Raw genomic sequence first — 72,089 nt, 5'->3', positions numbered from 1 at the left:
GTCCTGATACTTCGAGCAGGTGATTTGCTTTTTAGGGACACAGCTTAATCTCCGATGCCGGATGCTTATTATTAGAGTACAGTTTAAGGGCTCATATTACTTTCTTGCATCCCAGGCGCCACCAGCCTCAGCAGTTCTTGTCCTGGATCTGTCAAGTGAAGGAGAATCGACAGATCAGACAGACGTAACTGCTTCGAAGTACAAAGCATCCAGTTCCAGCTCAGATGGCATTTAAATAGATGTTATAAAGTAAGAAACTTTTTGCAACATTTGCAACCAGTGAGAATAAAGATGTTTATAGCAACGCAATACCTGAACAAGGTTTATATTTTAACTAGATTAATTCTAAAATTATAGGATTGATTAAAGAAAACGTCTTATTGAACTTGTTTCTCTTTAAAAGAAGTATTTATTATTGAAACAGACCATGTCTGGTAAATCCTATCAGCTCTACAAATCCAAAAAATAGTGTAATCCTTCTAATTTATTCACTTTGTTACAAAACCTAGCAACCCTCCGGAATAAAGAATGTTTTTGTGTCCAAATCAAAGCTGATGTCACTATCGCAACTTCTCGGGCCTCTCCGTCAGAGCTCGGTAAAACACCTCAGACATGACACAGCCAGTATATTCCAGACAGTAGAAACAATGATCAGAATTGGTGCCGCGTGTTTTTATTGGCAATGTTGCTGTCTTCCCCATTTAATTAGCCAGCAGGAAATCTTGAATTGTTTGCAAGTATCCTCTTCTCTTGAGCTCTTTCAGTCAAAGTTCCTTGGTTCTGCAGAGTGTGGAGTTGGCACCTAAACAAGAAATCTTTACCCCACCATGAACATTATGGCATGTCAAACGTTGCAATATTCGATCTTTTCCATTTGTTTTGTATAAACATTCATTTGTATTCTATAATTTTCTATTTGTATTCTATTATTTTCTATTTGTAATGTATATTTTTTATTTGTATTGTATAATTTTCCATTTGTATTCTAAAATTTTCTATTTGTATTCTATAATCTTCTATTTGTATTGTATAATTTTCCATTTGTATTCTATAATTTTAATTTGTATTCTATAATTTTCAATTTGTATTGTATAATTTTTCATTTGTGATGTATAATATTATATATTATAGAATACTAATAGAAAATTATACAATACCTAAAAATATTAATTCATTTATTTCTCCTACAATCATGCAGACGCAGTATCTCTGTGTAGTAGGTTTGAACTTCAATGGAATATTGTTTTAATTTTTGGTTTAATAATGTGTATTACAATAACAATTTGGCTTTATATAAAATTAAAATGTTTGAATTATGTTAACATTCAGTCTGGTAGTTGAACAAAGTTAACATGAGAAAAACAACACATACAAAATAAACAATAAAGAGATCTTTGTGAAACACTTATGCCCCCTACCTTGGAAACATCCACGAAAAAATGAACGAAAACTGCAAATAATTAGTTTTAGTTTTATTAGTTAAATAATAATAGTTTTTCTTAGTCAAAGAGGCATAATGTCGAAAAGTGCTCGAACATAACCAAAATCGAAGTTGATCTAGATATTATTATAATAAATGTGTATACTAAAATTGATTGGCTGTTAAAACATGTAAACACTGCTACGTATAATACACGGAATGAATCTGCATAGAGAGATAAACGAGCAAGCAAATAGTAGGACCTTCTAGATCAGAAAATGAAAGGGACACATAGGAAACTGATTCTCAATAGTTTGCTACCCTAGAAATCCATGCTGAAACACATGATTGTGATATTTCTTCTCACAACGACGAACACAATTCTCTCTGAAATAAGACATTAGATAGTCATATAGATGCGCCACATAGGGAGATTACCCCAAATAGCATTGTTATATCTCCACAATGTATTTCTCCAATGTCTAACGATACAAGTCATGCTAAAATTTGGAGAAATAGACACCATCCTAAAGCAAGCAAAGGACACGATATTTTACATGGTCCAGTCACTTTCCAAGCAGAGGGAGATTGGTCAGACAAGGAATATGATGAACACTCACACCAAAACAGTTCTCAACAACTAAAAACTTTGTGACAGTGCCCTGAACAAAATGGCCGAGGCTATGAGTAGCATGTTTAAAACTACTATACAAGAATCCAATCAGTAAGGAAAGTTTAACTACAAATTGTACTCAGAAAATTCAAAGGAGCGCATCTACAAGTAAGACAAAGAAAACAGTACCTAGAAGACCACCCTCAGTTACAATGGAGCCTGATGACTGAGAGTGAACACAAACAGTCAGTACATATTTCTAGAGCATCTGTACTTATGTTTAAGTTCCAGCATTCAGACAGGGCACAGATGAGAAATGAAAGGCATACATGTATCGCAATAGATTTGAAGCTGTTGCACATCATTATAAATAGACAGAATAAGACATGCAACGTCAATTATTACCTGGATGCAGGGTTTATCCGGCGAATTTGTATTTGAAGAAGTCAAATTGGAAATTCTTACAAATTACAGACAACTCACAAAGAAGTTAGGGAACAGATTTGGAATAATTCACACAACAGAAAATCTCAGACAAAATTCAGGCGTAGAGATCAAAGGGATGTTGAACCAATTCAGAGTTGTAATGCAGAGCTGAAAGCATAATATACAGTAAGGCTTACCTCATAGAGACAACCTTACAAAATGACAGGATCTAGTCTCTATATTCCTGCTTTGATTGTCAAATGAAAAAGCAAGTGAACACGTAGACCTAGAGAAAAATAGGGACCCTCAGACCATTGAGGAAGCTAGAGAGTATACTAAGTATTATTGAGTATGAAGAAGCCATTAGGTATCCAAGGGCAGATGATGTACCCGGATACATTAACCTAATGAGAGTCAAATTTGAACAAATTCGAAAGATAGAATGAAAACTGACTGCATATATAAAAGGAAAAAAGCCATTAATTCAAGTTTTTAATTTCATATCTTCCATTATAGGGATTTGAATCTAGGGTATGTGTATATAGTGTTATAGAGTAGGGGGTTCTTAATGCATGGTGTTACCGAAAAGGTTTTAAAACATTTACTGACATATAATAAAACTTGACCGCATATTTAGGAAAAAAAACCATTAAGCTGTCGTCTTAAATATTTCATGTCACCTTAATGTAAGGCAATGGTTACGGAGGGGGGGGGGGTTTACATATTTGTCATATTACTTCATTCTGTTCAGGAATTTCAATTAAAGAAAATGAGAAAATTCACTTATTTAAAAAAGAGAAAGAATGAAACTGTCTATCAAAGTTGAGATATTGGGAAATGATTTAGAAAGACTTCAGGGGGAAGAGTTTTTACAATTTATTGGATATTTTTTTTTTGCTTTTCATAAAATAGTTATCTTTCTTTGGCAATTGCTTTTTCATATTTAGTAATTTTTCATTGAGAAATAATAACTGGCTAACAAAAAAACCACTGATAAGCAGTACATGTAAAATGATTTTGGTATAGATGATAGATATTGATTGAAAGTTACTGAAGGTTGAATATTCAAAAGCTGGAAAAGGATAAGTGAGAAACACTTCATAGGTTTTTTGTTTGTTTGTGGGCATTTAGCCCACAGGGAAAGTTTTTGTCTGCTCCTTGGAATGGAAGGCTGTTTTAAATAAAACATGTATACTAGCTATTTTGTTTTAGTTTATCCATCAAGCACCTGTACTTGTGACGTAATGTTATAAAATATATAAGCTTTGTTGTAGTGAGGTACATTAAAATAATGTCAAGTATCTCCCACTATAAAGATCATTGAGAGCAATAGAAGCTTGCTATTTTTATTTATTTATTTGTTGTTTGAAAGCAAAAAAACAAAAAAAAAAACAAAAAAAATCTAGATAAAGTGCTTTATACACTTCCTGTCTATATAAACCAGGCCTTGTTGCCAACAAATATCGCTTTTTCTCATTATTTCGTCTATTCTTGTGTTTTATTGAAAGTACAAAAAAATGATACAAGTATCCGTACCTGTCGCAATATGAATTCGAAACCTAGGTTCTCATAATGTTGTCTGTAACCACTGAACTTCGTGTATAAAAACATTTAATATTCTGAATCGTGAGAACTTCCAGAAAATGCAATAAATGTAAGTATACATAAGGCATAGTGCTATTGAAAATCTGTTTATATAAAGTGTGCTCATACTCAGATTTGAACAATAAAATTTGATGAAGAAAAAAAAACAACAATAAATTGGATAAAATTATGTAATTTAAACTCACTATCGTTTTTTGGTTTAAAGTGAAAGAAGAAAATTACTGATATGTACTACTTGTTGGAATCGATCCAAAATCATAAACACTTACGCGTACCCACAAGGCCATGCATATTACACTTTCATAGAATGTGTTTTTAATATAATGTATGTGGCTATATACATGTTCATGATTGAATTAGAAAATTCACTAATTGAAACGTTTGTCTAATTTTCAGTCCGAAAACCACGTTCAATATCTTTCAATGTAAACCTGTACTATGATAAATGTAGAACATATTTTTAATTTGAGTTCTTTAAAGGTTTAAAGTGGTTCAAATAGTCAAATATTTATCCAACTGTTTATTACATACCAACTATTTTCCTCTATATATCCATAACAAAACCTGAAGATTTCAATCATGTCGTGTAAGATAATTAAGAATCTTTTAACATGGCAGTTGTGCGTTTCTTTGAATAGGTTTTACCTAAATATTGTAAGATGTTGAAAATGTGTGATGTTTGCAAAAGCACTATATTGATGACGAAATCGTATACTAAGTGCACTACTGTACCTCTTTTAAATCCCTCATCAACCTTTCAAAAGAGAAATACTTATATTTTGGGTCAATACTGAGACTTTAGGCCAAATATTAGCCTGAAGGAAGTTTGTGACGATGGGGCAAGATATTGATTATACACGGTTTACTCTCGAAGATGTTAGGAAACTAATGTTTAAACAGCTATTTTTTTTAAAAAAGTTTTACCATTGATTTAAAAAACAAGTAATTTGTATGCTCCATGATCAAAATATTGATTTATATTTTGTTAATTAGTTTGCACATTCGCAGGGCTGTTTTTGTAATTTAAAGTTATTCACCATAACGAAGGATTACTATCAGTTAAATATCTATTTTCAGGAATGCGTGATGCAAAATGTTGTTCTATAGATAACATACAGCGATTTTTTTTATAATTCAACTACATGTTTTTTAAAGTTCGTTGCTGAGGCAATCATCAAACATAAATGTCATATGTTTGTATGTATGAAGCACGCTGAAAAACTGTACTCAACGAATTAATCTTAATTTTTTTTTTCAGAAGTGATGTTAACGAATATAAATATTTTTATATGAATGCTTTCTCTTGTGTAAAATAATATATAATAATATAAATAAATCCATACAATAGACAAAATTGCTAACGCACCATTTAAAGTAAAATAATATTTACATCCAAAAAATTTTTAAAGATGAATTTAATGTTTAAATAGTTGACCTTAATCATAAGTAAGACATTGAAATGCCAAAACGGATAAATGGATACAATGTTAACCGAAGCGTAACTGTTCTTTAGAAATGCTCAAATCGTGCTCACACTTTTTTGGAAATATAGATCTTTACTTTCTTTTTTGTGTTCTTATAATTGATGCATGTGTTACTAAAAACTCACAAAAAACCCGATAGGGTGGGCCGCGTTTGACCACAGAGAAGCGTGGCAGGGCAGTTGGTGTTGTCTCTGCAAGGTGTTCGTTTAGAGAGGTTAGAATTGTTATTTAATACAAAGTAATTTAACGATTACCCGGGAGATTGGCTAAAAAATGATGCAGTATGCTTATCTAATAAAAAAATGTCTTTTTTAGGTAACCACAGTCACTGTGTGTAATAGGCACCACACGTCAATTGCAAGGTTGTACCGGAAATTTGTACAAAACGGAAGTGCGAAGGACCGAGCAAGAATTTCAAAGCGCCGCGTAATTACTAAGCGACAAAGACAGACATATCGAATTTATCCAAGCAAATGGAGGCCACACCCGATATTGATATCTGAATCACATAATGGGGGTACCAATGTTTCATAAACAGTACTTAAAGCAACTGGTCAATAAGTTTACAACAAATGATGTTTTATTTTCTGAATTATAATAAACTATTAAAATAATATACTATTTCATCTTTGCTAAGTTCAGATCTAAAACAGTACGTGGTGCGTTAGCAATTTTGCCTAGTGTTTGTAATTGAACAAGAGAATAAAATCGTTACCCGACATCCTATCCGCCGTTTCCATAGCATACAGTTTCGTTTACAAAATGCAGATTTTACAATCCACATGTTGTGATATGCATGGTGATGCGAAATAAACAGAAGGAACCTTTAAGAGTCTTCCACCCCATGACTTTTTTTAATGACATAACATGGCGATTTCAACTCATTGTAAAACTGTTAATATCACCAAATTTGGGTGTCTGTAGGTAAAACCTCGGTCTACTACATGTAAACGCAGTTAAAGAAAGAACCTTAAGTTGGTTATAATGAAAAGCAGTACATTTTTGAAAGTTGACTTTGCCCCAAAATTGAACACTTTTCCGTCAATTTTTGGTAAAATGCATCCTTGAACATTATCTTCCTATTAAATAAACTGAAAGTTAAAAAAATCCCGAAATATGAAGGGCTTCACAGGATTTGATCATGAGACCAATTAAGTTCATAACCCGGTGCATTTTTCGACATTGTTATTTATTACTTACATTTACGTTTGAAAAAAAGCAAATCGTTCAGAATCGGTAAAATTACCGTGTTTTTATGGTCACAATAATCCAACTGCCGAACAAAAACTGCATGTGGTAATCATTGTGAAAAGTTTCCACATAATTTAACGTTTTTGCTTTTCTAGGGGTTCATATATGAAAACATGTTTTCGAATGTAAATATATAAGAAATATAAAACAACGGATATGTATTGCAAACTTTTCCTAAAGATACATATATGGAGGCCCCTTAAAAGCAATTTAAAAGTTAAATATATTGTATCGGTACCGCATAATTGACCCAAATGACGCATTTCATAATATTGCCAATCGGAAAATGACATTTAATATTATTATGCATATTTCGATTCTTTGAAAGTATTTTACATTGAAGACATGAAGTTTAAATGCCCTGATCATTGAACTTTACGGGTTTATTTGACTGTTCTCGGTTCCGGGATATAGGCCAACCAGTGGTAAACAAATAATATAGTAATGGTAAAGGAGTCGTATAACTGGCAAACCGGATGTGTAATGGGGTAGACTAAACAAAAAATCTATAGAAGCCGAATAAAATTCATATGGTTCTAATGAGGTCATTTCCCGGAATCAGATTTTTTTAAGCAACTTTGTGCGTACATGTTTGATTCATATTTACATGTCGTACATCTAACTGTCAATATTCTTAAACGCTTAAAATTTGACAATTGTTAGCACTCAAAAATAATTACATACATATTAAGAACAAAATATAATTCATCTTAAAAGTGTAAATTTAAATGACAGCGATTGTCGATTGTCATAAATGAAAAGTACATATTAATTGCAATAACTGTACACAAGAAAGGAGGTAATTGGAGACACGTATTATTTACAAATGATTGGAGAGACGTATTTAGTACAATCGTATCAAACGTATTAAGTACAAATAAATCTTCCCCAAATCTGTCATCTGGCTGCGCACTCACGCCGGGTACTTTCCTACTTCTTTTATATACAAAACAAAGGCTGAATCGAGAGTGTTATTGATTGGTTACTTGAATAAAAATATTGATTAGTTTTTTGTTTTTTTTTTTGAAGTGAAATTTCAATATACACAGTCAAACCGATCGATTCCGTTTCTCCAACAGTTCACGGAGCTTTAATGGCGGATATAACAACATCGCGATGAATTATACAATGATATATTGGTTTCTCTGTGTGATTGTAGTGTTCCAAAATCGTAAGTACATGGGTTTTCATTCATTAATTGATTATTCAAATAAAAAAGGGGAGATTTTCTTTTCATCAACAAGATAATGTTCAATCATATCTAACAATTTTTTCGAAACTTCTGTATCTGAGCTAATCGCCGCCTTTCTTTCTGTCCCTATTAATTTTGATTTTCAATAATATCCCACATTACGCTGCAAACGACGGTATTGTATAACTGTAAATGTTTATTAGATTTTCAAAAAGAATGATTCATTTTCAATAATTTGTTCAGATGCTCTAACGAACTTTTCGATACGTTGCAAAATCGATCTGGATACAGATTGATATTGATTCGGCTGCCAGGTATTCGCTTTTTTTGAAATGGTCTCCAGTCTAAACCAAGAATTAAAACGAGATTCTTCTTTAAAGGGGCATGGTCACGATTTTGGTTAAATGTTATTTTTTTCTTTTTTTATTGTTTACAATCCTTTAGAAATACATTTCTAATGATCAACGTAAATTTGAGTATTATCCCTACAGTTAAAAGGAAGCAACAGAGTTCACAATTCTTTGTCGTGTAAACAAATCTTTTGTTTTCTCAAAACAAACCATGTTTTTGTTCACTTTGGTTTAACAAACCGGTTGAAGTTTTTTCCAAGCTGAAATTTATTTTTTCTAATTCATTTTACATGTAAGCATAGATCCTAGCGTTTATCTCTTTCATTTAGGTCTTAAACTGGTATTTTTTACTTCAGCTAAAAAAAACAACTTTGTTTACATGGCAGAGAATTGTGAGCTTTGTATCTCGCTTATAACACGACGGTTAACAATAAAATGTTGGTTCACTGTTAGAAATTCCTTTAGTTACTCAGTATTGAAGCATTGTGCATGTAAATATAAAAAAAAACCGCAAATAAATTTTGACCAAAATCGGGACCATGCCCCTTTAATATATATTTCTGTATAACAATGACAACGATAACAGTCTTTGTACTTTTGGTTGATATACATGTACAAGTTAATAGTAAGGTGACCATATATCCACATCGTACGGAGCAATTATTTCTTTCACGGCTTTCGATTTATAAACCCGCGCATATAGTTTCGAATATATAAATGCTACTTTCACAGATTCATGGTAAATATAAAACGAAGCCTATTAGATTTAGCTTAATATTATCCTATTACAATAATTAATTATCTACATTGAAGGTGGTATTACAGCAAATGCCGCCAATTAGATACATGTAATATCAATTCCGGTAATAATCCTGATAGGGTGCAACACGATACCTTTAATTATTTATTCAAGGACATAGTTTCCATTGACCAAACATTGCATGTATACCTATAGTTAGGATCATTTAAGTGGGAAATGATACATTTGTATATTGAAATATGATGTCAGATGGGTTTTCAAACATCCCTAAAGACCACTGTATTGTTTGATCTAAATGATTAATATAAAGACATATTTACACCAACACGTAAATTATGCATAAAAAATTCTTTTTAAATAGAGCAAAGCGGTTGTCGTTTTTTTTTTTAACTTAGCCTCTTGAAAACAAAATCCGTTTAAAATTTAGGGAAACACTTTAATAAGTTTGTATTCTTGTAGAACTTGACCGTGTTTTTTTTTCTTTAAGAAGGAATATTAAACAGATAAAAAAGTCTTTGACAGCTTGTCTGAGCATATTGGTTGACAAACCAATATTATTGACACTTGTTAAGCAATGCTAAGAAATATATTCTTGTCAGTACTCCAACCCTTAACATGAATAAAAACCTATTTTCAAGTTGCTACAACTTAATTTTATTCCGGTTCTAACTCTCTAACAGTTTCTATTAGACATTGACCCGTCCGTGCACGGGTTAACATTGCATATGATATCGGACGTTTACGAAATAGATACATCGACACACAATAAAGCTGTTAATTTCACCACACTCTCCTTTGATAGGATAATCTAACTGTGTCTCGGGACAGGCCTTCACTACAGTTAAAATGCCTCCAATGTACCTATAAGGTAGCAAAAATTTGCAGAATCACTCCGAAACGATTTTGGAGAAAATTAATGAAGCTGCATTGAAAATAACAGTCAAAATATTCATAACAAACCATATTGATGCTGTAAGTTACTTTTCATGTAAAAATTTAATTCATATCAATGAAGAATTCAACACATTTTTTACCAACGTTTTTTACTCGCTTCATTTACACACCATGTTGACATTCGGAACACTCGGGATTTTTCATATTAAATGCACTGAGTTATCTCCCGCATTTCCTTTGATAAACAAAACATATACTTCGCAAATTTTTCATGAAAATTTACACTTATTTGTATTATCGTTTCTGAGGTTACCCATGCAGATGAGTTCCTGAATTTTTTTTTATTGCATTTTCGTTGATTATTAATTAGCGAAGCTTGACTGAGAAAAAAAAAACAAATTGGTAATCTTCAAGTATCATGATGTTTAAAATGTTTTAAACAAAAGACAACACTCTTCCGATTTCTCGGTATTAAAGCCCAAAAATTGGAGTCTTTTATTTTAATATAGTAGACTAAAGTATAGATACCATTTAACTCTTCTTGTAATGATCGTTTTATCAATTAAATTGAGTAGATCGAATGCTATGAAACTATGAAGCAAAGTCGCCAAGGACCATAACTTCATGCATAAATTATCAGAAAAAAACTTCCTATAAGTAAAATGTTCGGAGCTAGTCTTTCACGAAAATGCGTTAAAAAAATGTTCACCAATAAATCAATAAAATCCTTTGATATCAAATTTGTACATCCCGAGACAGAAAATTGGTCTTGAAAACCGTGTGTTCATGTTGAAACGGAATAAAGAAACGCGTCTAATATTTACACTTTAAACTTATCAAATCAATAATTTAGTTATACTTGGTAGAATTCTTAAATTTCAATTGACTCATTGAAAGCCATTAAAAGCGAATACCAAGGTCTTAATACCATGTACAGTCAAATATGGCGCAAAATCGGGGTCGAATCATGAGGGGCGACGTAACGCGCAACGGCGACAATTCTTTTTCGTAGATCTTTTATATTGACCTAAAAATTGCTCATATATTTTGACACGCATAGAATAGACTAGAAACCAAAAAGCCTTAAACTTGGAAGTAAACAATAAGTCATCATCTGTTTTAAAGGCGGGGTACTGTTATTAGTCGCTTCGAATTTAAGAGCGTTTAAAGTATCAAAGGAAAAAGCGGCGGATCCAATTATTTTCGCAAAAAGGAGGGGAAAGGCCAACTTCTTTGTAAGGGGACTGAAACATATTTTGGTTAATTTTACAATGCGATATATCCCTGCACATCACCACATATCCCATTATTTGTCAATTCTACAGATTATGAACGAGGGTATGCTTTTAATACTTGTTCACAACATAACTTGGAATTAAAACGAGCACGCGGGGGTGTTAAGGAAGCATATGGGCAATATGCCGTCTTATTTAGATTGTTGTATTCAAAATCGTGAAATTAAATCATTATTTTGAATAAGATCAAAAACTTAGTATTATCCTATAAAATAGATGTCAGTGCAATAAAATCGGGTAGTACATCACTGCCACATTGGTGCATTATCACGTGACAACTATAAATAGCTTACGTATATTCCTTAACATAAAATGAGATAGAACAACACTACCCCGCGGTTACCAAAATAAAATAAACATATCAAGTGAAGGCAAAACATCTCAGTTTAATCAAAACCGCTGCTAGAATCCTATGTTTTTCCTTATTAAAAAGTTAAATCGGTTCTCGTAAAACCTTCCCAACTTTTATAAAGTTTGCACGGAAAACGGCAAATTGCATTAAAACAACACACAACATGTGATTCTAGCAGCACTTTTCAATTCAAGCATTGATCAAACTAACGATACGTATAAAATTTCAAGTTCAATATATACGGGGTAGTGTTGTTCTAGTCGGATTTTTATATTGTAAACAACGACAGAGGAAAGCCTGGCCGAGAAATAAAAGCAAATTTACATACCTTTTAGCGAATGATTGATAAAACTAACATCTCCCCCAGTATTCTTATGTTCAATTCTCAATAAATCACACCACAATAATTTATTAGAGTTCTTAGATTAGTTATATTTTGAATATGTTTACAATGATTTCCGATCAAATTCACACGACATTCAACTTTTAGTCATGACGTCATCAATGTGTAAATATACGTAATTCAAACTAATTTCTGGCAAAAATTGTCTTCAGTATTTTTTATTTGTTTTTGGTCTACGTTTCTTTGCTTATAAATTTGAATATGTACATAATAACTAGGATTTGTGATTTCACGGAATTACATGTAACTCAGATTCCATATGCTTCCTTAACACCCCCGCGGCAGAACTCGTATAAAAAAATTACATCAAAACTATCCGAAACGAAAGTAAGCATATCTTCGTATGTAAACATTTGTCATGACCAACAACAAACTTTATATACTAGATTCAGAAGTGCTAAAAATACACATTATATAATAAAATCGGAATGTCCCTACATTGCATCTCTTGAGTACATCCTTTTCATTACCATATTCAATCTGTAATAAGTTCAAAACAGCTCCGAAATTCCCATAAAGATAATGAATTTGGAATTTCCTAATTGTATTCGCTATTTATTTTTTCTGTCAGATAAATATGTTCACTGGTCAGATCTTGATGTCGACGTGTCAGATAATTATGTTAACTTGTCAGATCTTTGTGTCAACTTGTCATATATTATGATGACAAATAAGCATCAACACGCTTTGACAACAAAATATTGAGTTTCTAGTCAATGTGATAATTTTCTGACCAGTCAACATAAAGATCTGACAAGTTGCCATAAATATCTGACAAGTTGACATAATCATCTGACACGTCGGCATAATCATCTGACAAGTGGTGGCAGATATATGCCACCGTACCAAATACCCACATATTGTTTTTAATTATGCGCAGCACATTGTGCATACATATACATGTATATAAAAAAGAGTACTGGCTGGCCCTATGACCGATGGGTCATATCATCCCACAATGTGCTCCTTGCAACTTTATCCATGTACAAAAATATACTTAAATGTAGCTCTGCTTACATATGTGAGTGTTCTAAATAACACTAAATCGCATAAATATATCGATATACAACACCAGTTATTTTGTAGAGGAAGTATCGATATACAAGAACCAGTTATTTTGTAGAGGAAGTCGACGTTTGGGCATCCAAAAGCTGTGACTGTTCCTGCAATGCTGGCGGGGTCAGCTTAGAAAACCTTGACCCGGTGACCCAGGAAAAGGTGGACAACATTACAAAGGAACTGAAGGTGGATACCCGGAATACCAGCTCCCACACACGGACCCTCATATCGGCGTCGGATCCCAGACCCTCAGCCCAGGCCGCCGGATGCGTCGGGATCGTAATTCTTACAGTTGTTTTCGGATCATTGGTCTTGCTTGATCTCACCCGAATTTGCTTTAAACCGAACGAAAAATTTTCGGACTAACATCGGATGGGATGACAATAAGTTATTATTAGTCACTGAAACCCTCATGTTACAAGCGAATACACTACGTTTACTGTCTGTGTGTAATGATAGTTGTACCTCTAAATGCATTGTACATTTTCATGTTTAAGTCATTTGGTTAGGAAATGAATAAGGTTACAATACAGGCGAAATCTTGAAAGGTATAATAAAAATAATATTTTTGTAGATACCCAAATTGTTGTTTTTAAATCACCGGGAATGATATGAGAAGTCGTTTGTCAATTATAATGCTTTTCCAGACAGGAATTTACGACCTGAATTATTAATTATTTTTACCTTAACACAAACGATGCCAGGATTTGAAGAGAGAAAAAATGCCGGAATAATGAGCTACATTAAACAGCTTACTAAAATCAATCTTAGTTAACGTTTGATCCTTTCAACAAGAGATGAACGAAAGGCAGCTGCAGTATTGCTAAGAGAGAGTCAAAACAATGCAATAAAAATACAGCGGGCTAAGGAACAATAAACAAAAGTGTTTTATATGCTTTGGAATACAGAGCTCGATTTACTGTAAATGAAAATGCTTAATGTGCGTGTACATAATTATTGCGTTTTTAGTATTTTCCAAACATGGTATAACACCACCTTACTATGGTGTCCAACTAGTTAGGTAGCTAATAATTTTAATGCGTTTTGAAACGGAACTTGGGAGGTTGTTTTTGAGTGTTGCTAAAGCATGGAACGGAACGGGAAAAATGATATCGAGTTACTAAACTTAGGAAGATGTAGAAAAAATTATTTAATGTCAATATAATTTTTTCTACATGTTTATCTTTTTTAAAATCAATATGAAATGATTTCCCCCCACAGAGGTTTGATGCTTTTCATGGAATTAAATGTGCATGTCTCTATACTTGAAGCACAAATTTAACATAATTTTCCCTCGACATCCCTAGAAAAAAAAGTAAATTTAAAGACATTGTTAAAACATACTAAAGCACGATATTGTTTTAAAATGATCGAAGATCTATAATTTTTACAATGATTGTCAATATTTCGGGGAAAGAAAACAAGATTGTATAAGAAAACTAGACTCCGATACAATGATGTTCAAAATAGTTGAACATAAGGTAAACATAACATTCGATGCATAAATACTGCATTAGAATGGTGGTTGTTGTGTGTCAAATGATTTTGATTATTCTTAATAATTAAAGTGGATCACGACAATGCAGTCTTAAACTTTTTGTCAATGAAAACTCAACTTTTTTCCTAGCATTCGGAATTAATATGATAGCACGTGAAAATTCCAAATGGAATTTTTCTTTGAAAATTTCATATATCAACCTTTGTTGAGAAACTACTTCGTCACAGAAACTACCGAGAAAAGTGTACTTAATCCGATGGTTTTTTTTTTTTAAAGATTGGTTCTTTTGTTTAGAAACTATCTGTCAGTTTTCCATAAAGTGCTTATACATGTAATGGTTGTTCGCTACTCGCTAAACTTTAAGGTTTTTTTGGTTAACCGTTGCTTGTTATCCCCTCGCGCAACTTGTTGCGAAGGGATATAGGGTAGAACGGGGTAATTTCGTCCACCGGTCATTTTCGACCAAATAAGTAAAACTCAACACAAGGATTCATGGAAGTGTTTAGAGACATATGATGTTTCCGGAATTAGAGAAAATCAGTCCCCAAATTTGTTTTCTTATTAAATTATTTTATCATAATAATGTTTTCTTGTTTGAAATCCCCGTTTTCAAAAGGCCTGCTTTCACGTCGGCAAATACAACAGAGGCAACTCTAACCACTTTGTTGACATTTTAACTTATGTCAAAATTCCAAAGTACACATACAATCGAAACTGTTTTAATTTCTATTTGCATTACATTAAGTTATACAGGTTTTGACTATTTTTTATTCGATTGCCCTTAATCCCCGCAGAAGTTTGGTCGAAATTGCCCCGTGTGGTATTTAATGACGCGGGTCAATTTCGACCACTCGTTGCCACGTAGGGTGGTTTCACAATGCATCGGAAACCCTTGGATTTTTCTCTTTTATCATGCGTCAATAATGGTCCGAATGTAAATAAAACTTGTATTAAAAGTTAATTTTTTGAATGAAAATTAGGGAATCTGCTTAAAACGTATAATATACAATATATTAAATGCAGTATCAGTGGTGGTACTGTTATCGTGCCAGCACCTACAGGAACGTTGGTTTTAATTAAATTGCTGTATCAAGAAAACTCGGATTTTGTGTTGTTGGAGGAGAAATTGATTATATCACAAGGAATACGCACCTAACATGTTAAAGCAATATGAGCAGTTTTTTTTAGAATTTTATTATGCTGCAAATAGCTGCTAGTATGATAAGTCTGCATATAACTTAAACTTTTATGATAAATAAGGTTTGAAAAAAACATTTTTGATAGAGGAAAGATTTTCTCTTCCAAGGAATTTTTTGTACAGGACGATAATATACATGCATCAATTATGCTCCATATAAGGCTTATTAACGGCCTTTTCACAGAAAAATACGGCTAATCATTAGTTATAATCATCGCTGCTGAGCACGTGTGTGTGTATGTGTCCATTGTCAGCTCTTTAGCAAAATTCCAAGAAAACCCTCTAACAAATATTCATCAAACTTAGTACACTTCTTTGGTATGGTAAAAGGACCAACCCTATTGATTTCCAAGTTACATGTAATTGATACAATATGTTTTAAATTATCAGAAAAAAGCTAAGTTAAAACATGAATTTATGTACAACTTGACAATAGACATTTCCGGTAATTTTATGTACGACTTAAAGTAAATCGCTACCGTATGCAGTTCAAATCAACACCCAACGCTTTGTAGTACAAGTAATAGCTTTCCAAAAAGCTTGCCTGACTAAACAAAATTATTCAATGGAAGCATGCATGTATCAATTAGGCTATCTTATCAGATATGAATTTTAATTTTCGCTGCTGATCATAAATTTATCAATGGAACATGCAAATTTAAGACGAAATGTTAGTCTTTTCTTCGATCTAGAACATGTACATATATATCACTTGAAATTCATTTATTTTATTAATTCAATTTTTTAGGAATGCACACATATCATATAAGTACATGTAAGTTTGAAAGCTGGAGAGTAAATAGTCGTTTTTTCAAATTGTATTTGTTATATTAATTGCAAAATCAACTGAAATGCGTTTTTTTCAAAACTTCCAACCATATGAAATATGAAAGGCTATACAAACACGTATTGTTTTTTAATGTGTGTGGGCAGCTTCATTAAAATCATCTTGACAAGCAAATAAAAAAAGGGTAAATTCTCAAATTCATGAAATAAACCCTAACTGTAACTTTAATTCAATTAGAATTCCTTATTTGCAGAACTTTTCATTATTGCATGCTCCTACAAAAGTGGAGGGGGGGGGGGGCAAATCCATGACATTTCCATTTATCCTATAAAGTTAAGAAAGTGCCAGCTGTCAAAAAAGAGGGGAGGGGGAAGCAGCCTCCTCACCCCAACCCCCGATGCTACGTGCCTGTGATGTAAACACATGGTGTGCTCTGGGGTATTTGCATGATCCCAACAGACTAGTCAACTAATCGACGCACAAAAACTATGAATGGGACATTTTGGCGCGAAATCCTGCTTTACCGTTCACGCAACGAATGAACTCATCCATTGGCAGAGATCCATGGGGGGGGGGGGGGGGGGGGGGTTAGCTGAATTTTTTGACAATTGTTTTGTAACAGCTACATATATGTATATTATACTTTGGATCGGATGTTTTGGAAGAAATCTATCGAATTAAGAAACACACTTGATTAGTAATTTTTAAATGTGGTACATGTAATGTACATTTAGTGTGACACGCGAGTTATGTCCCCTTTTCAAGATTAATGAAATCGCCCAACTAAACGAAAATGGGGTCACACCCCGCTTAGGCGATTTAGTTCCTCCAGTAAACATTCCAGCAGTATAAATATATATTTGTTTTAATCCAAACTGATGACTCTCTTGTAATAATGATAATCCAACACCAATTATTTCTTACATTGTACCGTAATAGACAATATGTTACAACTTGTTGCGATGACCCCTTCCCCCTTTTTCACCGTTCAAATATGGTGGAATGCTGATCTATTTTTAAAGCAGGATTACACACGTGTTCTGCATGGTGACCGTCCCGTTTACTCTTGCTCGCTGTTGTTATTACATGCCATATAACATTTTCATCAATTATGAACGTAAATGCTGACATTTTAAACATGCATCGGTTAATCTTTTTTGTGAAATATCATAATTTTGCTTGTCCCATTATCTGCACTGTTTCGGAGATTGCAATTTTTAAACCTTAGATATGCCTGACGTCATGACGTCAGGCAATTAGAGGGTAAGAAAACTGCCCATAGATAAAAGGTGAAGCGGGCAAGAAATCAAAGTCATCCAATTGACATCGAAACAAGCAGTCGACTTTCGGACAAATTTTCCCGTATTACTTACAATGAACTAGTCCAAACTTCAGAGGAGACTTTAACAGATATCACACATGTATCACACGAAGATTGTTTCATATTAATGATAGCTGCATATCTACTACTATGGGTTGACATAGCAAATAGAATCGTCAATCAGAGCAGACAACAGATCGCTAGATTTTCAGCTTCATTTTAAATATAAACGGATCGTTTATGTATGCTTATATAAAAATGAATGAATCAATATTTATTTAGTTAACTTTAAAGCATATGGGCATGTGCTGAGTTTCTGTTAGGAATAGGAAAACTGTGCAACTACGTACACGTAACCCCCCCCCCCCCCCCACACACACACACATTTATACACCACAAAGCTTGGGGATGTGGATAAAATATTATATTATGAATTCAAAGTGGTTTTTTAGAAATGTTTGTGTCATATTTATTTTGATCTGATTAATTTTGATCTGAAAATTTACATGTATTTTTTTCTAAATAATGAATTTCCCCCTACAACAAGTTATGTCGCGAGGGGATGCTCCGCTTTGCGGTGTCCTTGTTTAGTTATCGTTTGTTCGATTGTTATCTGTTTTATACGATTCAAAACACGCCTCACTAAATCGAGACTTATACTTTTTAAGACACTGCCTCACAACTCTACTCTTTAAATGATTTGTTAAACTGTTTGTAAAGAACAAATATTGATTGATAAAGTACCCGCAAAGTAAATATTATTTTCTTTACAAAATACAATATGTAAACAATATGATAGGATGAATGCACGATATGATTACCGCACGAGATAGTTCAGCATACACGCACGATACGATAAACTTGCATGATAAATGTTAAAATTGTTAAACGATCATCATTATGTTGTTCCGGTCTAATAATGCCATTATTGATCGATTTCTGTCCACTATATTATCAGGACCTCTCTTTATTTTATGAGTTTAGCATTTGTGAGTTTACTTTCGTTTCACGATAAACTGAAAACTCTTGCCACTTTTTAATCGAATTGGAAATACAAATATTTTAATGGCTAGAAATAAGTACTTGGCCGAGGACTACTACTACTTAACAAATAAGTTGTCTGACCAATGAAAATACTCGCCCCGGGCATCGGGCAATGTTATTTGTCTAGCCCTGGAGTGTATATGACCAGATGTATTATTAATTAGTCTTCTTTTTCTTAGCAAGCGGCACCTGAAATATGGATCTTGATTTTTTCTTAAAAATCTGAAAATGGGGAGGGGGATTGGTGGTAACTTTCACATGAGCTCGGTTGTTGGTTAGTGAAATTTCTATTTATTTGTTCCTAAAGAAAAAATTTTGATTAAAATTGGTAATTTTAGGTGTGTTTCTGTATATTACAATAAATCAATTCACTGAAAACTCCAGTTTCAATCACGTAAAAATTAGTGTATTCAATGTACATATAAAAAAAAAGTAAAGGGGAAGACACTCAGCATCTTGGATTCAAAGGGGTCCTTGATTCAAGCTATGTTTTAAACAATTTCTCCAGCAATATCTGACAAGATTAAGGTGGGAAAATGATCGAATGACTTTTCCACATTGTCTGACTACATCAGTATGCCGCATTATAAACACATCGTTCCAAAATGTACTAGATATTCGCCAAACTTATCGAAAGCAATGGAAGTTGATGCAAACTCTCCATGTATTCACTGAGGAGATTCGAAAGCATACGAAATACCAAGAGAAATCTTTTTGTGTTTTTTTTTTTTGCTCTCCCTAGACTATCATAGGTTTCAGTGATTACATGGAGAATTTACCTCACTCAAAAGTAAACTTCTGTTGCTTTCGATAAGTTTGGCGAGTATCTAGTACATTTTGGAACGATGGGAGTTATTATTTGGCATACAGATGTAGGCAAACAATAGAGATAAGTCATTGGATCATTTTCCAACCTACATGTATATCTCGTCAAAAATTGTTGAAGAAATTGAAGAACGTGTTTAAAACATAGCCTCCTATAAATCCAAAATGACAAGTGTCGTCTCTTTACTTTTTTTAAATGTACATTGAAAACACTTTTTCAACCACAATCAATTTGATTAAAATGGGGGTTTTCGGTAAATTTATTTATTGCAAAACGCTGAAATACACCTTTAATTACCAATTTAATCAATTTTTTTCATCGGGAACAATTAATTAGGAACTTCACTATCCAGCAAACAAGCCCCTTGTTGTAACACTATCCTGGCTGTGCCAGTGAAAGAATCCTCCGACTCAATAGAAATCGTCAATCACTAGTAGAGCAACTAAATATTGTACTATGTCCAATTCATATTAGTATATATATAAGCTTAATTATATCTACTTTGGTTGCATAATACATTTATAATCTATACAAAGTATTAAATTTGATGTTTCCATGGGAATGATATACCTGCTATCAAATCTTGAACGTCTTCTAACACATCCCTTTCTTTAAGCCATGTAATAACACCATCAGCGCCCACGTCTTCGAAACTTCTCATCCTCTCACGAGCCTCAGCCATTTTGATAACCCTGTTTGGCGCAAATCGGATTTGGCGCTAAACGGAAGTGTGTTGCGGACGAGAAAAGCCAAAGTAAATCGTATTTAGTTTAGTCGCGCAGTTAACACGAACGTAAGTAAAAGTTTCTAACCATCTCAGAAATTCCAAAATATAACACAATAAATCTTCATTCGTGGAGTTTAATCATATTTTTCTCTTTTTACAATCTGAAGAATGCACAACTACATTTATGTCTATGGTACAACTTAATAAATCATGTTAAGTATATGATAGTTCCTTATCATAACAAATATCAGTAAAGGAATTACTTAGTAAATCATGTTAAGTATATGATAGTTCCTTATCATAACAAGTATCAGTAAAGGAATTACTTAATAGTAAATCATTGTTTTGTTTTTATTAAAAGATTGTCCCTTTTTTCATAACAATAATCAGTAAAAAGGAATTACTTAGTAAAACATTTCTACACATTAAGTAAATGTAAGTAAAATATTTTTATTTAGTAATTGACAGGAAGTTCAGTAATAGTTTTAAATTTGTAAGTAAATGTTAAGTAATTACCTATTAAAATGATTTTAAGTAAAAAATGATTACTAAAGCCCCTTTCACAATTGGCGCACGACCACTTTACACCACTTTGCGATCGAAATTTTTGAGCTTCGCACGAGCTCTCGCATACGTTGCACGAGCCCTCGCTTACGTTGCACGAGCTCTCGCTTTCGTTTTACAAGTCGCATCAAGTCTCCTCTGAATAGTGGACATGCACACTATTCGGACGTGACCGAACGCGATCCAAATCATTGCAGTGCAACGCACGAACATTAGTACGAACGATAAATTGATGGTGTTTATACGTCTGTTTTGCGACCGTGAGACTGTTGCTCAACGTGTCTTATGTAATCTTGCAACGTTTTACTATCATTGCACGACTTATCAGCCTCAACATGCAATACTTTGCTACTAGTATATATACACTATATAAGTATCTCTGTTTCAGAATAAAATTTACAATATACATTTATTACATGATGGTGAGGGAAATACATGTATGAAGATTTATTCCCTCACGAAAAATCATATTTCCCGAGGGCTTTGCTCGAGAGAAATTTGTTTTTTTCTGGGGAATAAATATTCATATTCCCTGAACATTGATGCAATAAACGTTTTATTATACCAAGCAACATATGATTACACAAAATACGTTGATTTCTAATAATGATTGACTTTTCAACAGTCGCAACATTAACATCGTAATTGTTTGATTTCCCATGTAACTGTCTCACTTTTCTTTCATAAATCAGAGATAGTTAAGTTGGTTCTAAGATATAAAGAGAATCATAATGATTAAATATTTTTGATTTAATCGTATTTTTCTACATTGTATGCTCATATCGGCTTTTTCATTCCTATGACATCGCCCTGTCACGTGACTTTCTAGACCAATCAGATATAATAGAATAATCATATTAAGGTATAATGATAAATGATGCTGCATATCTGTATCTTCTTGGGCGGCATCTTTCTCGCTTTCAACTATGTCTACTGAATATGGGCGGTGTATATACCCCCTCTGACTCGTACGATCATTCGCACCATGGAACGCATAATCGCACGTCCAATCACAATGGCGCACGTTCAATGGTCCGATCACCTAGTCTCTCGCGCGTTCCTATTGTATTATCTTTCAACGGTTGCTTTCATTGTACACGAGTCGCATACACACGCAAGATATATCGCAAGATTCAATGCGTTTACATCGCACAACGCTCGCTTAAATCGTGCGAAATTCGTAAGAATACTTTTTGCATATGCGATTATTTCGGCAACAATTAACGATTCATATCTAATTTTTTCGCTCGCACGGATATTTGGTCGCTTCTGCTCGTGCGCCGATTGTGAAAGGGGCTTTAGTAAAACTTTTTTAGATTGGTCGGTATACGACAACGTTCATATAAAAACAAGGGCACATTTCTGTTTTAAAATACCCCTCACCTCACCTCGTCAACTCTTAAGCTCTTTAGTTCAAAACAGGCAACTTTCGCAGAGGGGAAACTGCGGTGTTAATAAATTACAAAAATTAAAGAGTAGATTTACTTTTACAAAGAGTTCACTTTAAACCCCCTTTACTTGATAATGACCAATACCATATTATTATTGATGATTATTTGTATAAAGAAAGTTGAATGGTGTGCTTGTTAGAACGCTCTGTAAATTTCAATCGTATGCAAAGAACGACAACTCAAGGATAACGACAAATAAAGTTCTGATTCTCCCCACGGAGGTCAATAAGTTATGTTAATAAATAACTAAAAACTTCCGTATTAATGATTTATTTTTATTATACAGTATTTGTTTTCCAGGTATAATTCCGACGGACATTGAGTAATTAATTTGTATAAAAACAATGGCACCGCTATGCAGAGCATCCCCTCGCGACATGGATGGGGGATGCATTAATTAAGAATATACATGTATAGAAATGTAAATGAGTAGACCACATTCTACTAACCCTCCATTTCTACGAAAACTACTTTTTCTTCACCTGTACCAGATCTAAATCCAAAAAAATATCAAGTTGTTGATTTGAAATGCTTACTTTCACAGAAGTGAAGCGGAAGTAGTTATTGTCAAGTCGTACATAATATTTCTGTTTAAAATTGTGTTATTTTAACGATTTATTAAAAAGTACTTAACTAATTGACTTGAAAATTAAAAGGGTTTGTCCTTTATCCATGCCAAACAAGTGTACGAAGTTTGATAAATATCATTGCAAGGGTTTGCTTTTAAACTTGCTTCCAAGCTAAAGACACACGCGCACAGCAGCAATGCTACTTGTATATCCCCTTCCCAACAAGTTGCATGAGGGGATAATAAGTACAACAGAGCATCGTTAAGATGCGACTATCTCTTGAAAACGGCTTTGCATTAACATTTACATGTTGAAATGTTCTAAATGGTTTTCAAATAGAATTATTTTATAATAGAGAATAATAGAAACGTTCCTTAATACGAGTGTCGGATGTGACATTTCAGCGAGAGCGAGGGGACAAGATTCACAGTCTCGGTAGCCGCTTTGCCGAATCGATATCCTAGATCGTTCATCTCTGCTTTTTGATAAAGGGTGAAGGGTGCATTGTTAGCTGTCTCTCCCACCGTTATAAGCAGTGATTTTGTCAAAAGCGTAGTTGCTGCTACACAAAATCTTAAGATGATCTGACATATTAACGCTAGCTGCATTAATTATCTTAAGGTGGCAGTGGCTATGCAGACTCCAAAATTTAATCGTTTGATTCCGATGATGACAATAGTTGCAGTTACGATGATTTAAAATTGATTTGACAAAAGACAAGAGGAATAAGACTTTTTATTGTCTTTACTGTGACTATCTTTTTACTTTATATTGGCTCTGGAATACACATGCCTTGAATCACGAATAAGATCTTTTGATAATATAAACATGCTCTAGAAAATGCGTGCATATAAGTTTGTCATATTGCATTGAATGCCTTTTTAGATATGTAAATCCCTCTTCAAGCCATGAGTCGTGGAAATAATTACGCGAAAATTTTGTTTTCGCATTGATGGATTAAAATCAAATTTTAATAGTCTAAAATGGGCAACACAATTGATGACACATTCCTTCCTCGATATCCTCGTACTTTTCAGACATACTTGCGAAACTGCATTAATTTTAATGATCGCCTTTTTATGTCTGTGGACTTTATACATCAATATGCATTTTTCTATCATGAGTTGTCGTTCCTGCTACAGTCCCGCGTTTACCTTTGTCGTCGCCGGGGACGAGTAGAAAGAGGGGTAGACCGTTAAGTTTGACAGATTTGGCAATGAAAGAAAAAAGAGACAGACTGACATGGATAGGAACAAAGGGGAGATTGTCATCGGAGATCATGCAGATTGATGGCATAGGAAATAAGGCCAAATTAAACTGATGTTTCCATCATGAAGTTGTAGGGGTTTTGGTAGGCAGGTTCGTGCTTCATGTCTTTACTTTTTAAGTTATAAACCACAAGTGGATTTTCGTTCAGAGGAATTTTTGAGTAAAGAATAAATAAACACTTTCGGTACATGCATTCCTCAGTGAGAAGGGGTATTTACTCCATTGTGTTTTCAATGCTAGGTTTTACCTCGCTCATGCGCAGTGGCGTTACAAATGGCGGATCACATTAATATTCATCAGAAGTGTAGCAAAGTTTAGAGACAAATAACTAAAGACAGAACGTGGTTTATGGGCCTAAAGTGAAACGTGTAATTATAAGAGGCATGATGCATATTATTACTCAAACGCATGGCAAAAATTTTACTCAAAATACGCCACATGTACTTTTAAAGGAAAATGTTCGGTCTCAGGCCAAGTAAAATAGGTTTATATGAATGATAATAGGTTCAAGAAAAGGGAAACATAGCCGAATATTACCCTCCGGATAGTAACCTTACCAAATATTTCCCCTTATCCAAGCTGAATACATGTACATATTGTTACAAATAACTTAAACAGTGGACGTCAAAGTGAGAATGCTGGAGAAAATTAAACAGAGAAGAAAACAGAGACCATACCGGTCGCAACTATTTTTAAGGAAGAACGAAGCCTTCTCCGATCAGAGGATTTCTAAGCATCCAAGCCATATCATCACAACAATCACATCAATCCCAACCTTGTATGCCTACTAGTCAACCTTTTACCGTCAACGTGGGAAGAAAATTCCGAAACTCCCAAAAGCCTCACAGGAAATCGTCTTTGAAGGATAATGGACCTGTACCAACAATAAAAACAACTTCCTAATGGCAGACGATGGTACAGACTTACGACTGGTTGACAGCAACAACAACCAGCAACATTGTCTTCATGGTTTAGACCTTCTATTCGTAACCTGGTCAGTTCTGCAGACGGCACTCCAACCACGGAGAAATCATAGTCGGACATAAACCTAGTTACCTTGGACTGTACATGCATCTTTTCAGGGATATAAAAAGTGTGTATCGTTTTATAACATTTAAAAAAAATTGGTGGGCAAGGAAATTCAACAATATATCGTTTTTAAAACACTCAAAACCTTACTATATCGTATGTTACTTACATGTAACACCCAAAACACGACTCAATGCATAAAACCAACATGGTTTTTTTTTTAATTCGAAAGACACGATATACCTTGTGGTGACCTGAACACGAATATTGATGTTCATTAAATGGCACATTGATAGTTTAGTAATTTATCTGCATGAAAAATATAACAATTCGAAGCCATACAGTTACCGCCAAAACGTGGTAACGATTTCTTCAGAGTGCGAGTTCTATCGTGTACGACTTTATGCACTCGCCATTTGAGGTAAGTTGCGATGTTCAGGAAACGCGAAAACAAAAGAGAAAGTAGATATAAAACAACTCACGTGACACAACAGCGATGAGGCTATGCTTGGAGCTTTTAACATAAACTACACTGTACAGTTAATATAAAATAAAAGAGGGTTAATTCTTTGAAAGGAAACTGCCGATTAATGTATCTGCATTATCTATTACAAATTGTTCTGCATTAGTTCACGTGCTTATCGAACAAGTGTGTCGTTCATACTTAATGTATAACACGTGCATCATATTGTAGACCCAGGTCGTACTATATCTAACATAGTAAATGAGCCATTAGCATAAACTGAGAAATTATCACAGCATTATTGGCTATGGTGGTAATTACATAACACCATCGTGAAAATGCTCCTGTATACTGAGGACTTCGTTTTCAGGCTGATTGTACTTTTACCAACCATATACTAACTGTATATAAGGAATAAGGAATCATTCTTTGAGTATTATGAGGTGATAATTTTGGTCGGGGCGTGATCAAATCCAATAAAGCCCTAAGAGCTATATGATAGATTTGATCACGCCCCGACCGAAATTATCACCTCATAATATTCAAAGAGTGATTCCTTATTACTTAAATTTATATAATTTTAAACCATCGAACGATTAAATATTTAAATATAATGAAGCAAACCTTGCTGGCGCCTCAATTTGGCTTTATGAGTTATATAGTACAAAATCGATACGTAGTGTTATCACAGGCAAAGACACTGAAGAATGTAAATATATTAAGATATAGAAAAGGCTGTAACAGGTTGAGTTTAATTACTTAAGTTTTTGAAACTTATCACAGGTTGAATTTACTTAGATAATTGAACACAACACTGGTTGAATTTACCTAGATTATTAAAATTTATCATAGATAGTCTCCTATATAAAGTATCCTGACAAGAGTTGAGGTAATTGTACACAATATGAAAAGGTTCAGGTATTATAAATTACTGGTCTTAAAATTCTTCCTCGCAAACTTTTGTTATTGACATTTGTATCCTAAGATAATTCAGTCTCCAGAAAATTTGGTTCCACCGTCTGAAATATTGTGCCAAACAACTCATTCCCACTCCCCCTTTATTTTTTGACCTATGTATGCGCCATTATGTTCATGTTATCGTTAAAGCATGTGGGCATTTTGTTATAAAAATACAAACAAGATAAAGGTTTCAAGTTTATTATGAACCAAGACCCATCCTGTAAACAGACGGGAGCTTGAAAGCTTTAACAAGTTAAATGGTTCGGCGTTCGAATATGTACGCAATGATCTCGTGCATAGTGTAAGCTACGCAAAAGAATTGTTTTCGGGTTTTTTTTTCTGATTCATAAAGACAATTTCAGATAACCATTCTCCGATTTCACTTTCAATTGGATAAAATTGATGTCGTGCCAATATTTTGAACGCAAAGAAGCGTTTTCAAATGGCGTGAGGCCTGATGTACATATAGCTAGATATATAGTATCTGGGTTAAATAACTTCTGTATTGCACATTTATCCATAATCTTTGAAAAAATAATCAACTTGTAGGATGAAAATCACGAACATATAATGTTGTGACGGCATGAAAACAACTTATTCACGGAATACGAGAATAATGTTTATATGTTAGTCAAATTATCGTGTTGTCAAGTTTGAATACCAATTACAAATATAACGTGCTCAAGTGTTGTTTTTATCTATAGTATTTCTCATCAATACCACACGTCTAGTAATATGTAGTTCAAAAGTTTAAGCGTGGGGATTTACAAAGCCCATAACCGGGTTTCTAAATAGAGTATGATATTAAAAGAAAGATGTTCAATATTCATTTTGGTTTGTGATCGCAACCTGTTTTAAAATGTTTGACCATATAAAAAATACACAATTTTAGAAAGCTTTGATGAATTATGTAACAAACGCCTTTAGCGGAGAGCCTGGAACTTCGCATTTATTTAATGAATAAGGAATCTTTCTTTGAGTATCATGACGGCTGGAAATGATCAAATTCAATAAAGCCCGATGGCCATTTTTGATAAGTTTGATCACGTCCGACCGTATTTGATCACCTAATAAAATTCAAATAATGATTCCTACATGTAATTACTTACATTTATATAAATTTCAGCAATGTTTCGATTAAAAATAGTCATCGATGAAATGTATTGAAGTGTACGTTACAAAATCGATTCTACATGTAAGTGTTACATGTATCACAGAGAAAAACACTGGAAAATGTTGACATGCATATGCGTTTTTCAAATTGCCTTCGAAATGGCAAGTTCAAAGATTTACATGCGATGTCTATATCGTACATTTGAATTTTATGTAAGTTAAAGGAAACAGTATTAATCTCCCGAACTTGCTATGCAATCGGTCGACGCAGGTGTACACAATGAAAATTATTGCATTTTTGCTGATTAATGAGAGAAAAAAATCCTTTGAGAGTTGAAATGATACATGGCTGGGTTTTTTTTTTTCATTAATAAGATTTTAGATGTTTTCGAGTAATCGGATATCTCAGTCGCCGGCACCGTTATTTCATTTGTAACAACAAACACTAAATCAGCTATGATCAAATAGCGGCCACATGTTAAAGAAGCGTGATGCACGTATTAAAGCATTTTATATCTTTCTATTATCAATTATTTTAAGTAGTTTCACTGATTTGAAAAGCGAAAGGAAACAACGCAATTTTTTTTAATTTCAGCACAACAGGTACTGGTACTCTTGCACACACTAGTCATTTAGACCGTCTCGCATGAAAATTGATCATGGGTGTCTAAAAAACCTAAGAACGACGGACCTAATTCTCCTTGTGCAGATATATTGCGCACCTAATAGTGATTGTTACGATCATCGAATTCTCAATATTACGTCACAATCACTGAAACGAATAATCGATTATGACGCAAAAACGTAATCAATACACACTTTAATATTGCATGTAGTGGGCGACCTCGCTATATATAACATTATATAAATAGTGCCTGTTTGGGAGGGTAACAGTTGAAATTGACACCCCGAGAAAACCATTGTCAACAGACGCGAAGCGGAGGTTGACGATGGTTTTCGAGGGGTGTCGATTTCAACTGTTATCCTCCCAAACAGGCACTATTTATTTTGTTATACTGAATGTCTTAATTTTTAAGAAAATTTTACTGCTTTTATATAGGAATAACGTGAATTCTACAGCGAACCGTACGCGCATACTTTTCGCGCATGTAACAATTTTAATGTTACCAGTTGCTAAGTGTGTTGCTAACGCTGAGGGTAATAGAACGGATTATGAACTGCGTCTTAACCAATCAGATTTCAGTATTTAACATGAAAGTATAACAAACATGGTTACTGTCTTGAAATATAAGCTATATTTGGTCAAGGGTAGGAAAACATGACAGAGAGCGAGGCTTCCGAGTCCTCTTCATGTTTTCGACCCGAGCCCAAATATGGCTACTATTTCAAAACAGTTATCGTGTACATTTGTTTATTCCTGAAACATAGTGTCAAATTGCACCTCAAACGAGCTTCATTCGACAAATTTCGCTCCATGTCTGCAGTTGAAACCATGACGCTATGGCGTAAAAGAACGTCACAATGCATTGGAACGTCGGTTGAATGCATGCACGAGGCTATATTGGGGCGCGCATTGACCAAATATATCTTTTGTTTATTGGGTTACCTTTATTCGGTCAATGCGAAAGGTAGCTACAGGATAAAATTATTTAACATGTTGAAATACACTTTTCAACATTATTTAACAGGCACATATTTTGATAGGGAATGTCAAAGTTTTGTAGTGAGTTTAATCTATATAGATTATTTAGCAGATTTTGAGCCAGATAACAAGTCATTTACCAATCCAATCCGCATCAATACTCGTATCAATGAAATATAGTAAAACCGTCTCTGTGCTTAAGATTTTAAGTATTTTATTTTTCAAAAATGTGCAACAAAATCTTATTATAGTTCTTTGTTTTTATATATCAACTTCGACATGATGCACTATGCCTTTTCCTTAGAGTTTGCGCAGTACTTTTCATTAAAAATTGAAGAAAAAAACGCCACATCGGACTTTGACATGTGCCCTCATAAAAACAAATTCGCTGACATGTAAATCTTTCAAATGATATTTTCTCAAAATTATCAATAATAAATAAAGACAATTTTGTAATGGTCCCTACTAACAATCTAATTCGATTTTCATGTTATTTTTTTTTTATTGATTTTGATATATCTTTAGTAACTCTTACTTTTATAAAATTTTCAGAAACATGCTATTGTAGATAAGAATTGGGTTCGGCGTCCTTAATGAACTGTTTGGCCTTTCATCAATAAACAATATGGATTCAGAATATCTACATCTACAACAAATATGTACTTTTGTATGAAATAGTTACAGTGTAAACAAGACTGTTGTCTCATAATTTAAAAAAAGTAACACATTTTGTCTACAAGATGGGACCGAAACGTCAATTTTGAGTAAAACAAGAAAAAGACCCATTACTTCAGGAGTCGCCTGTACCTGACCTGTATAAGAAGCTGCGATATTTCCTAATCGATCATGTATACGTTCATTATGATGAAGTCGTGACAGGGTGCCAATAAAAATAATTTTAAAAAACCTAATTTAAAAATGCTTTGACATGCATTAACACCGTGCCGGGTAATTATGCCATTGCCAAGCTGGAATTTTTGCACCCGTCTAAGGTGCGTATATCTGAAAATTCAAATATGCCATGTTAGACCATTGCTTAAAGAGGTAACAACCAGCTTTGTTATCATTTTCAAATGTTAAAAGGTTAGATACACCAATTTCAATAATGGTTGAAAACTCTTCAAGCAATGATCTATCAAATTGCATGTTTACGTTTTTATATATATGCAGCGGGTGCAAAATGCCACCACGGCACTTGCATATATAACCAGCACAGTACTCAGTACAAAGTACACTATATGCTTTTGCAGCTGCTCACTACATCAAGATTTAGTATACTTTTTATGACACTACGTCATAACATGGGTATTTTAAAGTCTTGTTAAATTGTTTGTATCAATCGATTTGATTGAATAACATCATAGCTCTGTGGTAAAGTATCGGGCTTGTGAACAGCAGATCATGAGTTTGAATCCACCTGGTCCTTTTTCTCATACATGTATTTACAAAACCATTTAGGTGCCTACAGGTTTATGAAATTCAAGATATAAATTCTTTTAATGATGCTTCATAGCAATATATTTGTTCCATAGGGTGTACCGGTGTTGTATAGCAGTTTTTCCCCCATAGTAGCTTTTCCCCCCGGAAAACCTACTATATAGTAGCCTTTCCCCCCAGGGGGAAAAGCTACTATATAGTACCTTTTCCCCCATAGTAGGGTTTCTCCCTCACGTTTTTGGTTCAGATTTTATAAAAAATATTTATGGAAATCCAGTAAGGATTGAAATCAATGTTTCTACACTCCCAGGTTGCATACATGTATATCTGCATTCATCTGTACAGGTTAAGTTTCGTTTTGCCGATTTATTATTTTTATAGACTGCTGAAAGTTGAACGTGTGTGTAATGGAATTACACGTAGAACTTAATTTAGGTAATTTATTGAAAAAAAGTTTTACAAGTTATACACTTATATGCATAATTCTGTGTTCTGAAATTGTATTAAACGAGAATGTTTAAAGAATTTTTTGATAAATCTATCAGACTGTTTGTGAGAATTTCATCAAGACTAAACCTCTGTTTTAGAGAAATTTTGTTTCCGATGTTTCAGAGCCCGATTTTTAAAATCCTATTATAATAATTATAGTGCATATTCTTAAGGGTCCAATGTCTCATAAACTAGTGATGACCATATCACCATATTTTTATAGTGGCAGTGGTTTACCACTTGAAGATGACTCTGAAAATTTTCAGGGCCCTATGTTTAAAACCCCATTATTATGATTGAATAGTGTTCTATAAGTGGGGACCCGAATCTCAAATTCTAGAGATGACCAATTAACCATATTTTCACAGTGGAAGTGGTATACCACTAGTTGATGACACCAAAAATTTAAGCCCCCATGCAGGGTAGGTGCCTTTGTTGTTTTCGAGTCCGTATAAAATATGAATATGCGTAACTTTAAAACGAAATGGTAAACACGAACTTTACACATGCTTTTAATACATAATTAAAATACCCCTTACCCATGATTTAGAACCCCATCAATCAAAGTAAAACTAAAACATTTCAGTTTCTCATTTTATCATTGCACCCTGTCTCCCGTTTGATATTTAGAAGAAGAAATATAGAATTGTTTTGAAGATCGTCAATTCTAACGGTATTAATTTGAATTTAATAGCCTTTTGGACGAAGGGAGTAATACATTTCCACTTTTTATTCCCTTCCTCTACAAAATTAAGTCAAGATTGGTCAGTTAGTTCCCTGGGAGAATCTTGTACATTGATGGTAATACATTGGAAAATTAAATTTCCAAACCGGCGTATTTTTACTCAAATGTGTTCTTACGTGTTCATAACGTCGAAGTCAAAACTGTAGATAAGCATCGATTAAAAGGTGTTTCAAAAAGGGGTGAGAACAGGTGAGAAGAACTGCTATATAGCCATTTTTCCGGGGGGAAAACTGCTATATAGCCATTTTTCCGGGGGGAAAGATGGCTAGGGGGAAAAGGCACTATATAACACCGGGGCTTAAATGTTTGGTTAACACAATGAAAAATCATTTTTAAACAGCCATTTTTTATGAAATATGAAGGATAAAAGTAACAAATCTCGGGAGTTTTATCCATTTTTGACTAATAAAATATATTTAGAATGCCTACAGTACTTGTCTCTCCGAAAACGGCATTAAAAAAGCTCTCGACATCCTCTTTAAAATGATGTCAAATTGAATATAGGTACCGGGATTACTTTTCCCGTGATTGAATAGAGAATGTCAAAATATTGTTTTTTTTCTACATAATTCCTTTAAAGCCGTAAAATACGGGGAAAGATTCATCAAATCAATTATGACGTCCTAGTGGTTGTAGCATCAAAAATGACAGTCTGGAACCATTTACTACATCTTGACCCTAAGTTGAATTTAAAAGGATATTCAAAACACACACACAAAGTCACACACACACGTATAATTATATATATATATATATATATATATATATATATATATATATATATATATATATATATATAAACAAGACTTGTGAAGTATTGAGTTGCGTAAGTGTAAATGCAATTTAGTAATAACGCCATAGACACCCGATTGTAATGAAACAAGGCTCCGTAATATGGTCTTGAGGATGTGTCAAAACATTATAGATCTTTTTGAAGGTGATATCGCGTGGATCATCTGAGTGGGACTGCAAATGGACGTTATAATTTTGTAAGCGTATCTTGGTTAATTACTAAGGACTTAAATACGTAATAGACACGGTAATAATATTGACTTCGATTCCAAATCGGCCTTCTTTCAATATTGGTTTGTTGCTGCCGTCACCAAATATCGCCATTGATTTTACAGATGGTCTCATACTGTTATTAAATATTGTTCATCGTTTCTATATGAAGCAACCACACCATATTTCATTCCTACATTTTTAGAAAATAGTAGTGATTCTAAAAATATTTAATTTAATGGGTTTTTTTTTTGTATCAAGCTCGACTCTGTGTCCCTCGCTTTCATCCGCTTAAATTGAAATGTTATTTTTAATCAGCGGGCTACATAATAGAAAGCATCCTCGCAAGACTATATGTATATTCATTAAGTAATTACTACGAATGACGCAAAGTGTTTTGTATTTAAAGCGACTTCCAACCAATTGATCTCGATGGACCATTGCTATTGATTATTTTTCTACCACGTGATTTATCATATTTATATGTTATCTGAAGCAAAGAGAATAATTTTGTTGCCTAGAGACCAGTCCTGTCAGAGATTGAGAGAGAGAAAGAGAAAGAGCTTTTTGTAAAATGAAACTTTTACTTCTGTCGTGTTTTCTAGGCTTATTTGTGTGTCTTAGCCATGCCGGACCCAGTTATCAAGGTATGTGAAAATTTCTTTCTGCAAAAAACAATGGCTAGTAGAAAAAAGTGACCGCAGGAAGATAACAGAAGTAAAATTAATAGTTATTCTCATCGAAAATCTCAAACATTTTTGTAAGTGTTATTAATGTTACGTTTTGAAAAAGCAGATATATCATTATAAACAACTAGTTAACAACTAGTTTCATTTTCGAGATTTATTCTATTGAACGTGCTAGCAATTCATACTAATACGTGCTCAGCAGTATTTCTTATATTCTTAAAACAAAAAATATACCAAAACTGGCGTAGAAATAGTTTCATTTTTTCCTTCCTATCGATTTAACTGGCATCAGCTTACTCACGCAAGATTTTTCTCTATTATTTGTTTATTTTGTAACACCTAATTAGGAGAAATTGACTTGAAGCACACGGTGAATCAATCCATCACCGAAACTCATAAAGTCAGCCATTTCCGGGAATCAAATTTGCTTCCTGTGGAGAATATGGATATTTCGCTTCTAGATTTTATTATATTTTCATCGGCCAATCCTTGGGAAAAAAACAAACCTCCGTAGATCTATTACGAAAGTTAAAAGCATAATGTACCATTGGGCAACCACATGGGACTACCTACTGTTAACAGTTTGGATTAGGGGACTTCTAAATAATGCATTCTTGATAATAGATAAGCAAACCCATAAGCTAACTCATATATAAATGTTCGAAAAGGCACGATTTTCATGGGGAAAAAAAGAAATACCCATTAATATCAGACTCGTTGGTTCTGCCTTTTCGTAGTTGCATGATTTGTGTGGAGTTTATAGGATCTAAGCTGAGACTGCTAATCACCACTGTATTGGGGGTGACATAACTCTGTCAACATAAAAGTAGCAGTTGTAATATAAATGTATATGGGTGATTACATATTTTCAAATAATAATGATAGTTTTAATTTCACTGTCTTTGCGATTTATCTTTTTTTTTTCTTGAAATTAAAACCATCCTGAATACAATCTTTAGTTTCCAAAAACGGTTCAATTTTTATACCATTTTTTTCGGCGTGAAATTAAAACCATCGCGGCTGGTTGGTATGTTTTGAGAAATCGTATTATAACACTATGGAGGCTAGCCTGTCAATATATTTACTATCGGTCTGCCTAAACTTTGACATATGATATTTTAGGCCATAAACTACTATTTGGCAAAGAAAGAGAAAAAAATCCAAAATTTCCAAAAATCTAAAATCTCAGTACTTTTACTATATATTTAAACAATGTACTTCATCGTAAGGAGGAAAACACAGCCTAAAAGTGTAAATGAGTAACTGTATTTAATTTCAAATCCGACATCTCTTTCATTCACTTCTCATCGGTTTTAATTCACGAGATCCATATTTTCTCGTACTCCTTTCATGCTTTTTACATTTATATGATATTTAGTATTAATCAAATACTCCATTATATATTTCAAGACGTTATTGTAGAAAAAGTTTGGAGTAAGTGATAATTTATAAAATGGGTATGATTTCTGGTAGTCATTTCTGGTAGTCATTTCATGTATATCTTTTCCAGTGATAAGAATATGTTTAGAGATTTCTATGCAATGCTATGAGATCTGTATGCTTTGCTATGAGAAATGTAAAAAAAAAAAAAAGACTTACTGATATGGTATAATTTTAACAAACATACCTCTTTATACAGAAGTATTCCAAAATTTTGGAAGATTTAATAGAAAAAAACCCATACTACTTATACATAATTAATACCTTTATTCTTTGAAAAAAAAAATACAAATATTATAAATGTTAAAACAAATGTTCATTTTGCGAGACGGACGCTTTTTTGCAAATATTTGTTTGTAAGTTTGAATCTTTTTCAAAAACCGTTATTAGAATGCCTAGGATTATTAAATAAAAAAAGGGAAATGTTAGAAAATAATCTGTATCATAGTAAATTTGATTTTTATGAAAAGACAAAAAAATCAACCAAGTTGAAATTATGTAGAATGCTTTACCATTATATGCTATGAAGAATGAAAGTCAAATGATATTGTCAATGAAATTTGAATGCTATGGTAAGATATTCTAATGTTGTTAAAGTAGTTTGAATTGCTATGCCAGGTGTGCGCTCTAAAAGATATGCTTTGGTCGACTGTACGAAGTTTTATTACAAATATAACATACTTTGCATGTTTGAATCACCCATTTAAGCATTTAGGTGTTTGTCATAATTTGTACTTGAAAAACGCAATTTCACAGAATCCCCCCCCCCATAATACACGTAATTTGAAAACGGACGTTTAGAGAAGAAATATCAAGCGTGCTTGAATCGATACGGGACTAACGTTTAATTAAGTGCACATCGTGCAATGATACTATTAGTTATTTTTTTTAATTAGATTTTCCAGACAATAAAACACAGAACCCTCAAATGACAGCATAATACATTGTATGAAATGCACAGAAATTATGAGAATACATTTAAATGATAAGTCATTGTGCTCTCTCGCACAAATTTATCGAAAAATCAAAACGTTTTCTTCTAATCAACCCCAAAAACATATTTCCTCTATTGTGTTATGGAAACGTCGGCAATTCACATTACTCACTCACTTCCGCTTGCAAAATGAGCGCTCGATAGCGGCATTTAGCTCGCTTCTCTATTATGCTTAAGTTTACCCAATGGTTTTTGCCGGGATTATTCGCATATAGCCGTGGGAAATATCGCCTGTGTTTGTTTTAAATCTCGGAAACCGGAGATAATGTGAATTAGTATAAATCACGTGACAAAAGAAATGCTTTTTCCTGAAATTAACTTCTGCTATATTTCTATCGATTTTATTTCTGAGAGTATAGTCATATTGTGATCATTCTTGGTTTAACCAATCGAACGTGTTTTGATATAAGTTCATTTTCCTATAAAATTATTCGTTTCTTGAGACTTAAAATATATTATAGAACGCTAGGCTTTCATTGTAAACCTCGATAGATACATGTATCTGATTTGAATCGCAATGGAGCTCAGGAGTCTTTTTTTGATCCTTGACGAATAATATCCCCCTTCGACGACTGTCATTTAAAAGCACCTGAAAATCCCCCACCAAGCATGTTCTAGTATTGTCAGACCAAATGGTCGCATATCCGCCAGTCGCAAAGTTAACAAGATCAATAACCAAATCTAATTGCAATTGCCTTTATATTACTTAACAATTGATTAAGCGTGGCTCAATTGCGTCAGTCATTTTTATTTCCGATTCTACTCCAGAGTCATCCGTTTTCCAAACGCTTTTATAATGCTGATACGCCATTCCATTATGATAACATTAGTTTGTGCAATTTATTTAAGGCGGCTCTTTTCACGACTGTATACCTTGAAATAGTTTCTCAACTCAGCAGAAAAAAATAAAATACTTGACTAAAAAATAGCATGATACAAAGAAATATATATATATATATAATGTAGGTCAAATAGGCGAAAAAAAAACTTTGGGGCAAAATAAGCTATGGGGGTCAATAATTCAAACATACCGATCGATGCAGACAATTTCACAAAAAATTGAATCGTCACTTGGTGAGTGAGTCTAGAATATGCCTTGATCTGAAAAGCTATCTATAAACGATCCTTTTACTAATTATAATTTGCAAAAATAATCACCTAGGACATTCTAAAAAAATTGTAAAATCTGTTTAAGTTTAGATACACCTCGTTATTTTTTTTTCATTATGTCCAAGTCTAATTTACTGGGTTTTTTTCTGATAATGAACTTATCATAAAAATGATTTGGCATTAGTCTTAGGGATTTTTTTGTATAAAGATGCCAATTTTTATTTTTATCTTAACAGTGTTATATATTTCCAAGCAATCTTAGAAGTTTCTTAACTGAAAGGCATACCTTTATTATAGTTTCTGTCATTTGATTGTGTTCCTAATATAAGAGCTCGTTCTCAAGACTCATTCAAGGCTCTCTATCATATTAAGGAAAACCTTGAGGCGCCAGTGTTCCTTGCTGAGAGTAAGATCAAATCAAAGTACTGAAGTACTGACGGGAGTTGATTTTATCGATTATCATTTATTCAAAATCAACGATATGTGATTTTGCATGGCAAGTAGTATCAGTAATCGAAATATTTCTAAGAATTTGTATGGATCCAGGCAAGATATAACTCTTGTCTTGTTCAACCAAACGCTCGGCTGTCTCCGTTTATCTCCGACAAGCAAGATAGGCTCTGTTTTGTCGGATATTAACGGAGACAGCCAAGCATCCGGTTGAACGAGACTACATTGAACTCTAGCGTAGGAATACATACGACTTTAAAAAATATCTAAATTGTTTGTACAATTTAAAATCTTATTATTTTCATGGTATTAATAAATAAGTTTTCTTGAAAAACAATGCTTCAGAATACATAGCATCGAATTTATCGATTATTTTCAAGAACTAAGCGTTGTCAGCGGTATTGATTTGTGCTTAGGTCTAAACACTGTTTCACTTTCGCTTTGCCCGATTAAGTGCATAGGAGAGTTGATTAAAATCAACTCCCAAAAATCATACTAGTTGAGGAGCGACACATAGTTGATGATAGTAGTTGAGGTGCGGCGAAGAGATACACACCTTTCGCCCGCGAAATGGGTAATAAAATAATCACCAGAAGAAAGAAAGCAAAAACATCAATCAATTTATCAAAATCAAATTTTTTTATTGTAAAAGGGTGTATTAACAAGCCTTTGTGAATTAGCGCAAGAAATAAAGTTAAAAGACTTTTTCAAGATGGTGTGATGTTTAATGTTGGTAGTTAAAACGTAGAATGCTTTTATTACTGTAGTTTACCGCCGTTTCTGGAGTTAGAAGTTTAATGTGGCGCGGTCCTTATCCCAATTTGTGATTAACAATGAGAATGGTTGAATTTATTTGGGCTCCGGAAATGTCGAACGATACGCATCTGATCTTTTGTTTCTGTGCCTGGAAACATTACAAGCAGTGGATCGGAAATTTAATTGTGTGTCTGACGTTTGTCACCGAGATTTTTACGCTTTTTGTATTTCCCTTATCATCAACATTTAAATTTCTTTCTTGTTGAATAAACATGATACACGGTTGTTCACTGAAAAACACATAATACATGTATGTAAACCTGTACACATTCCCTTTCACAAAATATATTCAAAATGACTACCACCCCAATCTAATTGTTTATTTTTATTACAACATTGTATGTTTACGTTTGAATTACATACTTTCCATCATTTTTAATTGATGGAAAGGAATACTGTAAAATGATACTTTTATTAACATAAATGGATTTTAAAGAAATCGCTTCCTTATTAAAAGGTTATGAAATAAAAACAAAGTAATAAATGGTACAAATCTAATGGTATTCAATTCGATTGTACAATTATAAAAATATCTATTTTCAAAGTATTTTCCGTTGAAGGAGAATAAAATACATTTAAGGGACATTTCTAAATATTTAAAATACCTTAAATATTCTGTGATTAAAGAGAATAAAGTATTTTATATTTTACACATGTAATTGTGTTTAACCTACAGTACTTGTACAAGAATTTATTCATATTCATTCAAGTATTTTCCTTCGAAGAAGACAAAATGCTGTTATTTTGCAATATTACCAATATAATTATCAAAATTTACACATCTGGTTGTAATCAATTAGCTAATTCAAATGACCAAATTTGGAGAGATGTAAACGGTCAGGTATACTCTATATTTTTCCATGTAATACTTAACATTATTATGCACCCTTCGAAGAAGGGAATGCATATTGCTTTAATGCTGTCGGTCGGTCGGTCCACCAACAGTTTTCGTTCATTTTTTTCGCAGAGGATGAACATATTGAAATGAAATTTGGTATACAGGTTTATCATGATGATATCTAGGTCAGGTTCGTGTTGGGTACGATCGAGCAATTTTCGACAGAGTTATGGCCCTTGGAGGTAGAAAATTCCAGTTATTTGCAGTTTCCGCTCGTTGCTTCGCAGAGGATGATATGGAGATGAAATCTGGTGTACAGGTTTATCATGTTAATTTCTAGGTCAAGTTCGATATCGGGTACGATCGAGCAATTTCCGTCAGAGTTATGGCCCTTGGACGTAGAAAAATTCCAGTTATTTACAGTTTCCGTTTATTTTTTTCGCAGAGGATGAACATATTGAAAGAAGTTTTAGTATACAGGTTTATCATGATAATATCTAGGTCAAGGTAAATATTGGGTACGATCGAGCAATTTTCGACAGAGTTATGGCTCTTGGACATAGAGAAATTCCAGTTATATGCAGTTTCCGCTAATTTTCGTCGCAGAGGCTGCACATATTGATATGAATCTTGGTATACAAGTTTATCTAAATAATATCTAGGTCAAGTTTGATTATGAGTATGATAGAGCAGTTTTCGACAGAGTTATACTTCTTCGACTTAGAAAAATTCCAGTTATTTGCAGTTTACGTTCATTTTCTTTGTGGATGTTTCCAAGGGAGGAGGGCAGAAGTGTTTCACAAACATCTCTTGTTCTATTTGGGTTGAATTACCATTTACTTATATGATCACATTTTTACATATATATTGAATATGTTATTGAGGTATTAAGTAAGATTCACAAGGTTTTTGGTGGTAAATCATCATACATTTCGTAGTCCGATCTTTTAATTGCACATTCCTGCGTTCTGTCTATATACGATTTTGAAATGTACAAATAAAATTTTTTTTTTAACCATTTGGTTCAGTATGTTTTTTAAACAGTGATGCTAATAAAAAAAACCTGAGAACTCTCATGATTCAGTTTGTTTTTTATCAGTGCAGTTTCTGTTTTTAGATAAGAATGGGCTTTATTGGGTCTTAATACACTTAGTAAATTAAATTTTAAAAATATAAAATCATTAATTAAAGTTGTATAAAAAGTGCATTTTTTAATGTAGACATGCATGGTTTGTTAAGTTGTATTTTTTTTTCTTTTATACATTATCTCAAATATATGCCGTATATATGACGGAAACTTAACCTTTTTTTGATTTTCAGGGGAAAAAATTGTTTGTCCGGGCCTTGATTTTGCGTCTTTTGATTTTATGCCTACTAAAGATAACAAAATTGTAAAATAAGCCATAAATGAAAATGAAAGAAGGTTTCTGTTATCCTGAGAACAGAAGCATACATAGCAAAAAAATATTCCTGTTGAGGCACCAGTTTTAAGTCCGATTGTCATTGCTTAAATCCATTCCACTATATATACGTTTTAAATGCGGGTTTTCTTGAGAAGGAGATTTATAAACATTTGCCCAACATGATTCTATGCTAAACTTTGACCCCCAGCATACAGTATGTCAGAGCGTCACGGGTTTAATAATCTAGAATCTGAACTATTTGAGGGTGATTGTATGGTAATTTCACAAATTGAAGCATTGTAGTTCTTGAGAATAAGATTTTAAACAATACACCAATGTAATTATATTGTAACTTTTAACACCTCTTGAGGTCTCAGTATTATTTTGGTGATCGATATTATAACAAATAAATTCCTCACCATTTATTCAAAATTTGGTGTAAATATTGGCATTTCTGGTGAGGCGGTTCTTGAGAAAAAAAATTAAGATATGCGCCCCTTTTTATTTGCGGAATTATCTTCTATTTAACAAGGGTTTTAGATTTTCCTTTCCATAAGTATGCTTTGTACCAAGTTTGGTTAAATTTGGCCGAGTGATTCTAGAGAAGAAGTCAAAAATGTGAAAAGTTTACATACATACGTGTGGACGACGGACAACAGGTGATCAGAAAAATTAACTTGAACTTTCGTTTGGTTCAGGTGAGCTAAAAACAACTCAAAGCGTATCCTAGTTTCATATGTACACACAGACCCCCCCCCCCCCCCTAACTCGCATCATATATTCATGGTTAAAATAAAGCCTTGATAAAAACCCATTTAAGTAAATAACACGTACTTTTCTTGTTGTCCTGATTTAATCAAAAGTCTTTTTCTACGTTTCGTGCTCTATCTCATCAGTAAATAAGTTTCTCAACTCTGTTCGGCACTCTCACATCACTTATTTAAACAAATTATAACAAAATAAAGATTTATATACATATCGCGATTATTTGTTTTTGATAGCGTTTTCGTAAAAAAAATGCCATAAAGATTAATTACCGTTTTCGAGCAGGAATACTTAAGTTTGAAAATTTCGACATTTTAACGACATTAATTTCATTAAATGAGACAGTAACCTTGTTAGGGACGGGCAGTAAATTGTAAAGATCTGTTTCGTGATCAAAATCACTACAGATTTTATCGTCAGAACCGCGCTGCAATTTGGCATAATATCGTTTGCGATTAACACAATTATCGTATCGATTGTTCAGTAATACAGTGCTCTGCTTTTGTCATCGTTTATTTATCCATCTGATTTGGAGATAACCGGATCTGATTGCGTAGAAAATGCTTTCTGATTGGCTGTACCATTCAAAATATGATCTGCCCGTGACGTGTTTTGTTCCGCATTTGTGGTCGTTTAAGGACCTTTTTTAGACTTCCTTTTTAGGAGCTCTGGATGTAGCCAGTTTGCAAAATCATGATTATTTTTTCAGAAATGACCTACACGTACTTATTTAGTACACTAAATAACGACCTTCAAGACTGAGCACTTACATTGCGCACTTTTCATCATTTTCATGCTGACCGGTTACGTTTATATGGTCATAATATTGAGTAAAACACAAAATCAGTTAACAGTGCTATAGATATAAAAATACCCCATGAAAATCCATGTATATAATAATAACAATGAACAAAAGAGATTAATAACTGTGCATTAATAACTTCTTATTTTTATGAATGTCAAGTTATTTTAAAACGAACTGAATGACCGAAATTTAAAACTTTAATAACAGCATTGGCGTGCAGTCCTACATGTATTGCGGGTCAATAGAACAATAGAACTTGAACTCCTAAAACTTACTCTTTTTATCTCACGCACATAATCCATTTTTATGGGACGTCTGGAAACGTAAAACTTGTATGAATTCATTTGCATTGAAAAAAAATCTGTAAAAAAGGTGTTCAACGTGTTGAATATTCAAAACAGCTAAAAGTTTTATCCCAATTGATGTATACATGTATTTGTAGAATTTTAATTGCACGTAAATGTCATTTTTCAAAGATACATCATTCGCATTTTCGTACATGTAGTAAATGCATTCTAATTTGAAAAGGATTACATTTGTTGTATACTGTTGTAAATTAGCTCTGATGGTTTTACAAAAAGAAAAAGAAAAAATATATTTCTGGATTAACCATTTTCTGTATCTTTAACCAGTTAGCAATGCTGTGGATTAAGATACAACAATTTCCTCAAAATATTCCTGTGAACAAAAATGCAGTATTATATGGAAAAAACTTTAACAAATTCTTGCCAAAGTAATTTACTTCTTCATACAATTTCTCGGAAAACATAAAAATCTGCCAAATAATTTTTCATAAGTAACCAAATTGCAAACCTTTTATAAAAAATCAAACTATCGGCGAAAGTCAGCAATATTTTAGTTACAAAAAAACCACAATAAATTTCAATCCATTTTAATGCGTGTATGATACTCTATCAAAGGGCTTGACGGGCTTAATAATATAGTATTTAATTTGACCTGCATTGCACCTTAATATAATCATACTGACCGTTAACAGTCATCACAGTCTTTGTGATGTAGAATGAGCATCGATTTTTTGCCAATCCTGTAACTGGAAATGACAACTAATTAAAATCCATTCGAATTCGTATCCTGCAAGTTGAATAGGACAAATGAATAAGACAGCTGTCCAAATTCATTTCAATATCAATGAAAATAGCTTACTCTTGAACTTTCATTTTCACCTTTTCAATCCGAGAGGCCACTGACAAAAATCAATTTGTTTGACCGATTTAAAAGCAAATGTTCGTTCAAACTATATTACAATTTCCAATTTTAGAATTGACCCACTCGCCTACACAGTCAATGCTAATTTGGCATTTTTGCTTTTGGCATATTGAATGACCTTATTAAAATAAGCAAATGAATGGATGATAAAAAGGGTTGAAAGAAAACAATATCTAGATAATCAATTTAAAGACATTTGTTTAAGGTAACTCTATGTATTATATAATTGATTAATCGTGAAAAAAATCATCGCAAAATAAAAATCTTATAAACTTGTATTTTTGCAGCAGTGAAAATGAAAAAATGACATTAACAAACCGTGAACCATCCTTAAGAAATTACATTTTTTGGCAGACATAGTTTGCTTTTTTATCAATTTTTTATTATTTGCTTGTTTGGTGCGGTTCTTTTAAATTCTCTTTTAAACGAGACAAAAGAGCTGATTAGTAAACGGATGGAAAAAAAACTCAACTAAAAACCCTTCAAACAGAGTTTGTAATATCGTTAATGATTTGACCATTTTGGCACACCATCATTCATTTCCCTTAATACCGTATTGAATAACTTAGTGCAATGGATTTATCATACCGAGTAATCGGTCTTCCTTTGTTATTCTTTTGTAATTTCGCCGCCGATATATCCATATAAACCTTTGGCTTCAACCACTTGGTGACAATTACTTGCAATACAAATATTCGTCACAGGGATTATTCTATAGGTTCATTAGATAATCTATCATGAATCATTGTTTACTCTTATTACACTGCTGACACGGTCAATATTCCTGTTCTGTCGTTGGCTGCGCCTTTTACATCATCATTGCAAGATCGTTTTGTTAGGAGTTCCTGGTGTGGTTCAGTGCACGTGCTCTTTATAAGAATCAAATTAAATTGTGTATATACATACGACGCCGTCAGGGTACCGAGTATCTGAATCACATGTGTTTTAAAAACAAAACAAAATATAGTTATCTACGTTATACATGTATACATTAGGTAATAAACTTTAAGATTGTTGTTTTATAGTTATAATTATTTTATTTCGTTAGCTTATACTAAAGCAATCATGTAAATTCCACACATAAACATGTGTTTGCAAATGGTTAACTAGTGTTGATGTAATTCAAGATAGAGAAATCCGTTAAGTTATTACAAAATACTTTACATCCGGTCATAACGTACTGTATGAAGTTCTCACAGTTTTAATAATAAAAATAATGTTACCGCACTCCTGAATGGAACTAAATAGGTTTTTTAGGATAATATGAATCGTATAAAAGTCTAAGTTCTTTTATGCACGAGGTTTCTATACAAAAACCAACAAATAAAAATTGTTCTTAATCTCAATGACGAAATTTTAAGCATTCATTGATCAAATTGAGTGGGTTTTTTTTAATAATTATATTGACTCTACTTAAAATTGTTTGTATTTCTTTTAGTTTGTTTGCAAAACTTAAAATTCAAAAACGAAAAATGCACTTTTAAAACCGAAAAAAAGGCATCTCCAAAAGATGCTGTATACAAATTTTAACGTTTTACAGTGTAGCAATTATAAAAATTTATGTTAAAATAAAACAAATTAAAATACATTATCGTTTTTATTTAACATCGACGAAAAACTGAAAAGATTGTATTTTATAATCTTTAGTTATGATAAACATTCTATAAAAAAAAAAATTCAATCTGATATTAATTTGCTTGCCTCCTAATTTTCAATTAGGTATACATTTAAATCCTTAAGCTTATATCGTCAGTTTTAACGATAATTATTGCTCTGCATTTGCATTGATTTAAGAATTAAAATACTTTAAGAATAAGATATGTTTTAATTTTACATCAAGTATATATGCCCATATCTAGAAATGAAAACACAGTTTTCACTTTCTGATCGCTTTTGCAGCATGGCTTGTTCAATTATATTGTTAACTAAAAGACAGTCTAAACATTGTATGATTGTTATAACACTTAATAAACTTTTTTGCTCTAAAACTTTGGAACATCTGCAATCTGTGATGAATAACTGAAACTTTTCCATCAAGTTAGTATCGATTCTGGATCCAAAGTAACGACTATCGAAAGCCGTTATAAAATAAAACGTTACCGAAGCCAGTGGAGTGTAATGACATTTTGGGAGAAAACTCCATTTGATATCGATTCCATTCTCTTTTTAACAAACTCTTCGAGACTGGCGTGTTGAATGCGATTCATATCATGTGACAAATCTGATCTTCACATTGTTTGACAATACCGCATAAATGCCTTTCTCGCTCTTCAGTGGCATTGCTTTTCATCTATCATTACTTCATCATAAAACCAAATTTCTGTAGTGTAATGGACGCTGGGTAATAAAAATGTTTATGTATTGGTGTCTCAACTGCGAAGGAAGACATATAAGCGCCTAATAATGATGTTCATATACATTTACCCATAAAGACAAAAGATGAGGCTGCGACTAGATTCACAGATGACAGCTCTGCCAATTAGTAATTAAACGCAACTACATTTACAACTCAAAGGAGCTTTATATTTAATCGGATTTCATGTTGAACATTAATACACGTTTTTGATAGACATAATTTAAAATATCTTCAAATATTGTTTTAGTAGATTATTTCTTTTCTTTCCAACATAGACTAAGTCTGTTATTCGTGAAAATGAAGTTGCTTTTTTAGGAAACCTATTTCTATCGACAATGCTAATTATACTTATTTCAAACACTTGGTTTGGAATGAAACTTATGTTCTATAAGTTAGCAAAACAATCTGCAACACATTTTTTTTTCTTTGAAAAGCAATTGTTTACTCCATGGATTGTTGAAGCAATATATAAAATTTGATTTCCCAAACCGATATGTCGCGAAAGCCAGTAGCTTTAATATTATTCGTGGACATTGATTTCCGTCGATTCGATAAAATACACATTTTAGAGGACATAAAAAAATTCGTAAACAATGGTTCTAAAGATGACTTGACATGTTCATTGGCTTTCGCGTATTGTAACTCGATAGGCAATTTGCATTTCCAAGATCGAAATTCAAACTTCATGTTATTCAACGAAAATGTTTGTTGGATTTATATTGATAAAACCTTGGTGATCAATCGTCTCTTGACAATGAGATTGTGTTCGGATTTCAAGTCTATAACAGCACCAATCCCTTCAGGTGTAATAATTCTATAGAAAAAAAAAGTTAAATGAACATAGCGCGTGAGGATAACATATTACATGTATTAGATAATCAAATTTGTGTTAAGTCATGAAATGGATTTAAAATAATTTTGTAATAATTTTAAATTATTCCCCAGTATTTTCCACTCAATTCAATATATACAAATTCGTTTATCCGCTTACTCAGTTGCACAATAGCGCCAGACGATTTAATGTTGTAAGGTTTTCAGTTCAAAGATCTTTAGATAACTAGAATGCAATTGCTGTGATGCAAGATTCATCCTGCAAGGTTTTACAAGGGACTAAAGGAATATACAAGGACAAAGTCGAACGTTGTTTGAAATGTAATCGTATCCATTTTCGACAAAGAGGATATCGCGAATACGATCTTTATAGGCAGAACCAATATCAAAAATGTTATTCAACAAGTACGATGCAGTCACCATGGCAGAGAAAAAGAATCTTTTGTATAGACCTAGTGACATTATAGTCCTAGTCCATTAGAGTGTCGTAAGACACCACGCTCATTATACTTGAACGAAAAGATAAAATTTTGACTGGGTATCAGGGCAACATATTCATAAGTATTATTCATAGAATGAAACTCTGTCATACAGTCAACTGAAAGATGACTGAAATGTAACTTAATGGCAAAGCTATGCCACTCAGTCACCTTACCAGACGATTACATGACCTTTCAGTTCGCTGAATGACAGAGCTTCTTCCCACTGTGTACCTGGAGAAAAATTCGGGTGAAGGACCAACAGTTCACTTGTACGCCGAAGATAGAAGTTCATGGAAAAATGCAGTGTCGGGTCTATATCTCTCTAATGGAGAAACATCAGAAGTTTCTATTTCACAAAAAGATTGCTAATGATTTGAGGGTGTGTCATAATTTTGTTTCAAGTTTTTTATGGAAAGTCCAAGGTCACTGTAAGAAAAAAAACTATTAATAGTTTGTGTTTGGTCCATATCTTTCTTATGAAAAAAAACGTTTGAAGTCTCTTCTAATGACATGATTGTGACATGAACCAAATGTCATTTGTAAAAGTTAAAGGTCATTTTTAATCCTGTAAAGGCCATACAATGTAAAGGAAAAAGATAGGAAGCTAGAGTGTGACACAAAGATTGTCTGTGCCATCAAAATATGTACTGACCATGAGCTCTGGTCATTTTTGCAAGATCAAGGTCATTTAAAAAAATGTGCATCCATTACATGTCAATGAGAAATACTTGAGTTAATATATTTTCTAAGCGAAGAGTATCATTTGTGAACTTGCCTAATGTACCTCTAGTTCAATATTTTATGGAATTCTGAAGTCGATGAGGTAAGAAGGCAAATTGTCAAACAAGACTAATAGTATGTGGAAGGATGTACCTTTGATTAAAAGTTTGTGCACTCTTTAAGTATCATATTTATAGTATAATAGATTGTAGGTTTAATCAATAAAATTTCTGATTCATTCAGAATAAATAATTTTTACTATAATTTGTTTATTTTAATGTTTCAACTGCAAATACTTTAAATGCTCTGAGCTATTGAAAATTTGAAAATGCCTTTAATGTTCATTCTTTAAAAGGTCTCTTTTTATAGTATTGTTATCATTTAAACATCATTGGTCGAATCTGTATTACGAAAAATGAAAGCAGATTATTGTATTATTATACTTACATTATACACCACTGGTTACGTTTTTAGTTTTCTATTTTATAACAGTATAACAAATCGTTTACTTGAGGTGTTAAAGACTTGGTATAAAAGAGAAAGCGAGGCAGTAGACGCGAAAGATATAAAATTAGAAAATAACTACAACTGAATCAATTAAAACATGAAACTATTCCGCATAACACTTTTTACTTTTATTTGTACATGTAATATAATATTGAATAATATAGAAATTATATTAAAACAAATATAATGCATACAGGAAAATATTCGCCCCCGTTTTATTTTCGCCCCTTTCACCCTTGTTGTCATCGGGCGAATTTAAGACTGGGCGAATTCCAATGTCTCAATTATTTCTATCAAAACACAACTGTGTCTGGGCGAATTCAAAACGGGGCGATATTTTTGGCAATTGTAGAAGGACGAAAATTACATGAGCGAAAAAAAACCTGTATACAGTAGCTACTGACTAACTTGAACTGCATGGCATCTCCGTAATGTAACAATAAAGCTCACGTCGAACGTAACAAAAATGCACGACAGTGATGCATTGATATCCATATTGACATAACCAGCAACACGCCAGACCGCCAACTCTTAAACCAGTTATAAATAAACATTCCGAAAGCTCTGTTTGCTTGGAATAATTGGCGTTATGTTTGAACTCATGAACTCATTACTGCCACATTCACACAACTGGTTACAGTACATTTGATATAGAGATCACCACAAAGTCCATTTTACTTAGCTCCGAACTTATCTTCTTAAGATATAAATTGATTAGGTTCAATGTATCTGGCTTGTCGGTATACCTATTTTGATAATGATTATTTTTCTCCCAAAATACAGAGTATTGCTCATTTAATTTGGTTATCCTGTCGACGGTATTGGTTATTAGATACTTGGTTGTATCTATATCAGGGAACGATCATCACCATTTGGTTTGACACAGGACTAAGCAAAGTATTGAGCTCGATATGTTTATTACATGCAAACTGTTTCAGTTGTTAATTCGATATTTGTACTTATGAAAATTCCATAGTGGTTACCCTCGGGTTTCGAATAGATTGATTCTAAAAGTAATAATCAATATGATTTTCAGCAATCATATACAAAAAAACAAAAACAAACAACAAATAGCCTAGATTTTTGTAAAGAAGGAATTAAGATAAGGATATTGTAACTTGTACATTTATATAAGTGTGCGTAGTTGTGAAAAAAATACTGTCAAAACATTGGTAGCGTTGTTGGAATCGTAATATTATTTTTTTTTTTAATTTTACATAAACGAACAACTCTTTTCCGGAAATCTGAAGTGTTTGCACTTCGATCCTAAATGAGCAAAATACCACTGTTTTCTTGTATTGAAATATTCAAATTGCATAGAAAATCAAACGTTTTAATATGAATTGCGTTGTAAATGCGATTGAGGGTTGACATCTCATATGATAGATAATTTAAAAAAAAAATAATAAAAAGTTTACTGTTGCTACAATATATTGCATACGGAACAAACACTTAAAAGCCAGAAAGATTGTAATTTTTTAGTCAGCTACAACAAAAAGAATTAAGGCTCCATATAATCAATTGCAGTTTAGATTTTGATCCATGTCCAATCGTCTAAAAATCAAACTAGTTTCCTTTTCATTTCAGTTTTATTAAAAATAAAAAATAATGTTCACAATGTAAAGCGGACAAAAATTGTAAAACAAATTAAGCCCATTTATGTATTTAGAGTTATTCCTTCCGCTTTTGCACGTTATCATCTAATAGAAACATCTTTGGGTTCGAATTAATCGGTAAAATAAAATTAGTTGTCATTCTACAAAAATGAATATCGTGAGATCGATTTTTCAAGATATTACCTCGACAAACTTCCTGTGGCTTTATAGTTCTTAAAAACCGAACAATTTTGGAAGCGATATATTCCGTGTGTGATGTTTTAGATGTTCCGTTTCAAGGAGCAAGATGACATATAACGTGAAATTTTAAACAATTTTGCAAATTGGTGGTTTATATATATAACATTGTGCCGGATAATTATGCCAGTGCCAAGGTGGCATTTTAGCACCCGCTTAAGATGCAGTGTCTGAAAAATCCATGTATACCAAATGATAGACCATTGTCTAGAGAGTATAAAACCACTTTTGTTTTTAGTGTGTTTCACCTCACAGGTAAGATATTTACCTTTAAAAATTAATATCCCATCGGAAAATGATAATTCCCATAGGAGAATTGATTCTCCTACAGGTAATATTGACAATCCTATAGGATTTTTTAATTGTCCTATAGGAATTATATTTCCTATAGGAGAATGGTATTTCCTGTAGGAATTTGATTCAGACACGTAGTTCTCCTATAGGATATTAAGTTTTCCTATCGGATTTTAACAAATCCTATTGGAATTGAAACTCCTATAGGAAGTTCTTGTATTCCAATATTTCAAATTACCTACAGGAATAATGTTTTTCCTATAGAAAAAATTATTTTCCTATAGGAATTTATTTTTGAAAGGTAAATATCTCACCAGACAGGTGAGATACTATTAAAACAAAGGTGTTTGTTAACTCTTTAAACAATGGTCTATCATATGGCATATTTGAATTTTTCGATATATGCAGCTTAAGCGGGTGCAAAAATTCCACATTGGTATTGGCATAATTATCCGTCAAAGTGTTATATATATATATATATATATATATATATATATATATATATATATATATATATATATATAAAAACAAACCGGCTCAATTTAAATGTCCACATTCTATGATATATGTTTACCCCATGTAAAAATCAGTATGTTATGCGGCAATCTTATCTCTACATTATTTGTTACAGATGGAGACGATGCGTATGTAGATGATATCATGCAAGAATTTAAAACAGCTAAAAGGTTTGTAAAAAGTTTTTAGGTCAACAAAAATAAAACGAAACCCAACAACATAGCCATCAATTCATACAAAGTGTACATGAGTATATGTATCGGTTCGATACAGGATGTCCTAGAATATCTGATACCATTTACTGTTTAAATAACCTTTAAGGTCAGACGACACGTTCCTCAATTTTAGATAACTTTTTCCAGGAATTAGTTAATGGTTTACTACTACTTTGAAAAGCTTTCTTGCAAAACATTAGGGTACCTTACCAGGCATTTCTGCAAAATACTAGAGTATGCGATATCCTATACAATCTTCTTCAAAATACACTTGAATTGCTGATATGAAAATAAAAACCTCTACAGGACAGCGAAATTCACTATATTAGAACAATATCTCCGCCGGGGCAGGGCTTTGAACTCACGACCTCTAGAACCTATACGCTTTTGGCAGTGAGCGGCCACGGTTCTCACCACTCGACCATCTAGACATAAAACCAAATCCAAGTAAATTTTGATCATTTTTAAAGTAATTATAAAATGAATATTTTTTATTGGAACTCTTTATTACGAGGAGATACAAAAAAGATTTTTGAGGAACGTGTCGTCTGACCTTAATTAGATTTTTTTAACGAATAATCAAAGGCATTTTCATAATTGTATATGATGTAAATTTTCACCCGACAACTTTCACAAACAGTCATAAGTTTTTGACAACTTGAGAATTGTTTTTAACAACACAACAAAAAGAAAGTGCGTCAGAATGACGTCAATTACATCAATGACAACGTCAATTGGATGAGTAAAATTCCTTACAACGACCACTGCATGTTTGTTTGGATGTATTACCCCTAGGTAATCCTACAATCAAACAACTATATATGAGATCTGTTTGAATAGAAAGTTTTCAAAAGAAAAATGCTTGTTCTCTTGTCTGATTCAACTTGAATAAAATTCATTTCAACCAAATAAATATGATGCAATTTTGTTAACATATAAAATGCCTTACTGTAGCATTGTTAACATTAAAATCGGAAAAATAATTTTTGACCAAAATCGTGACCATGTCTCTTTAAAAAAAACAACACAGTGTCACAGTAAATAAACTGAATGTCTAAACTAATCAAAAATGCCGACAATAGGATATCGGGAACGCAATCGCTTCGTGACAAAAACGGTCAAGTTGCTATAAAAAGCTGATACCATTCACGTGCCATGAGTATCAACTCTACATCGAGTATAACTGCAGAATTATACTTTAACCATCGATCTAACAAAATAAAGCAATAGTCTGTACACCAGGTCTTCTCTCTTTTCGGAATGATATTTCTAAAAAGAAAGTACTTGCTAGTTAAAACCATATAATAATTGCCTTCCACACAGGTTACAAATTTTACAGTTATGGTTGAGCATTCGTTGAACATTTTGTAAAACAAAAGAAAAAAAATACCAAATGACATTTAAATTGCATACAAAGTAGTATTTTACCTTTAAATCATATGGATCTTACGATATATTGTGTTTATCTGGTAGGCTAATTGAGATTTATTGTGCCTTTTTCAAAAAGACATTGTAGATTTTTAAATGATGATATTCATACATACTTTGTTTCATTTTGCAGGCAAATTGTGAATCCCTCTGCATGTATGTCATGGGGCCTTCCTTGCATTCCAGAGAGTCAATATCGGTTTGCACGGTGTTGTGCGGGATACGTGTGCGCCTGCAATATCTGGAAAACAGCCTGTAAATGTCGATCACGGCTAGGCTAAAAGATTGTGCTTGTAATTGTGTTAAAATAAACTAAATAAATTTAGAATCTTATGTTTATAATTTCAGAATAAAATATCAATGCATTATAATTTTTTTCATGCGGTTTATAATAATTATGCTTTTTTGTTAATTCCGTTTAATCATAAGACGATATATAAATGTCTTAAAATTGTATATTTCTGATAGTCTGATGATTTCTTCGTGAACAAATTTCAGGAAAGTTTGTACGGATTTGAGTACATTAAAATCATTTCAAATACTTTAGCATCTTTTATTTCATAAAATCTATTTGCATTCAAATTGATATACAAAACATGAATTCCTTGCCTTTATTGAAAAATTAACAGTTTTGTGATTGACACTGGCCGACTTGGGTATGTGAAATTAAAATCAAACCAGTTTTAATCACAATTTGTAATATGATGGGCGCAAATTAAAGCAATCCCAATATTATTGTAATATTTGATTACATATAACTTTAACGAAAATGTAATACATTACATGTACAAAATTCACAATTTTTACAATGATTTCTATACTTACGTCGACTCGATATATATATCCAAGTGAACTTGAAAAAAAAGTACCTCAGAGTCTGCGTCATCTGTTTCATATTTGAATATTTTACTGGAAATGGACATTGATGGTAACCTAACAAAACTTTCTGATAAACGTGATGACTTCATTTTTCTATAGCCAACTTTCCTTACTTATGTAGCAATATACCTTCATCACCGGCATATGGTGTTTTTGTCTTTCAGTTAATTCGATACACAAGAGCATTCTCTTCATATGAATAGTTTTAAGGCGAGGCAAGCTACTGACGAACAAGTTGACAAAACGGGACTATCAACATTCTCTTTTGAAGCCATCTTTTCGTAAGTTCTATTGTCGATACAACAACCTTGTCAGCAAATACAATCTTCTACTCGATCGCATGCTGACTGACGTTTTTCATACCAATTGTTAGACAATTATGATAATTAATCACCTGATTGTCTCAGGACTTTTCCAGGTTTTTAACCGGGTTTTCCAACGGAAAAATCAGGTTATTAAATTGATGAAAATCGTGGGTGGGTGGCCGGGCAGCTGCCAAAAGGGTACCCTCATTGTACGGATAACTCCTCCTACAGTTTTCAACATAGGAAGTTGTTGTTTTGCAGATCAATTGTACATATATCAGAGATGTGCATATTGCTTGGCGTTTGATTTCCGATAATTTATGCAAAAAATACCAGTTTTTGAACTTAGTCATTTTTTGGCAAAATATTGCTTAAAGGGTACCCTCATTGTAAGGATAACTCCTCTTACAGTTTTCAACGTAGGAAGTTGTTCTTTTGCAGATCAATTGTACACATATTAGAGGTGTGCATATTGCTAGGATTTTAATTTCCGATACTTTATGAAAAAATACCAGCTTTTGAACTGACAAAATATTGCATACAGGGTACCCTCATTGTACGGATAACTTCTCCTACAGTTTTCAAGACAAGAAGTTGTTCTATTGCAGATCACCTGTACGTATATTAGAGGTGTGCATATTGCTAGGAGTTTGATTTCTGATAATTGATGAAAAAAATACTAGCTTTTGAACTTGAACTTTGAAAATGTTGCATATAGGGTACTCCATTTCCCTGGATACGGTTGGTAATGTTTATCAATTCAGGGTTAACATGGATTATGGATACAGTTCAAATAAAAGAAAACCCGGTTTGCCGTCACATTGACAGCTTTTCACTTGTTTCCGATTACGACAAAGAGCACACGGCGGATGTGGCCGTTCAGCAGAGGATGCTCACTCCTCCTAGGCACCTGATCCTACCTCTATATTTTTTTTAGGTCTGTGTTGCTCTGCTATGAATTTGTATTTCGTTTTATGGATTTTTGAGTGTTATTCATGTATGTTTTCATGTACAATATGGAAATGGTACATGTATGTATCTTTAAACCTTATATATTCCATATCTTTACGTGTAACATTGACAATCAAGAACCAATTGATTCCAGATACAAGTGTAGCTTTTGAATACTTGAAATGTCTCCTGTGACTTTTCCAAATGATTTTTGCGATTTCTATAAGATAGTGAGCATACATCGAGGTGTTTAATTGTTACAAAAAAATACAACCACTTTGATCAAATTACATAGCAACCGGAGGATTTAACTAGGTGAAAGCGAATTATAATTTATAAACATACTGTTTAATATGATGCTAATTTTAGTGAAAGTGTTATTAAAGGAATAAGGAGTCATTTTTTGAGTATCATGAGGTGATCAAATAAGAAGGCGGTTATCAAATCGAAGAAAGCCAGAAGCGTTTTTATCATATCTGGCCGTATTTGATCATCTCAATGATTCCTGATTATTTATATATTGATTTAATTTTCAGCAGTTGTAAGTCAATTTTAATGATGGAACGTATTGGACTATAACATTACCAAATCGATTGTAGTGCTACATGTATTTCAGACAAAGACTCTGGAGGATGTCAATACTGTCGTTTCAAAATACAACATTTAAACGCAGCTCATATTGCTTAAAACGTCTATTCCACATCATATCCTTTGAGGATCAAAAAGATATTAGACCTTTAATACATAACGCCGACTACGTATACACTGGAAAGAGATATATTACCGAAAAAAAGTTATGTCACCTTCGAATGCAATTATTTTGCATATAAATTTACCGGGTTCAAGTTTCAAAGAGGCAGTTGCAAAGCGATCCAATTTGTCGGTACAACGTCACTTTATTTTAAAAGCACTGTATTATTTACAAGTAATTGGCTTTGTATATATTCCATCATGCTATCCTTGGTTTATGGTGAAATACAAGAATACATGTACACAACCCTTTGTGTCAGGAAAATCCTTTGACACTCCATGCAAGGATTTCCTGTCACCTTGGAGCATATGTTTCAGTATAATGTAGGGCTTGAAGCCACGTTTTGGACATCATCGCAATGTGATGGTGATAGAGGCATGTTGAGACATACACATGTATGTGTTATTGTTTTGCTTTGGATAAAATGACCGAACGTCATTGGTAATGAATACGCGTCACATGATTGTTATCACCTCGCCTTCTTTAAACAACTTAATGTACTTCCATACTGAAATATAGAGGAATCATAAACTGAATTTATGCCCATTGCCGACTCGCCTTCTGGGTATAGATATATATTTATCGGCCTGTCGTAAACACACATTGCTCTCAAAGCGTATATTTTGTTTCTTATATCTTGACATCACAATAAATTAAAGCCTTTTCGTTATACAAAAGCTAAACGGAATGAAAATTGACCAATTTAACAAAGAGCTAAAACGCATAATAGGTATCTATGCAACGAGGTGTAACTCTATTTATATGGCTGTATAAACTGTGAGCACTACAATGGGTCCCTACTCAAGAGTGTTTTGGCAGGCTAAAACAGAGTTGGCGAAATGTGCCGGATTACCGACGATATCCGATAGTTTTTATGGATGTCCGGTAAAGGTTGAAACCACGCTGATTTGATACTGAACTTGGAATTAATGGAATTTGGGAATTCAAAAACTTGTTTTTATGTTATTAATTAAAATAACGATAAAAGAATTAAACGGTTGTTGGTTGTGTTTTTCCTACGGAGGTTTATCGCCAAACCAGAAACTAGGTCAATGGTTTTAAATGTTACATTTCTAATGCTAGTTTCCGGTTTTGAATAACGCACCCAATAACCAAGGTCAGACATTGTTTACCATATTTATGCATAACGGATGGCCACTAAACTGGGCAATTTTGCTTAAAACTGAGAAACGGAAAGCAACAGGACATGATACATCATCAAAAAAAAAGATATCGAGAAAATTTAATGAAAATTGGACCAAAGAGCTAAAGTGGTTTAGATATGACAATGAGAAACAGCTAATGTGCTGATTTGCACAAATTTTGTTACCACTGGAAAACACAGAGGAAATCATCCAATTAGCTTCATCAAAGGTTGTTCAAATTTTAAAACTTCAACCATAAAGGACCATGAATCGTCGAAACTACATACAGACGCAGTTGCACATTTTAAAGCAATTGTCAAAACCCTTATAACAAACTGTGGCAAAGCAAACACTGATTTTTTTTTAATGAACATAAACGACACCAAATATAAAATCATTTTAGAAATGTACATCCATGCCTTTGTAAAAAAAAAAAAAAACCAGCAGTCCAATAAGAGATATTATTTGGCTAACTGAATTGGACAAAGCCAAGAACATAGACCATGGAGAAACTTACTCAAACTGAAAATCAGCCACAACTTTCATGGAATATATATCGGAGGCAAAGACGAAAGTAACAGATTTAGAAGTGGTGAAAAATGCCAAATTTTACAGTCTTAGTATGGACGGAAGAACAGATGAAGGGTGTGTTGAACAGAAAACATTGTTTGTTCGAGTTTGTAACCAGAGTAAATGGACACACAAGTTCTTTACATTGGGGAACCCTCCTCAACTTGTGCTACAGATCTGCATGCATTTGTGATTGACAATCTCAATAACTTACGTTAGATCTATCTAATATGGTTGGATTTGGGTGTGATGGAGCTGCTAACATGGTAAGAAATTATTAACAATATCTGTAAAAATATATTTGTATATTGCACAATTAAATCAGTTTCATTTGATTTAATGATTTATGAATTAGTAATGTATATAGATTTAATTATTTGAATTTCCCGCTACTGATAAAGGGATGATTTCTCAGACGTCCGCGTTAAAAGGGTATATAAGCTTCGCATCACCAACATAAAATCAGAGTAGTTCTGACTTCAGAAGCAAGCAGACGTGTTGCAAAAGGTTAGTATCCTGGTAAATTCCCTTTAGAGAACGTGGAAGTTTCCTTTCTCTTGCGGGGTGTGCCGAGCTTACTACACTTTCTTAGCTACACAGTGATTGAGTACTCATCTGCTGAGCACTCACATCGTTCGATCGAGAACTCATTTGTTGGGTACTCATTGGATTTGGTTTACTCATTAGTTGAGTATTCATTCCTTGGAGTTGGTTGATATTCATTTGTTAAATACTGATTGAAACTCATTAGTTAAGTATAGTTTGTTTTGGTTATTTCAATCGTTCATAAGTAGAGTTAGAGTTTTAGCTTTGTAGTTTTTATAATTTTAGTATTGTAAGTGATTTTCTTTTAAAAAGTGATTTTTGTTACTCAAACTAATTAGGATATAATTGATCAATTACGCCGATCTTGTCCATATTCAGGCGGAGTTATCATTTTTGCGTAATCAAAATTTTTCTTAGTAGTTTGTAATTAAGTTCTTTTGTTATATCTCAAACTCAGTTTAGAAACTGAGGGATCCCGAAAAATTAAACACCCTTTACAATCTGTATTTTCTAATTTAAGCAAACCAGCACGCGACTTCTAAATTACAATGTATATTTTCCCCATCAAAGTATTTGACATTTTTATGCGTTTGTTTTTCAGGGTTTTTTTATTAAACATTTGTTTATCTATTTATTTATTGAACTTGAGTTTATATAGATTCTTTAGGATTCCTTTTGTTTCAATGTAATATACAGTTGTATCGTCCCCCGCTTTTACTCTAAGTTGAGAATATTAATTTAGGTATTTCCGTTTGTTCGTCTATAAGTCATGTTTGTGCATTTCTGGTTATTACAAATTTTACAGCGAACTGAAAAAATTCTGACCCACTACTTAATATTTATTTCTAGAATAATAATATAAAACCCTCTTAATAATTATTTCTAGAATGGTAAAGTATAAAGCCTCCTCCTTTTCTTTTACGGGAGATAAATAAACGTTTACACCAAGTGAAAGAAACAAACTCATGGATAAGTTTTTGTTTTGTTTCAATATGATTTCGTTTCACACTTGATAGGTATTTTAAATATGGCATGTTAAACTTCCATTAGTAAACTTTTTAAATATTTCTATTCAAAATTCAATTAAATAAAACATTATTTTTATTTTACAGGTTGTTTTTTTTTTATTTGCAAAAACGTTTAAAACATGTTTTATTGTAACTTTTCAACACATCTGGCTCCGAGGTTATTAAACTTTTTTCATACTCCTACTCCAACTCGTACGAGTATCATTATGTACTCCGCTGAGTTCGACTTTAAAATCCGAGTTTTTGGAACACAAACTTGAACTTCGGAAATGAAACTCTTTAGGTTATGAAGGTAAGAATTGTTACTTTATGTAAATATTTTTTACATATTTCTATACAGGGCCTCTCAATTGGTAGAAAAAGCGGGGACACATAAAAAGAAACTTCTGCAAATGAACTTATTATCGTCTGTTACATTATCATTAACAACATGGGACGAATGAAATTGGGGATGGGAAATTAGCCGAAAAGAGATAATAGGAGTGATCTTGAAGAGAAGACCTCGATTCAGAGTGTAGAGGAGAGAGGAAGGGGGATTTTTTCAGATATTTGAAAGGAATGGGATCGAAGAAGAAATCGGTAAGTAGAAAAAAAAGGGTGGGATGACATATGCAGTGTCCTCAACTCTAAGTACAAATCATATATTCTCATAACAGTTTACCCTACTGATATTGTATATCATGTACGTGTTACGTGGTTTCTAGGAAGTCGCCATGTTGTTTACTACTGCTTTCACCGACGTCCGCGTTTCATTTTGATTGATATTTTTTTAATTTTTCAATTATAATGTCATATGGCTGAAAGGTATAATTGCTTTTCGATAGAATGAATTGCTTGACTATAATGGATCAATAATTAAATTAATGTGGACCAGTTTTGAAATACAGCATATGTACATCATTTTTTTTATATACTACATCTATAAATATATATTTTATTAATGTCTTATTATTTAATTTAAGATAATATCCAACAGCAAAGCGGGAAGTGGAAGAAGTGAAGAAGAAATATTTTAACCTAAAGCAGAGAGGTTGGTGTGTATACTGTGTGTATGTATGTGGAACTGTTTTAATACATTCTATTCTATTTATCTTTTTATTATGTATGTTACTTGTTAAATTAATTTGACATGTCTTTCATTCCTTTTGAATTTTGTTTTATAGCAAATTGAGAAGATTGACACAATTAAGCGTTCCATTCGAAAGACAGACGGTGGTCCAGCACCCCCTCTCTCTCTCTCTGTTTCCTGGGGAAGAGGCTATGGTAAAGTCCCTCGAAGGGAGGCCAGTCTTTGCTGGCATTCCAGATGGGATTGACACAGATGGTTATATATTTGTGATGTTTTTTTTCATACATATGAACATACATGCATAAATGTTGAAGAATGAAAGTGCATCAGTGATAGATGTATTATACCATGATGTATAATGTTATATAAATATATGTTAATATACATAATACAAAATATATAATTTTCCACAACAAGGTACTGTTTTCAGATATTATTTAAAAAGTTAATATCCAAAATGAACTAATTTGATTAAATTGTGATTTCATTATGGAAAATACAGGTACATTTATATCAAAACTCCTTGACCATTGCAGCGGGTTTCCCTGTGTTGTGCTGTTCTTTCATCGCGCATTCGCAAATCAAACACACATAGAGAATGCATTGACAACGTGGACTTAGGAAAACATGTTTTTGTACAAAGTGATAACAAGTGAAAACCTGTCAAAATGACAGCAAACCTGGTTTTCTTTTATGTGAACTGTATCCATAATCCATGTCAACCCTGCATTGATAAACACTACCTGCCGTATCCAGAGAAATGGAGTACCCATATGCAATATTTTTTGCAATTATTTAGTTCAAAAGCTGCTATTTTTTTCATTGATTGTTACAAATCAAAATCCTAGCAATACGCCCATCTCTGATGCATGTACACTATTAAACATTATTAAATTTGATGTATTTATGATGTCATGTACATGTATAAATAATTTGTTATATTATTAATTCAACCTTTTTTAAAGTAAACACTCATAATTAAAAATAAATCCAGAGTCTTAACAAATGAATGCCGAGGTGTAAGAAACAGAGATATAACGGTGCAGATGATGGCGAACAGGATGCAAAAAAATCGCCTTTCAATTGCAAAATTAAAAAAACATTTATGTCGGAATAAATATATTCGTTCATTCTAAACAAGACTTATAAAAAGAAGTTACTCCTCTTCGTCAGTATCCTTGCTAGCTACAACATGTAACAAAAAAGATCTTTTTCTCCTGGTTTCGATTTTGCTGGAGTGAGTCGACCTTTACAGAATATAATACGATTAAATGAGTATTTAATGGGTTACAGCCATGTCATTAATATTTGGTAAAACCGATGCTTTAAACAATGCATTTTTATTGATTACACTCTATAATCTCGTAAGTAAAACAGCTTCCTGGTCGTCCATTTAAGAATACATCGATTATAACATCAATGTCAGGATCATATTACACAGACAAGAAGCTGTAGGATACTTATGAAGTGTTCAATGTCACTGCCAAGCTCATGTTATGTGAAGAATGAGCCATATAAGGCTAACGGGAAAAAACACTGATCTGGACAAAGATTATTAAGTTGTGTGATATGACCTTGACCTAGAAACATCTTTCAAAATCTCTGCAGACTATTTGACCTAAGGCACTCTGCTACAGAGTTTGAGCCAAGGAAGAACAGATTAAGACAAGCTTAAGAACAATGATTATTCACAGAATTATGCTTTGACCTCAATATTTGACCAGGATGCAGAAAAATCGCCTTAAAGAAAGGAACTTTATGCCGAAGCGGCAATAAAATGTTCATGTTCGACCTTCACAAGACACAAAACTGTAAGATGCTCCTATGTGTCTTCTTACCGGCTAGTTAACAACTACGATCTGCTCCTTTTCTCATTTCATTTTGTCCTTATTTTTTTTCTTTGTCGTCTATTCCAAAAAAAAAAATTCAACAGAACATCATTGCATATATCAAATTTCTAGTACATAAACAGGTAGCTGCAAATATGTAGCTTCCGGTCCGACAAAATTCGGATGGACGACCTGGGAGGTACAGTGCCCCCCATAGTTAAACAAGATGTCCACAGACAACATAGCTCACCTGAGCAACATTACCCATAATTCTGATCAAAAGGTATCGGACATTAAAGTATCAAAAGTAAATATCTTAAAATCCCCCTTTCTGGTCCCATTTTTCTATAGGGCATGGTTTGATCAAACTTTTATTTACAACCTGTGTTTTGACACAAGTTTCAGCATTTTCGCAGAATGTTTTTCTAGAAAATTTTAAAAGATCTTTCTCTATATCTTTTTATGTAAAAATTAGACTCCACTCATTCTGAAATCTCATTATTCATTACATTACATTCATCAAAATTATAAACTGTGGCAATATGAGATACAGCGCCTCGTTTAAGATAAAGTATACAGAGAAGACCTAATACTACCGACCATAAAAAAATCCGTGAAAGGTGAAGCAGCCAATGTATAAATGCGACTTTGAACATCTGCATCCATAGACTAAATCATACACAAGACGAACTCTACGACAGCGGACAAAGGATTCTTGACAAGTTCTACAGTGCAGAGCAAGAAGAAATCAAGAGGCCAATGGGCCTCATCGCTTACCTGAGCATCAATAGGCATGATAAAAACAGCTTAATACGAAATATCTGGACAATGTGGTATAATACATGTGAATCCTGTATAAATAAAAAAACAACCTCCCACCCCGGTGTTCTTATGGTTATTTTTAAGTCCCTTTTCTAACATGATTTAATTGTCATATCACATATTGAGCATTATATTGCAGTTCTCGTTGAGACTCAACAATAATTTAAATACGGGATATAAACCTACAATAAACTCTGAACCCCTTGTAAGGCCCAAAAATCGTCCAGGGGCCAAAGTCAAATCAATTTAAATCAGCAATATTTCAAAATGCTTGCATATAAGTAAAACCATAGACGAGAACATTCCATTTTTAATGAATAATAAAAAATATTTTCCTTTTTCCCCAGTGTGGCCCAACCCTACTCTAGAAGATTTTGATTTGAACAAATTTGAATTACCACTATCTGAAGTTGCTTTCATTAAAGTTAAAGCTTTTGAAGGCAAATTGTTTTTTGGAGCTGATTTTATGATTTTTCTCTATACATTTGTGACCCCAAGGGGATCATGATTTGAACAAACGTGCTTTGTGGCCCCACCCATGATTTTTACAACTATGATAAATTTCAGTTATTCCTAATTACCTTCCTTATGAAATAGAGGTGGTCTTTAATATACACGACTTTGCCGAAGGCTGCTTTTTGCCAAGTGTGGCAGACAAAATGTGATTGGAAAAGCTCACGTGAGCTTTGAGCCAACAAATTTTCAAGTTTTAATAATCTTCCCTAAAAATAAGGCCTGATCCTTTATTTTAACAAACCCTTTACCTAATGATGTTTTGTGCCAAGTTTGATTGAAATTGGCCCAGATTGCTGCTAGAGAAGTCAAAAATGTAAAGTTTACAGACGGATGCCGGACAACAAGTGGTTTGAAAAGCTCACTTGAGCTAAAAACTGCAATTTACTGCATAGGAAAATAGCAAACAAAGAAAATGTTACAATATTAGAAGCATAGCAAACGTCACAGTGTGTAATACGAATTCTGATATGGGATTGAATAAATTAAAACACCAGAAACCATTTTGATTGTATTATGACAGGTAAGGTAAAAACATTCCAATGAAGAAGCGTCGCAGCGAATGGTATATGGCACGTTTCACGAAATAGATGCTGTAGCCACACTTATGGGTTAAGTTCTACCCTTTTTTGTTTTCTATCCAGATAATATTTAATCATGTTTGCAAAACATGCGCATTTGAAGTTATAACCAACTATATGTACATGTCTTTACTTATATACACGCTATGTGATTAATATGCAACAGTATTGCATTGTGGTTTTCCGTTTATCATTTATATTGACTTGTATGTTATATCGTCAAGGAACTTCAGATTAAGCATGTTTATCTATTTCCAATCTGTATGCATTCTTTAACATTTTGTGCATGATTTTTATTATAATCATACTATTTCATACATGTACATATTGTAAATGTTTCTTTGCCTTTAACCCTTTGGTGATGTGTAATTGGTGGGAAACTTCATTAAACTTTACAAACGTCTCTTTAACTTTTTTTCGGGAAATCCTATGATTTACTTTTGTAATTACGAGCAGGATCATGACTAAATTTATATTAATAATTTAACCTTGAATCTTTACTATTATATTATTTATGTATAGCAAGAACTTATATTTGTGTATTGTAAATAAATACTGTTCATGCAAGTATACAACTATATTTATGTTTTCTCATGCTGCACAACCTCACCGCAGCTCTGTTTTTGCTGTCTGATAAATGAACTCAACACTTGTGCATGATGAAATATGTCATTTATTAAAAATGACGAAAGTAAAGAAAAATATAAACAACATAGTAGGGTATCAGACCCCAAAACTGTTTACACAAAATGTTAAATAACTTATCAATATGCTGATCCCCTTAAATTACAGAAAAACAATATTTTGTTCAAATTATATACAATATATACAAAACCAGCAAAAAGATGGCACCTCAAAAATACAATATGCAGAACAACAATATTTTGTATATATATGCAACTTTCAAATATTGGAGTGGTGAAACGGTGATGGAGGTGGGTGTATCAAAACATTACTTGTGCTTACACTCTCAGAGATGAAGACAGAATGACCCTACTCTCACTGGTCAGATACTGACCGCATCAAAACACGTGACCATATCGTTTAATTTGATTGGCTATTAAATTTAATTTGGGGAGAATTACACCATGGGATTTTTTACAATTACATAATAGGTCACTGGGGGGTTTTTAGACTAGGGATTTGGGCTAAAAAAGACATGGACAGTGACCACTGAAGGGAAATTACATAATATGGCCAAAGACCTCTACAAGGCCTGGGAAAGAAATGCAGCATATCTCATCAAACATAAACATGAAAAATACAATAAATAAGCATATAAAATAATAGCATTCAACACCTAAATACAATTATTAACATAGTTGTTGCTTCAAGATTAAAGTGTTAGTATTGTACATATACATGTGTATTGCTATGACATAGTTACGTAAATATATATAAAATAAGAAAAAAATAGACGTACGAAGGTCTGTTATAAGGAGAATCGTATTTATTTAGCCTTTTAAGAGTCGGGGAGAATTGTATTAGCAGAGAATTGAAGATATCAAAAGTTTCTTGAGTCACGAATGTTACCAGAGGTATTTCATATAATGATAGAGTAACATATTGAAGTGACGATTGTCATAGCAATTTTAATGCTTAAATTATTGATTATTTTGTATTTTAATGTTTCATGTTTTAAATAAATACTAATTACTAAAAAGGAAATCGAGGGTTTTTTTTTAAATTTATTAAATTGAATTAACAAAGTTCAATTATGCAACATGAGTGAGCTCATGAAAACCTACAGGGATGCGGAATTTGAATCTGAAAAACAAAATAGACACCTCTCATCATTTGGTTTGCAAAGATATACTATCATAAGTGATGGTAATTTTCTATTCCGCTCCATTAGTTTCTCCTTGAATGGTCATCAAGATATTCTCCAGGAGCTAAGAAATTTGGCAGTCGAAACATCGAGAGGTAATGTGTATGTTTTTTAAAATTATTTTCTAGATGAAGATGATGCAGGTAAACAAATCACTGTGTTAGCCAACAGTTTACTTATGCAAGTCAAGAGTCAATTTTAGCACTGTTCATGGCTTTAAGCATTAGTATTTTGGTCACATTTGGAGGAGATTTACATAATCCTCAAATAACTACCTATGAAAATACTTTCTCACAAGGTCATCCTCAACAAACCATCTATAATGCACGGAGAAGAGCTAGTGTAGGTAATCAATATGAGCCTATCATTGAGGTACATACTAGAAACCAGTTCTCTTCCGTTGTCCATAGGTTAGATCAAGTGTTGATAGCAGATCAACAGTACTACTAAACCAAAATGTTCACAATTTGCAAAGCCAACCAATATGCATAATTATAAATAATTTCGTTTTCTCCTTCAATATTTGCACTGCATTCCTATGTTAAATCTGAGAACAGTCCACTTAGTCAGTCGAAGTTCCAAGGTCATTAGTGGAATGTCACCTTTGAGAACCTAGAGAGTCTCAAGAAAATGTTAAAAGGTTTCATTCTAGTCAGGGTCAAGCTCTATCTGATTGTTCTAAGCGTAAACTTAAAGCCTTATGTTTCATGCAGTTTCAAACGATAGGTAAACTTATTAAACATGATACTTATGTTCATGATGCTGATATCAAAATTGAACGTATGACATTCAACACTTTAGCTCAGTTTTCAGAATTCACGATAAAAAGCCCATGAAGCTAAAATTTTAAGATTTATAAATATTTTGTTTTTCCTCGTAGTTCTCTTCATTTTTTTCTTCTTTCTCTTCTCTTCTCTTCCTTGTATGATGCAGTTCATGACAGAAAAGATCAACAGAAGAGGATATACAAAAATAAAGATTTATAAATAATTTATGTTTTCGTAAGTTAATTTGCTAATTTGATCTGTATCATGTAATTTTTAAGTATTATTTGTAATTACTGACAAGCAGATTGGAAATACTCCAGTCAAGTGCATTGAATATGTTGAATTTGATATTGTGCTTATGAATGTTTATTGAGTTAATTACAAAGTTTTGGTCAGGGCGGACTGGGTCAACCATCTTAAACAAGAATACCACCATCTATGTTAGGCAAAAGGATTACTGTTCTCAAAGATAGAAAGCCTCAGCAGATCATATTTTCCAGCAATTGTACATTGTCAATTGTTAAACTCTGAAATTAAAAACCCCGATAGAGAAACCTTGAAGTTTAAGAAAGTGTACAGAGGTGACCAGGGAAATCCAGATCCTGATGGATAGTAAGGGTAAAGGCAGATATTTGACTGTGGCATTTACTCAATCTGGTAGTAGACTGACGATGGCAAAAAGGACATTTCTTAGGCAAAAAGGACATTTCTTAGGCTAGTGTCATAAGCAACATGTTCTTTACTTGAACTTGCCGAAGATTGAGACAGCAAATGCACCTAAAAACACGTCTTATTTTAAATGGAGCACTGTGGAGGATAGAGACTTACATGTGGCTTTAGCATTTAGCCAGTCCAGTAGTAGATTAGGAATAGCAAATAGGCATCAAATATGTAGGGTCAATGTCCAACGCTACATATTCTCTACCCAAAATCTTGAATGTATTGCACATGTATTGTATAAAAACAAAACAGGCAAGTAACTTATTATTAACTGATGAATGTGTCCGTCATTTATCTCTTTCATAAAGACCTCTGTTACAGATATGCGTTGACTAATTCTTCTATTTAATAAATGTACATTGTACTGATGTACATGTAATTTTTTAAGAAAATCTTTAAATAGTCCTCATCATATCTCCTGAATTAAAGTTAAAGAAACCTTGAATATTTTTGTGTTCTAGTCATCAAGATTTCTTTAATTTTGTTAAATGATACCTCATTGACATTGTATCTTTTTCAGTGGCGTAGCGTACTATAAGGCAAAAAGGCAATTGCCTACACATAATTTTGTAAAGCAAAATTTAAAATTTGTGTACAATTTTAAATTTAAAACAAAGTTGACATTAACTTTGATTAGTTAAAAAATCATAAAACAAATCGAAAGCAATAATTGTCATACTTGCACATGGTCGGTTCTTAAATTAGCATTAGAATTATACATGTACTTCCGATTTAATTTCTTTTAAACTCGAGGGAAAATGGAAAAAATTAACGATTTTTTTCATCCAAAAACTAAATCCTTTGTGAATGAAACTTAGAGTCAACCAGTTACCCAGAGTTCTGGGCCCTCCGAATCTATCAAGATTACAACCCCATACAAAGACCCGTACTCTCTGAAGCCGTTATCCATGACTGATACAGAGAAAGTCGAGTTTCTAACAGCAAAATGGGAACCCTTTGATGTTTCATTCCCGGCCAAGTATGTATATATTTAGTATATTTATGTTAAAATTCACACGCACTCAGTTAATAACTTAACTTTTGACATCAAACGTAAACTGTACATTATCAAAATGGGCGGATCCAGATATTTTTCATGGGAAGGGGTGACTCTCCAGACATAAAACAGTTTTTTAAGAAAAGAGGTCGAGTCCTCAACTTCATCTCCCCATTAAATCCGCTCATAGATTTAAACATCGGGAACAATGTCAGTTGTTTAAAAGAAATATTAGATAGGCTTATGATTAATCAAGAATATTTAAAATATCCGTATTCAAAAAGGTAGATATGTAATGGTTCATTTTTTTTGTTTGCATGTTTCTTAGGCCGAAATTATATGGGGGTTTTTCCAGGAGGTGTAATCTAATATTAGTTTATTTTAGACTAGCTTAGAGGCAACACCACATGAGCTTGAGAAGCGGATAAAGTTGAGGGAGCTATGTGATACTCGCTGGTTAGCTAGAGGTGATGCTCTTTACACGTTCCTAGCTAGCTTTGACGTGGTCGTTGATGCTTTATCCAATCTCATCGACGAAGGAGAGACGAAAGCCCAATCCCACCTGAACAACATGCTTTCGTTTCCTTTTATCATTTGTCTGGTTACGGCAGAACATCTCATCCAGAGCACAACACAGTTGTCGAAGTTGTTGCAGATGAAATCCATTGATCTGGTCGAAGCAGTTAATGAGGCTAATGTTGTCAAAGAGCTCCTACAATCTGAAAGGAATTATGATACCGTGTGGGATGAGTTGTATGCGAAGGCTGAAGCTATCGCTAATAAGCATGATGTAGTAATACAGAGTCCACGTTAAATGCCCAAAGGCAGCGACACAGGGTTAATCTCCCAGCAGATAATGTTCCCCAGTACTATAAACGGGCTGTGTTTTACCCGTTCCTTGACCACTTGGTTGCGGAAATCTCTGATCGCCTTCTTGTCCCAGAGAATAGATTTCATGCACAGGCACTGATCCCTTCCAGACTTCAAGAACTCACAAACCAAAAACAAGCTGATATTGCTCAACATTACGGTGTCCATCTTCCGCACTTTAACCAACTGGATGAAGAAATCAAAAGATAGAAAATCAGATGGCAGATGAGTGATGTTAAGCCTGATAACCTTTCAACCACCTTGAACATACCAATCCTGTCCTCTTTCCAAACATCTATAAAGTTTTGCTCATCCTCATTACAATGCCCGTTTCCACAGCTTCTGCTGAACGCTCATTCAGTGCTATGAAGAGAATAAAGGCGTATTTACGGGCCACTATGGAACAGGAGAGGTTTTCTGGCCTTGCGCTGATGCATGTCCACAAATCTTTCAATTTTGATTACGACGAAGCCATCAAAACCTTTATTGACGCTAAAAAGCGCCGAATGATATTACAGCAAACATATGTAATATCAATCGACGTTTTTTTTTTGCATGCATGTGATTGCTGTAAACTGTGTCTGGAACCCACGAAAAGCTAAACAAGAATTTTTTTTATCACTAAAAACTTATTACTCCTAGTAATATATGAACATGTGGCGTATCAGTCATGACTTATAAAGAAGTTGATATAGAAATAGTACAGTTGTTGGTTTTGTTTACAAAAACATGCAGAGTATGATTAATGATAAGGTGTATATTTCAATAACGAAACATATAAGTTTGGTTTGCTTTTATTTCGAAATGAATGTAGTGACTGAGAATAGGAAATAAAATATTTTAAATGTACACAATTTGTTGAAACTAACAATTTTTTACTCTCAAAAGTGGTATTTTTGCGTCCTTTTTTAAAACATTTCTAGGGGAGGCCCCCCTAAACCCCCCCCCCCCCCCTGCGGGAGGGGGTACCCCCTCCCGCACTTACCCCCTTCCGCGCGTCAGTGAAGCCTTTGGCTTCAATTTTTGCCTACACTTATATTTGGATCACGCTACGCCGCTGTTTTTGTAACCTGTTCTAGTCAGTAACTTAAGTTTATTTTTGTCTTAAAAAACTTGTTTAAACAGTTGTTGAGATTTGTTTTAAATATCAACAAGTCCCGAGGTCAAATCTTCTGTTCATCTGCCCCTGTGACACAATCCTAATATAATGATTCAGAAGTAGCTATGACGTCAATTTATGACGTCAAAATCGTTCAAAAAGGAGAAGCTTTGGCCCAAGGACATTGAATTCAACCGTTACGGAAACTCAATTGGTAACTTTTACCGTATTTTTCAATGTTGACGAGAAAGGCAGTTAATCTAATATATACATTTTTAATTAAATAGGCCTTTGTTAAAGATTTGTGTAGTAGGCTAATAAATTGAATTTATTTATCCTAATCTTTTGTGTTAAACAAATTCGAATTTGGTCTTGTATTTGAACAAAAGTTCGTGCAACAGGAAACATTTGAAAATGCGATTTGACTCGCTGATGTTATTGGAGCATTTGCATATTTTTTAACAGCTTTACTGATAACAAAAACCACTTGTCAACATAATATACAACTTATAACACAAAAGTGATCAAAATATTTGAGCACTGCATTATCGTGGAATCCACGAAACAGTGATATTTTGATATCACATTAAATTCAATATATTCATGTTTATAACAGTATGAAGTTAATTGCGTTTGATGAAAAAAGTTGTCAAAACAAAAACCTTCTCAGAGTCCCTCTTGCAGAAGAATTTTACATCCCCCATTTGTCATCACGCCACAATTGGTCTGTCAAATTCTCAGTATTTTTTAAGCTAGTTACTTTCAAAGAAAATTAAATTCTTATTCATTACGTATCAGCATACCAGTATGTCATTAAATGCACCAAAATATGTGTGCCATCTACCCCATTCGTATATTTCAATACCAAAGGTATTATAAATACTAAAATCAAAAGTATTGTGGAAGCTACAGATGCTTGAATACAGGACCGACCCCCACCTCCACCCCTCTTCTTCACCACACCCACAATTATAGACCCTGGAACTTTACTCTATTTAATCATTTAATTATACTTTTATTATATATGTATCTTCATTGCGAAAAATTTCCTATGTAATACAACAAGGTTGCGTACCTCGTTTGCCAGCCGAGAGGCACTTGCCGATAAATGAACTATCAAACTTCATGTCGTAGCCCGATAAATAAATTCTCATTAAAAATGTGTATGTCATGCGCAAGCAAATTTTTTTGGGTAAATTTCAACAATTATCACTGACAAAATACGAGTTTTGAACCGATCTAACTTTGATAAATGATCTGAGGGGTTTTATCACGTACAAGGAAGATATTTAGTAACATTTATTTGATATTTTTCTGTTTTGTCTTCTATTATAATATATTCAGTCTGAGAGTGACTCTTTCAAATTTCAGAACCCAAGACGATAAAAAATGTGTTCACTTCTTTGCGGCTTGATTAGAGTCCAACTTTTTAATGAATTATATTTTTTTTTCGAGTTTACAGTGCAATTTCTTAAATCTCTTATATTTTTAATGTACACTCAGAACTTAACTCTTTCAGAGCAGATCTAGAGTTATCTTCCTTGCGATAAACCCTCGAAGTTAAAGTAATTACAACATTGGAGGTTAAAAAGGCAAAACGAATTAAGTTATCTTATATATTGGCAATTTATTCAAGATATCAAGAATAAAACATTAGTTTTATTGCAAAGTCTTGTTTATGCCCCGGCTAATTGCTGTCTCTTACTAAGCCGGCGTGTAAAGTTAATTACAAAAGAAATAGAGAACAATAAATACTCCTCGGTTTCCGCAATCGTTAGCAAAAACGTTTGGCCTTATCGCTTTTCACACTTACGCATAATTCGGCTGATGAATGGATTTTTACTTCGAAAGACAATAAATGTCTTACCAATTATTCACGTG

At 33.1% G+C, this 72,089-nt stretch overlaps 1 long non-coding RNA gene across 1 annotated transcript; it reads left to right on the top strand.

Annotated features, from left to right (window-relative positions):
• The first annotated feature begins 33,701 nt into the window (after positions 1–33,701).
• On the top strand, positions 33,702–53,480 carry LOC117691524 (uncharacterized). Its single transcript, XR_004603236.2, has 3 exons — positions 33,702–33,846; positions 51,411–51,465; positions 53,072–53,480. It is a non-coding gene; the product is annotated as an uncharacterized lncRNA (long non-coding RNA).
• The last annotated feature ends 18,609 nt before the right edge of the window (positions 53,481–72,089 follow it).

The sequence above is a fragment of the Magallana gigas genome, chromosome 9 (genome assembly GCF_963853765.1).
Source record: "Magallana gigas chromosome 9, xbMagGiga1.1, whole genome shotgun sequence".
Lineage (NCBI taxonomy): Eukaryota > Metazoa > Mollusca > Bivalvia > Ostreida > Ostreidae > Magallana > Magallana gigas.
The sequence above is the reverse complement of the archived record's forward strand: the minus strand, read 5'-3'. Positions and strand labels throughout refer to the sequence as shown.